The following is a 72,089-nucleotide window of genomic DNA, read 5'->3' on the forward strand; positions in this document are numbered from 1 at the left end:
TTTGCAAATATGATGTAAAATGGGCTGATTTGTAATCTGATCCGTCCTGTATTCGATTTAACCGAAGTCAGGATCGTCCTAGACAAGTCCTGGAAGGAAACAGGGTCTGCATCCGGTAGCCTACATTGGCGCGAGCCATCAGGCGATGCAAACGGGCCCGTCCTGATTTGAAAATGAGAAAATGAGTGGCCTGTTTAGGCGCGGGTCGATAGACGATTGTAGGACATCTTCTGACCATTGAAAAGGTTTATAAAATGGTTTGAAAAGAGGGTTTTTGAACCAGTCTTGATTTTAAAAGGTCGTTCACACCGCTTTTTTGTTGATGTGAAGAACGAGACTTGAATAATTGTCATTACTTTGACAATATTCGATGTCGGGCCCGGTCTTGCAAGCTTGACATGAATAGTTTTGAAATTGATTATGAACTAATTGTTTTAAGTTCATTTGTTTGTAATTAGTCAATGTTTATCATCGTACTCGGATTAAAATCCGACATCATATGTAGAACCAAGGATGATTTTGTATTTATGACTAAGGCATTTATTTTGAAAATGTAAAGAAATGAAATAAAATCTTTAAAATGCCTTTTATAATATAATTAACCAAATATTATCACTGATACACGGATTAAACCATCATGGTATTAGGAACCAAGGGTGAAAAATGTTTTATGGTTAAAAGTTTATCATAAAAATGATTTGAAGTATTTGAAATGGTAAAACTGATTACAAATATGAAATGAAAATAAAGGGGAAGAAGAGACCAAACACGGCTGGATTAAGGCCTGAGAGGAGCTTTAGGCGCCAGCCTGTCTGCTATACAAGAAGCCCATGTCTCGGCCAAAAATCCGGTTTTGGCTCATTTATCCCATATTTGGACCATGTTATGCATGTTTTAGCATGTTACAGTCATGAAACAAATGAAAAACATGATAGAAGTGAATTTTTACACCCTCATACTTACATGCTAGGCTTAGGACGAAAAATCGACGAAAGTGTATCAACTTGTTTGGTCGGAAAACTCCGTTTGAAAACTGTTTTAACAATGTAAAATAGTGTTTTAAGTTTAGTGATGGTGTAGCTGGTCGAGATGGTCGGTCAACTGATTTAATGCACGATGACGGTACCAAACAATGTGTATGGATTGTGTTTTCGATTGGTAGGTCGGAAACACGTGTTGGTTTGTGACTTGAGAAGTCGAGTCTAAAATTTTAAGAGAGAAGTGAGGGGCGGACACTCGCGTGAGGTGTTATGGTGTGTGAAAGTGGGTATTTATGGATAAATGGGTGGTTGTCTGCGTTTTGAGTGACGTGGCCGTATGGGCTGCTCGAAGAGGCACGAGCCAATTCGCGAGTCTTCGAGGTGTCTTGTAACTATCCCGCAATTGTAATCATGATTTCGTCTATCTAATGTTTTGGATGAACTTGATTTGTACTTGGCCATGAAGCATTCCGGGAAATACTTAACATGGAAGTCTTGAAAAGTTTTGTTTTTTGTGTTTGACTCGGTTGGACTCGTTGTTGGAGTCAGGATTTGATTTTTGAGTCGATTTTTGGACCGGTGTCGATTTTGACTCTAGTTTGTGTCATTGCGACTCCGTCGTCATGCATTAAACACTCCAGGTACTTTTGAAAACTTTTGAAATGTATTATTTTCGAAATTATTTTATGTTTTTCGACGTATAGTTGTACAAAACTGTCGATCAAACGCTGCGATTCCTAAGCATGTTGTAGTCCGATAATCATCGGGTGTTTGTTGGAGAATCAACTTATACTGGGTATCTACAATAAGTTCCTGAGAATGAGGAAGATATCTGGTTTTATTCGGCTTGTTCTTAGCTCTATGGTATGTGATGTTCAGTAAAGGGTATGACATACAAGAAACATTTGCAGGCATGAAGGTTATGTGATCAGACTTGAACAACTAATCCAAGATGTTAAATCGGACTGCAAATTAAGGATGCAAGGATTGAGAATTGGCTATATTCAGCATGCTGATAAAATATGGTGTAGTAAGTTAGGGTTAATGAAATTGTTATTAAGGTGTTAATGGCTATGTAATAGGCAGACTGTGTAGTGTAAAATGGTGCTGCTGAGCCCTCTTTGTTAGAGGACTTACTCAAATGGTGGTTTGTATTAGTGATTGCCACTTTTCAAGGGGCTTGATTTTAATGCAACTTACATTCCCACCAAAACAAATGTGGTGTTGACTAAGGATGCACTCTATATTATTTGTATAATCACATTTCTTAATTTTGATATATGAAAAAAAACTTTTATTCACCTTTAAAACAAACAACGTTCCCAAAATTATTTTTGAAAAGAAATAGTCAGGTGTTTCATGTGTGAGTTTGTTTTTCCTCTCTATTACGCAGATTAGAGAATATCATTATAATTGTGGGTTTATCCTTGGGATAACTGATGTGACTCGTATTTACGCACATTTAGTCCCTTACCTAGGCTCGATCCTATGCTTTCTAGCACGCATTAGGGTCGTTTCTTATCTTTAGCTTCCTATTATTCATAATCTATGAGGTTTTGTGCCCTTAGTAGGGGAGGAGCGCTAGCTTTGCTTAAATGGAGCAAAACGGAGCTAAATTGATCACATCTAACGACCAAGCAACAAAGAGGAGACCAGTACTAAAAGCCTAAGTCAATAAAACAAGTAAATGGGCAATGATAAAAGAGCCCCACGATCCCTAAAGGATCCCCACGAGTTAAGTGGCAGCCAAATGAAAGAAGAAGCAAAACTGCCGTCAGGATGGGCTTCCCAAAGCTCAGGACAAGCGTCCCAATGTTAAGGACGGGTGTCCTTAAAGCAGGATGGGCATCCCTAAGTATAGGATGAGCGTCCATCAAAGGAAGATCGTGCATTCCATGCCGGGACTTGCAAGGCGTTGGACTTCATTTAAGGGGCTTAATCGTCATTTAAGCCCTTAGTTAACCTAATACTTGTACTTAGTATAAATACTCCCTTGTAATATTAGACTAACACCAAGATATTTTAGTAGATTCGAGACTAATTAAAAATCTATTAGCTTAATTACACTTTAATCCTTCCTTAATTATTGTTCAAGAACTCTTAGATCTAGTTGGGTAATTGAAGATTATTTGGGTTTATTGAAGAATTGACAACTATTCATCATCAATCAAGTTTTATTCTATTATTTTTTTCTTTCCATTTTGTTCATCATAAGTTTGGTACAATTCTTTACTCTTTACTTAATCCTTCTTTATTGCTTTACTCTTCCATCATGTTTATACTTGTTAACATGATTGGCACCATTGTTAACATGTTCACCATGATAATGAGTGAGTAGTTCCCTAACTAGGGTTAGTGGGTGATTAGGGGAGTTAATCATGGGGTAGATCTATACTTAATAAGTTCATATGAAGACTTGAAAGATATAAACCAACTCAAGGCTTGTTAGACCATGCATATGGTTGAGTAGGGAGATTTAAGTTGATGTAGGTGTTGTAAAGTTGTGACCGACTCGTCTCCGAGATACAAAACTCCCTACTAATTGCAAGATATAAAATAACTCGATTTCATTACAACAATAAATTGCTTGCATCTACGTAACTTATTTAAGTTATCTCATTATGATTCCCCTTTGAACCCGTGACACCCTAGTGCCTTTAATCAATTGCTTACATCCCCATTTACTTACCTTGCTTTGCTTTCCATTTGTTTACATTTCCTTTGTTAAGTAGTTTAGATTACATTCTCAACTCAAACCAAATTGTGACACTAAGGCATAATTACTTGCATTTGATAGCTTAATTCAATACCCGACCCTTGGGATCCGACCTCTACTTGCCGCACTACTAAGAGTAGTTTGTCGAGATGTTAGGCCCAAATTCTGGATATGGGCCGAGCCAGGGAAACGGGTCAGGAAGCAGAATAATCAGGAGGCGGAAGCATGGAGGCGCGTAAGGAAGACTTGGACCCGGATTAGGATGCTCACATATTCTCGGGTAAAATAAGGAAATCCTAGTCATTACCATACTTCGAATAAGGAAAGTCCAATCTTATACCAATTCGAAATACTTGGCGAGAAAGCAAGGAACCCTAGGTGGGAGAGCTTCACTATATAAGGGGCATCAACGCAAGACCAAAGGATCATCCAAAAATACACTAGAGAACCCTAGCCTCCGAGATAGATAAATATCGTCTTACATTGTACTTTCCACCGAATTATAGTGAAAATATTGGTTGGATTCCGTCTCCCCCCGCGGTTGATTCCCATATCGGGTTTTCCGCATAACCAAAATCGCTTGTGTCCTTTATTTACGTTTACATTCAATTCATCGTAGCACACAAAACACTAACATCTACAAGTCGTTATATTGATTAGGCATTAAGACCACTTTAACCCTAAATTGGTAGAAATTTTCCAAAATAGTTTGGCGCCCACCGTGGGGCATAGTGGTCATCTCCATTAATCATTATACGAAGAACAGTAGCATGTCAGGACAACCAGAAGAAAATCCGAGCAAGACAGACGGCTTTCCTGCAACGCGAGCACCACCTCCTTCCACAGCAGCGCTACGCACAACCCCATCGCAACCACCAAAAGTTGTACCTACACAAGGAACAGTTCCAGTGCCAACTATCAAGCAAAGCCATAGTTCCCAGACAGCAGTGAATCCACAGAAAACTAAATGGGCGCAGGCAAGAGACCCGGGTGTTGGCCAAGGTAAACAAAGGATGGGACAATCGGATAATGGAGGATAGTCCAGGCACCAGGATCTGGCTCCACTAAGTCCTACCAGCATCATGATAAGTGAACTAGATACTCTGGCGAGGACCATCAGGACAATGCATTTTGAAAATAGGAGCATGAGATCTTAGATGGAAGCACATAACAATCTCCTCTGGGCCCAGATTGATGAGCTATGACAGCAAGCTACCAGTCCAGCGACTTGGAGAGGGGATGTAAGATTCAGAGGAGCGTCAGCAGGAGACAGTGAAAGGAGGCAGGCACACCTGCTACTGCAAGATGTGGTAACTCGGCTAGATATGGAAACCACACCACAACAGAGGAGAGGCTTGATTCCACCGGGATTGGGAGCACTAACACCGAATTATGAGGCAGCACGCCAGGAACCAACACTCATGTGAAGTACTTTGGCGCAGGTATAGGAGAACGCCAACAGGGCAGGTTGATATCCGCGGCCTCGCCAGCCATACAACCAGCCCTAAACAGGTCGGAATATGCGTGGGTAAGCAGCTTAGGTCCAGCAACAACGCAGATGCACGCACCAACAGCAACCGGACTGATGGATCTCGCAGGAGCTACGGATCTGCAACTGCAGTTGCACCAGCAACTAACAGGAAGAGAAGCCTATATAGAGCAGCAGTACCAGAAACTACGTAGCCTTCTCTAGAGAGTCCTAGGAATGCTGTCACCCATGGAGATGGCAACGCCAGACAGCTATGCTGATTCGCCCTTTACTAACGCTATAGCTACCGTGGCTTTGCCAAAAGGGTTCAGCGTCCCGACAATGAATATTTTTTATGGGACCACAGATCCCTGTGATCACATCAGTCAGTATAAGCAAAAGATGATGGTGACTATGGCAACATGGGTCTCTAAAGAGGCATGTATGTGTAAAGGGTTTGGGTCAACCTTGTCGTGAGCAGCACTACAATGGTCTGTTAGTCTACCCAACAAATCTATATCCTTATTTGCTGACCCGGTAAACGCATTCAACCAGCAATTTGCCAGCAGCCGAAGGACTCCGAAGCGGCAAAGTGATCTTTACAGGATCGTCCAAGAAATTGGGGAGTCAATCAAGGACTACGTTACCAGGTTCAACGCAGAAAAAGTTGCCATACGAAGTTGTGACACGTCAACCGAAATTAATGCCGTCAGGCAAGGCTTGGATAAAGATTCAGATATATATAAGGAGTTACAACAACTTGTATTTATAATAAATTATTCAATCTGTTTCAATTGTTTCGTAAACAATAATTTAATCAAAGTAATAAAACGATTCGATTACTTAGACCGTATCTTATTTAATCGAATTACAATAAGATACGTAATTGTACTCACCAAATCATCCGTCAATTTTAAGCAATTTAATTAACTCGTATTGGCATACGATTAATTAAATAATCATGTAAGAGCATTACCCTATAGATATGACCTTAGGGGATCAAGTGATCACCACCGTCGTACGACAGTAATGTCAAACTCTAGTCAGCCAATCATTACCGATATGTGTGGACCAGTTGACTAAGAAATATTACTTTCCCTCATGTATTCTTAATATGAGATTTAAACATTTGATCTCAATATGATCAACAATGCGATCACATTATTGTCGGAGACACTCCAACATAAGGTACCTAATCATCGAGGGTCCAGCCACTTATAATGTTATCCTGAGGAGACCATGGCTGCATCAAATGAAGGCAATCCCCTCAACATACCATCACTGTCTCAAATTCCCAACTCTATAGGCCGTAGTCAAAGTGAAGGAGATCGCGAGGAATCTAGAAGTTACTATAAGCAAGCCCTAAAAGCCACAACCAAGCTTCCCTTATAGCAATTACAGGACCGGGGAACCTCGGAGGAATACAAGGAGCCACCCTCAGAGGAATTAGATCAGGTCCACCTGGACGAGGCGCACCGGGACAGAGCAGTATCAAATGGAGCAACCTGTACTGGAAATCTATGAGATCAGCTAATTCAATTTTATATTGAGAATATGGACTATTTTGCTTGGTCCCACAATGATATGGTCGTCATAGATCCATCCATCATCTCACACAAGTTAAGCGTGAATCCGGGCTGTACCCCAGTGCATCAAAAGAGAAGAAAATTTGCGGCAGAACGGAATGATGTTATCAACAAGGAAGTAGACAGCGTCCTGGCAGCGGGAAAGATTAGGGAAGTCACCTACCCTGACTGGCTCTCTAATGTAGTAGTAGTGCCTAAGAAGAATTGAAAGTGGAGGGTGTGTGTAGATTTTACAGACCTAAATAAAGCTTGTCCTAAAGATCCGTTTCCACTACCACATATCGATGCAATGGTGAACACCTTGGCTGGACATGAAGTGCTCACCTTCCTACATGCTTGGAGTGGTTATAATCAGATTAAGATGCAACCACAAGATCAAGAGAAGATGAAATTTATGTCGGAACGAGGCATATACTGTTACAATGTCATGCCCTTTGGCCTGAAAAACGCTGGCTCCACCTATCAGCGCCTAGTAAACAAGATGTTCAAACAGCAGATAGGGAAGACCATGGAGGCATATATAAATGATATGGTAGTTAAGTCGAGGAAAGCTGGTATGCACATAGAACACTTAGCGGATACCATCAAAACGTTAAGGGAATATAAGATGAAGCTTAATCCATCCAAGTGCTTATTTTGGGTGTCCTCCGGGAAGTTCCTAGGATACATTGTAACTCAGAGGGAGATTGAAGCCAGTAGGTAGCATATCAAGGAAGTCCTTCAGCTGGAGTCACAACAGAGGCCAAAAGATGTGTAGCGGCTAGTAGGAAAAGTGGCAGCCTTAAGTAGATTCGTCTCACGAGCCTCGGATAGATGCAAACTGTTCTATGATATACTAAGGAAGAGCCAAAAGTTCGAGTGGACGGAAGAGCACGAGAAAGCATTCAAAGAACTCAAGTGCTACATAAGCACACCACCACTATTGGCGAAGCCAGAGCACGGAGGGCCACTGTTCCTATAACTATCAGTTACAGAAGCAGCGGTAAGTGTTGTTCTGGTCAAAGAGCAAGAAGGGATGCAGCATCTAGTATACTATATCAGTAATTCTCTGCTTCCTGCAGAGACCGGGTACACACATTTTAAGAAATTAGTCTTAGCTCTGGTCACTGCTTCGTACAAACTACACCCATATTTTGCATCTCATACTATTCATGTCGTAACTAATTACCCACTAAAAACGATCATGAGAAAGCCTGAATTATCCGGAAGAATGACCAAGTGGTTGGTACACCTAGGTGGATATGATTTACAATTTGAAACTAAGATGGCGATCAAGTCCCAAGCACTGGCAGATTTTGTCTCAGATTTCTGTCCCGCTACCCATGTGGAGGCTGAAAAGGGGATGTTGACATTACTAAGGGACCAGGAAAGTGGGACATAGACCCTGTACATAGATAGAGCCTCGAATGCTCGGGGAGCAGGAGTAGGTCTGGTCCTCCGGTCACCAAAGGGGGATATGATGGTACATGTAGTCAGGTGTGAATTCAAAGCAACTAATAATGAAGCTAAGTATGAGGCACTTATACTGGGGATGCAAATGGCACAGGGGCTGCAGGTGAGGAACCTGAGAGCATACAGTGACTCATTGCTTGTGGTGAACAATGAATACGTCGCGCGTGATTCGAAGATGATAGCCTACTTGAAGGTAGCCACGAAGCAGAAGCTGAAGTTCCGGTCTTTCAAAATTACTCAGGTGCCAAGGGATCAGAACGTGGAGGCAGACGCTCTAGCCACGTTGGGAGCCACCTTCCAGCCCACAGAACTCTCCAATATACCAATTACTCATGTGTTAACTCTAGCTATACAGAAAGAGTTAGAACGAAATCAGCCAGGGGAAGCAACGCATGTGACACACGTAAATAGAATAGGAATCCTGGTATCAGATGAAAACCAGCAGGTGGGTTCAGATTGGAGAAAACCTTATATGGAGTGGCTGAAAGATGGAAAACTCCCAGAAGACAAGAAAGAAGCACAGAGTTTCAGGATCAAGGCTTCCAGATTCGTGCTAATAGATAACGTGTTGTTTAGAAGATCTTTGGCAGGACCTTATCTCAGGTGTCTGAATAAAGAGGAAGCTAACACAGTACTGCAGGATGTACATAGCGGAGAATGTGGGAATCACGCTGGTGGACAAAGTCTATCTAATAAATGTTAAGGCAGGGGTATTTCTGGCCTACTATGAGGGCAGACGTTGTAAACCACGCCAAGCGTTGTGACTCGTGCCAAAAGGCAGCCCCAGCAATTCATCAACCAGCAGAACCAATGCATCTGATCATCTTCTTGTAGCCATTTATGATATGGGGAATGGACATAGTGGGGAAGCTACCCAGGGCTCTAGGGAACAGAGTATATATGCTTGTCATAACCAACTATTTCTCAAAGTGGATTGAAGCTGAAACAATGACAGAAGTAAAGGACTCTCAGGTTATCTCTTTTATAAAACATAACATCATCAGCAAGTTTAGAATACTATCTGAAATCAAATGCGACAATGGATCCCAGTTTATATCTCATAACACTGAAGGGTTTTGTTCACGTTGGAATATAACGCTGAGGAAGTTTGCTCCTCGTTACCCACAGACAAACGGCCAAGCAGAATCCAGCAATAAAATCATGGTGGAGAACCTCAGGAACCGGCTGAAGGAGCTAGGGGGTAAGTGGGCAGACGAGTTACCACTAGTACTCTGGTCAGACAGGACGACACCAAAGGTAGCAACGGGGCAGACGCCATTCAGCCTGGTATTTGGGGCAAAAGCAGTAATTCCTTCGGAACTTCCGGTACCAACACACAGATATGGCTGCCAAATAGCAGAGCAGAATCAAATCGAAATGACCAGGAGCGTGGACAAAGTTGACGAGCTAAGAGAAAGGGCTTACATACGCATGACATCATACAAGCAATCTGTAGCCAGAACGTATAACAAGAATGTCAATGTGAGGACCCTTGCGGTAGGGGACCTGGTACTTAGAAGGGTATTTGAAAATACCAAAAATCACAAGGCATGCAAGTTTGCTTTACAAATGGGAAGGACCATATCAGGTCGAAAGCATTGTCAGGAATAGGGCATACAGGTTGATGACCATGCAAGGTCAGATCTTGCACAAACCCTGGAACATTTGCCATATGAAACAGTACTTTGTCTGACAATGTGCTAAAACCTTAGTGTACTGAGGACCTTTCAAAAGTCCATGAAGCAAAAAAAAAAATATTTCAAAAAACAAAAAAAAAGGGGGTGGGGATAATATATTCTTTAGGTTATGGTTAGTTTTTGACGTTTAGTTGTTTTTATTTTCATTAGTTTTTTGAGCAAATTGAGTCGTTTTTAAAACCAAGTAGTCCAGGCTGTTGTTTCCTGGATCCAGCTGTTGCCTTGGAACACCATGAGATAACACCAGGTAATTTGTACTGCTTGAGAATTTTGTGCTTCAAGAAGAAAGGCTTTGAGTACTAACATTGGTTAATTGCCAGGCACATTATACTTTGAGGGTCCAACCCCTGTGATTTGGGCTACGAGACGTTGCTAAGTCAACCACATGGAGGGTGTACGGTCTGGAGGTAGCAGGGCACGGCGATACAAAGACCACCTGCACCTCACCGTTAATCCCAGATAAAACCGTAGCTACGATGTGGGTACTAAAATCCCGGGGCCATATACATAGGTGCATGCATGAAAATACAAACACTGGAACCACAAGGAATGCAACATTCCTTGTTAACCGGAAAAGGACAATGAGAGGTACGTTTTAACTAGCTATCCTATTGATAAAATATTTTACATCATGGGTAAAATATTTTATCAAGCATCTGCCACCAGGGGCAGAGGTTGGGTACCTGGAACCAGGTCAGCCTCCTGGAAAATCAAAACTGGGAACTAAGCCCCAGACCATAAAGGCACACAATAAATAAACACGGAGTATAGTAAAAGGGGCATATGAGCTAGGCCGAAAGGCAATTCAAAATAAGGGCAGCTGCTACCCATAGCAGGTGCCAAAATAGTTTCAAGCCTGTATACCGGTAGGCGCAAGCAAACATACAACTAAAGAGTTTTAAAAAAAAGTATAATTACAAAACTTTCACCACAGAGGGCCAAGTCCCCAGAAATATGAATAAAATTTTTTAAGAGAGGTCAATCCTCTCAACAGTAGCATCCTGACTTTTGCCTTGCTCCGTCTGCTCATTTGATGCATGTACCTGATCAGCCCCAGCAGCCATTGTAGCATCACCACCAACCGCCTGTGCCAGGATCTCCTCTACAGCATTTTGCCTCAAAGATAGTTCCAGAGATGTCCATGGCAAGGAATTCAGGCTCAGGATTGGCAACCTCAGCATCAGCAGGGAACAAAGCGCTTAAGTCCATACCATTGGGGAAAGCACGGGAAAATTCATCCTGCTCCTCCTCCAGGTTCCAGGAAGTGTGCCTCCCCTCAGTGTAAGCCCGGATGCAGTCAATCCTCCCTTCGAAGGCGGTGTAGGCTCCCACATTTCTGGCCAGTACAGTCATCTCTTCAGCACGAGCCTCAGCCTTGGGCAACCCAGTGGTCAGAACACGGTTAGCCTCCTGCGTCTTAGCAAGCTGGTCCTTGGCTACCTCCTTCTCCCTTTTGGCCGCATAGAGCCTCTCCCTCAGTTTAGCACAGGTGGCCGTAAGATCCTTGTTCTTCCCCACAGACGCCAGGCATTCAGTCTTAGCTCTCTTCAACATCTTACGGAGGTAAAGAGACGATTGTAGAGCCCGGGGCACATAAGGAGGCTATCAGTCTGAAAGTTAGTTGAAAATAATAAAAGCAGGGGATAAAGGCAGCAGGAAGCAGACGTACAAGAAAGCATTGTTCAGAAGCCAGGTCGGTCATCTCTTGGGGGTCAGTCTCATCAAACATCTGGGTGCAGGTTGGTGTCAAGAGCCGCTCTAATGAGGGCCAGTAGTCGACACGTTTTGCGTCCCTAAAGCCAGCAGGAAGAAGAATCAGCTGATCATCAGCGCGAGTTGGGGAACCAGGGGCATGGGATATGGGAGTAATCTCGATAGGCTCAGGAGTAGGTTTGGCTGCAGACCTCCTCTTCGAAGAAGCATGCGAAGGGGTGTGCTCAGCAATCCTCTTCCTAGCGTGGCGCACCAGGATCTCAGAGGCTGTTGAACGTATACTTCCTGTAAAGAGCGCCAGAAGACAGATATAAGTTTACAGGTAAATGGCTGCTAGAACAAGGAAGAGTCAGAAATAGACACTCACCAGAAGACATGGTTTCTTCAGCAACAGGGTTGTCGAGGCCAGAGAGTAGTGCAGGGAACGTCCTTTGTTCTTCAGGTATAAAGAAGAGCTTGGCAACGGAGGTGTCCCCGTCCTCAGACTTTCCAGGGTTTTTGAGTTCTGCAATGATTCACAGGGTAAGAAAGGTAAGTAGCAGAAGAAATAAGAGAAAGGGACATGTAAGCATACTTACTCTTGGTCAGGATCCAATGCTCAAAGAGGTAGTCGGCATGCAGAGGAATGGAATCAAGCTTGATGTAAAAGAAACCCTCGTTCCAGCCGTCGTCTTTGGCTTTGGCCGCAGACTCAAGGAAATTTTCAGTGTTCTCCATGGCCCTGAAAGTATATTGGCCATTCCCAAGTGACCGACACTCAAAACCTGTGGGCCAGATCTGAAAGACCGATCTCAGCATCTAAGCTATTGTTAAGAGCGGCGGTGGATAGAAGGATTATCTATGCATATTGAAAAATTTGAGCCATGGGAAGAGAGTTCAAATGAATAAACTCTTGAATCATATAGGGAAAAGGAAAATGGAGACCAAGGGTAAAAGGGTACGTGTACAAGCCGATCCACCCCTCACGAGAGGCGTCAGCTTTCTGACCGGGGCCAGGCATGTGAATCACCACATCATCACCTAGACCAAGGAAAGCTCTGGTTCTTAGGATGTCACTCTCGGTTAAGATGGAGTCGCAAAAGTGTGGTTTTTTTAGGATACCTAGGGAAGGGAAGGTGTCATGCTCAACGAGATCGACGGTGGCAGATGAGGAGGCGGCGAAGCGAGTTTTTTCCATAATAAAATTGAAGAAAAGGGAGAAATGAAAGTCCGTTGGAGACGAGAGGGGAGGGCGGCGTTGACGGCGAGGGGAAAACGAGGAGGAGTTTTGGAGAATCGAGGTTTTGAGGGTTTTGAGGAGTTGAAATGATTGAAGAGAGAGAGTAAGGGAGACGGATTAGATTAAATAGGAAGAGTTGTTGGGGGTTTGAAATGTGGAAATTAAAGGATTGGAAAAGAGTATGCGGGAAGTCATTCAACGGTACATTGTAATTTCTCGCTCAACTATGAAGAGGTGATTTTCGCGAAAAATTCGGGGCAAACTGGTAGGCCCAAATTCTGGATATGGGCCGAGCTAGGGAAGTGGGTCAGGATGCAGAATAATCAGAAGGCGGAAGCAGGGAGGCGCGTAAGGAAGACTTGGACCAGGATTATGATGCTTACATATTCACGGGTAAAATAAGGAAATCCTAGTCATTACCATACTCTGAATAAGGAAAGTCCAATATTATTCCAAATTCGGAATACTTGGCGAGAAAGCAAGGAACCCTAGGTGGGACAGCTTCACTATATAAGGGGCATCAACGGGAGACCAAAGGATCATCCAAAAATACACTAGAGAACCCTAGCCTCCAAGATAGAGCAATATCGTCTTACATTGTACTTTCCACCGATTTATAGTGAAAATATTGGTGGTATTCCGTCTCCCCCCGCGGTTGTTTCCTATATCGGGTTTTCTGCGTAACCTAAATCGCTTGTGTCCTTTATTTACGTTTACATTCAATTCATCATAGCACACAAAACACTACCATCAACAAGTCTTTAAATTGATTAGGCATTAAGACCACTTTAACCCTAAATTGGTAGAAACTTACCAAAACACGAGATTATAAATATTGTTTGAGGGCTTAGACGACAAAGTACCATCAAAATGGCGCCGTTGTCGGGGACGGTGTTCCATTGAATTATTATCAATCATTGTTTTTAGTTGTGTCTTTCTTTGCCTTAGGAAAAACATTTCCTCAAGATACTTCTCACCTTTTTTTCTTAGTTTACATTGCAAGATGGACCTTACAGATTGTTATGTAGAGGATCATGTGGGCTCTACTCTCATCGAAGACCCTTTGGAAGCAAGTGAGGCCAACGGTAAACATTGGGCATTAGAAGAAAATCTCCTTGAAGCCTCTCTAGCCAGCAAAGATGTAACACCCCCATTTATTTAAGAGCCTTTACTAGGCTTTCCTAGATAAATGAACGTGTTACCATCTCATTTACCTGAGGTAGTGAATACAAAGGTAAACGAAACCACAGTACTTTAAATAAATATAATGTTTAAATGGCCTTATTACATAATCCAAAATAAGTAATTAAATTATAAAATACAATTGCAGCGGAAAACTAAATAATACGAATAATAAATATTGTTTGTTCTTCTATGGTGATCTAGACAGCTAAGTAAATGCCATATCTTCTCGCCCTTCAGCTCCCCTTCTAAGCCTGCTCAATTACCTGAAATCAATCTGCTCCCCAATTATTGGTTCATCACAGGTGTTTAACGAATACACGGTCAACCCAACGGTTGAGTAGGAATATCTAAACAACAAGAACAGTACAACAATAATACAGAATAACATGTAAATGATCAATCCCGATCACAACTCCAAATCTCCACACATCCTCCATACACAACCCGAGTCACCCATATAAATAACCCGAGACACCCTTATCAATAACCCGAGACACCCTTATAAACAATATCAACATAAATCCCGAGACACCCTTTTATATACCGCCACCCGTGGACTGGTTCTTCTTTTTACCCGACACCCTTAGACCGGGCCTTCAAAAATATCAATACAATATACAATATGGATGGTAATAAATTATCAAACACAACATTCAACAATCAAACATCCAATTCCAACTAACCATTACTTAATAAATCACACAAATGCATATTCGAGTTGAGTAGATAACCTACCTCAGCGGCAAATCCAATAAAGCAGTCCAATAAAATAATCAGAAATACTCCACTTCAAAACCGTCACCTAAACGAATATTATAATATAATTATTAATTATTCAATTCATTAGAATAATTTAATTAATTGCAATTTAGTTTAATTAGTTAATTTTCCGTGTAACAATTACGTAACCCGACCTATTAATTTATTGACACAAACCAACCATACACACTCCATGGCCATACAATCCCGTATAACCAGATGAAAGACAAAGCAGAGACCACGACATGCCAAAATAACGAGTTCCAAACCCCTCACCATGACCAGCCGATTGCGACACTCCTAGCCACCGACACCACCACCCAATCCTACCACGCTCTAGCCTGTACCACGGCCAACCCCGACAACCCTTAACCACCACCTGAAACCTCCTATACACGCTGTGAAAACACGCCCTAAACAACCCCCGAATACCCGACATGAGAACAACGTAACTTAACCAACTCACCATCCTACCGCCACCATGACCACCCGTGGCCACCACCGTGGTCTCCCTTGACCCACGGTGGTTCCACCACTAGCTACAACCCCACACAATAGCCTAAAACGACACACAAAACATAAACAACCAAAACCCGTTTCAACCACCACAACCCGACTGACCACCGTACCAACCACCACCTCAAGCCACCCCGACAACACCATTAGGACCGCCTATTGCCGAGCTATCCAGCCACCCAAGTCCCGTGTTTATTCGTCCAACCAATAAGTCACAAAACCCGCCTTAAATCCATGACAACCACAACTTTAGACGCGAAATTCGCCTCCCACGGTGGTCGACAACAGCCACGACAGGCCCACTATCATCCCCACAGTCAAGGCCAACTAATGAGGGTAACGACACGGTCTACAATGGTCCATACGGAGTTTGAACGATAATTTAATTAAATACGATTATATAAACATAAATTGAGACGGTCTTACCTTGAGACAACAATAATTGGATGAATTCTCTTATTTTCTTTCCTTAGATGTTCCTCTCCCTTGCCTTAGATCAATTATTGTGTTTTTATGTTTTTGTATGCTTATGGGTAGGTATAATAGCTTATTTATATAGGTGTGGGAAGGAAAGAGGGAGGAAGTTTCCTTAAAGCAAATACCTTTATTTTTCCTTTTCTTTTTAATTACTCCCATATTAGTATTAGTAATAACTTACAATTACAATCCCGACTATATACTCAACATACACGGCTTACCCGTGCCCACGACCCACATTTCGTCCGTTTTAATTATTTTATATTTTATTTCCGTCTTACAAATTTATTATCCAATTAATTAAATTATTAAATATCATTTAAAACATATTTTAGTATAATTCTACCTTCTAAAATTCGGGGTATTACAGTCTTCCCTCCTTAAAAAGAACTTCGTCACGAAGTTCACCAAATACCCAAACAACAGAAATAATATCCCAAATAAATTCCAACTAAATTTCTTATTAAATCTCTCACAAGATACTTTTATTATTAAATTATCAGAAAAATGTTATAAAAATACGAGATGTTACATCCTATCTCCTATGAAAAAGGGTTACGTCCCCGTAACCAACTAACTCAAACAAAAAGACTAGGGTACTTTTCTCGCATAGCAGCTTCAGCTTCCCATGTAGCTTCTTCCACCTTATGATTAGACCATAAAATCTTCACTAGAGCAGTCTCACCATTACGAGTCTTTCTCACTTTTCGATCCAAAATCTCCTTAGGCTCCTTAACATAAGATAACTGCTCATCAATCTCAACATGCTCAGGCTCCAGCATATGAGTAGGATCACTCACATACTTCCTCAATTGTGAAACATGAAAAACATTATGCACTCTATCCAAAGCTGGAGGTAATGCTAAACGGTAAGCTACCTCTCCAACTCTGTCTAAGACCTCATATGGCCCAATATACTTCTAACTCAGCTTTCCTTTCTTCCCAAACCTCATCACACCTCTCATAGGAGACACTTTAAGGAACACTTTATCTCCCACAGCATATTCTATATCACTTCTTTTCAAATCTGCATAGCTTTTCTGTCTATCCTGCACTGCACGCATCTTTTGACGAATAATGTGCACTTGCTCCACCATTTCCTTTATCATCTCAGGTCCCAATACAACTGTATCTGCCCTGTCATCCCAACACACAGGACTCCTGCACTTCCTGCCATACAATGCCTCAAAAGGTGCCATTCCAATACTAGCATGGTAACTGTTATTATATGAAAACTCAATCAAATCCAACCTCTCCTCCCACGATCCACCAAACTCCATCACACAAGCTCTCAGCATATCCTCCAAGGTCTGAATAGTCCTCTCAGTCTGACCATCTGTGGCTGGATGAAATGTTGTACTCATTTTCAATTGAGTCCCCATCAAAGATTGCAATTCTTGCCAGAACTTAGATATAAACCTTGAATCACGATCAGAAACAATATCCTTTGGCACACCATGAAGCTTCACCACATTCTTGACATAAGCTTTAGCCAACTCAGCTTTACTCCAAGTATTTTTCATAGGAATGAAGTGAGCTGACTTAGTTAATCGATCCACAATAACCCATATCATGTTATTCCCTCTCTGAGTCTTAGGTAACCCCACAATGAAATCCATCGAAATGCTTTCCCACTTCCATTCAGGCACATCCAAGGACTGAACTTTACCTTGTGGTCTCTTATGCTCTCCCTTCACTCTTTGACAAACCAAACATCTAGCAACAAACTCAGCAACCTTTTCTTCATCTTAGGCCACCAAAAAGTCTTCTTCAAATCTTTATATAATTTATCTCCTCCAGGATGAACAGAATATGGAGTAGAATGAGCTTCAGTTAAAATCTTTCTTTATAATTCCTCATCATCAGGTACACACCATCTCCCATCAAACCTCAAACCACCATCAGTACCAATGTGAAATCGCTTCTTCCCGCCTTCCACCATGGCCTCACCCACGACCTCTCTCCACCGCGCCACTCTCGCATCTCCTGCTTGCTTTTTCCTGATCTCTTCATACAATTCTTGCTCAATGGTCAAATCTCCAATTATATCTCCTTTCCTAATCATAGAAATGCCCATTTTTTCCACTTCTTCACGCAATCTCATCCTAGACATGGCAGTACACAAAGCATGGACATATTTCCTACTAAGTGCATCCACCACCACATTGGCTTTCCCTTCATGATAAATTATTTCCATGTCATAATCTCCAATTAACTTAATCCATCTCCTCTGTCTCATATTTAGCTCCTTCTGAGTATAAATGTACTTTAAGCTCTTGTGATCAGAAAATACCTTAAAAGTAGCTCCATAAAGATAATGACGCCACAATTTCAAGGCAACAACCACCGCTCCCAATTCCAAATCATGAGTTGGATAGTTTGCTTCATACTGCTTCAGCTGTCTCGAGGCATAGGCTATTACTTTCCCATTCTGCATAAGCACACATCCTAAACAATTCTTCGAAGCATCTGTATAAACTTCAAAATTCTCACTGCCATCAGGTAAGGCTAAAATAGGAGCTGTAGTCAGGCGCTCCTTCAGGGTTAGGAATGCCGTCTCACAACTCTCATCCCACTGAAACGTATTCTCCTTCCTCATCCAGGTAGTCAAAGGCTTAGCTATTTTTGAGAAGTCTTTTACAAACCTCCTGTAATAGCCAGCCAACCCCAGAAAACTTCTAATATCCCCCACATTCTTCGGTCTCTCCCACTTGGACACTGCCTCAATCTTGCTTGGATCCACTGACACTCCCTCCTTTGACACCACATGCCCCAGAAAGGCAACCTTCTCTAACCAGAACTCACACTTGCTCAACTTAGCATAAAGATTATCTTCCCTCAGGGTCTGCAACACAATCCTCAAATGCTTCTCATTCTCTTCTTTATTCTTAGAATACACTAGGATATCATCGATAAAGACAACCACGAACTGATCCAAATAGGGACTAAACACACGGTTCATTAAGTCCATGAAGACTGCCGGTGCATTAGTTAATCCAAATGGCATAACAACAAATTCGTTGTGTCCGTACGTTGTCCTAAATGCAGTCTTTGGAATATCTTCGTTCTTAATTCTCAACTGATGGTACCCCGACCTCAAATCAATCTTAGAAAATATTCCAGCCCCACTCAGCTGATCAAATAAATCTTCAATCCGCGGCAAAGGGTAACGATTCTTGATAGTCACATTATTCAGCTTTCTATAGTCAATACACAGCCTCATGCTCCCATCTTTCTTTTTAACAAATAACACAGGTTCTCCCCAAGGTGACACACTCGGCCTCACATAACCCTTATCCAACAACTCCTCCAACTGCTTTTTAAGCTCCTCCAACTCTTTAGGTCCCATCCTATAAGGTGCTTTAGAAATTGGTCCCGCCCCAGGTTTTATGTCAATGCCAAAATCAATATCCCTATGAGGTGGTAACCCTGGAATCTCATCTGGAAACACATCCTGAAAGTCTTGCACAACAGGTATAGATGCCGCACCAGGCACCTCCTCTCGCGTGTCCCTCACATGACACAAGATCAACTCACCTCTCTTCCTCAAACAAGATTTTAAGGTAACTGTTGACATAAGTTTTATTTTTGGTTTAACTACAAATCCCTTATAGGACACTTTTATTCCCTTAGGTCCAGTCAAGGTTACTTTCTTTTGGTGACAATCTATAAAGGCTTTATATTTACTCAACCAATCCATCCCTAAAATTACCTCAAAACCACCCAAAGGAAACTCAATTAAACTGGTCAAAAAGGTAGCTTCCCCAATTTTAACTGACACATCTCTATACACACGACTACAAGGTATGGAATCCCCCGAAGGTATATCAACTAGGTCTTTTATCTCATCATATTCTTTCAACTTTAAAGTCCTAGCATGCTCACTTGAAATAAAAGAGTGGGTAGCTCCCGAATCAAACAAGACAAAGGTAGGCCCAGAATTAACAAGAAATGTACCCGTGACAACATGAGCATCTTCCTCAGCAGCTTCCTTTCCCATCATAAATAATTTTCCACTGCCCTTAGCTCCACTCTGACTAGCTGATGCTGACCCATTCTGTTGATTTCCACTATTCATTATCTTTTGAAAATTATTTCTTTGATTGTTGTTGAAGCGATTTTGATTGGAATAATTGTTGTTGCTCCTCTGATAATTGCCACCACCAGATCTTGGATTATAATTCCCATAATTCTGCATAGGAGTACGATAGCCTCCACTCTGGTTCACATTTACAAAACCCCTTCATTGACTTCCCACATGAACTCTGCAATCAGCAATCTTATGACCCACTTTCCCACATCTAAAGCAAGTAAGCACACCACCTCCCGAAGCTCCTCCTCTGCCGAAACCTCCACGGTTTCCATTCCCATTCTACCCATTGTTGGGGAAAAAAGATCGGTATGGATTCACATTTTGTTTCTTATTCCCAGCATTCTCACTTGCAGCCTCAATCTTTCTCTTCTCACCCTTTTCTTTCTTCTCTTCCTTAAGCATATCTGCAATCCTCTCAGCATGTCCAGCTCTTTGATACACGTCATCCATGTTACTTGGTTGCCCAGCTGCCAGCCCCTTCTTGATAGTTGTGGTCAACCCCTTCTCGAATCTAAGTGCCAACATCTCCTCACTGAAGTTTAAGTCTGCAACATACTCAGATAGCTCCATGAACTTATTGTAGTAGGTCTCCACTGTCATCTCATCTGTCATTTTAAAAGAGTCAAACCGCTCTCATTCTCGCTCTCATTCTCGCTCTTAATATGCTCCTGAACGAACGAAAACATTCATAACCTTCTTGAACCCCGACCACCTCACATAATCACTTCCACTATTTGCAGCAGCCTCTCTCACAGCCTCTTTGTTTCTAGTCCACCACATACCAGCTTTTCCTCTTAGATAATAAGCAGCCTGATCCACTTGCATTTCCGCAGGACACTTCAATAGCTCAAATAAGTTGTCAAATTCTCTGTGCCAATCTCTTAATAAAGAAGGTGCTCCCAAGCCATCATACTTCGTCGGATTGTGCCTCGCAATAGAAGCACTCACTTTAGCTGAATCTTGCACTGACCCCTTGGCTTTCAACGCAGCTGTCAAGGCCTCATTCATAGCAATCAGACGATCAATCTCCTCTTGAGACATAGAAGTGGGTGTAGGTGTAGATGTAGCTTTCTTTGGAGGCATGGTTCTGATGTTAAAGGAAGGAAAATACACACATAAGCTTTTGCTAAGGAATTTAGGCATAAGGTTTTTTAATTAATACACCTACAAACAAAACAACATGTGGTTAACTGGACTGGCCTAAAGCCAGCCAACCATGTGACGCACAACCGTCCAAAACCGCCATACCCACAAACTTATTGCTTAATCATTAAATTACTACACTAATCATGGCTTAGGGATCACATAACCGCATATCACTAGACATAATATTTCTAATTCACACAACATCCATTCATGTAAATTAAAATTAATAATTCCCGCTATTAATTGAAATCAATTTATATAATTTCAACCAAATAATTCAATTCACTATTTGATTCATATTATCACCCAAATTTCAGCACAAATCCCAATAGTTACTCCAATTCTCACGGCCCTAGGCCAAATGCTATCATATATTACTTACCTCAATCCGCGTCCTGCAACAAGGTTAGAAATTTTTATCTTAAGACAGATAATTGACCCTTAAGACAGAAGATATTCTCTATTTACCCCACTCGTTCAATTCACTCAAAGGTGACCGGTTCAAAACTGAAAGGGCCAGAAGTTTGGTGTGAGGGGGCCCCTAACTCATCCTAAGCCTTAAGGGGGCTCCTAACAGTTTCTGCCCGGGTTCATTTTATTAGACTCATCCTAAATTCATTGGGTTCATTTGTTTTAGGACTGAGGAACGTACGCTCTGATACCACTTTGTAACACCCCCATTTATTTAAGAGCCTTTACTAGGCATTCCTAGATAAATGAACGTGTTACCATCTCAGTTACCTGAGGTAGTGAATACAAAGGTAAACGAAACCACAGTACTTTAAATAAATATAATGTTTAAATGGCCTTATTACATAATCCAAAATAAATAATTAAATTAATAAATACAACTGCAGCGAAAAACTAATTAATACAAATAATAAATATTGTTTGTTCTTCTAAGGTGATCTAGACAGCTAAGTAAATGCCATATCCTCTCGCCCTTCAGCTCCCCTTCTAAGCCTGCTCCAATTACCTGAAATCAATCTGCTCCCCAATTATTGGTTCATCACAGGTGTTTAACGAATACACGGTCAACCCAACGGATGAGTAGGAATATCTAAACAACAAGAACAGTACAACAATAATACAGAATCACATGTAAATGATCAATCCCGATCACAACTCCAAATCTCAACACATCCTCCATACTCAACCCGAGTCACCCATATAAATAACCCGAGACACCCTTATCAATAACCCGAGACACCCTTATAAACAATATCAACATAAATCCCGAGACACCCTTTTATATACCGCCACCCGTGGACCGGTTCTTCATTTTACCCGCCACCCTTGGACCGGGCCTTCAAAAATATCAATACAATATACAATATGGATGGTAATAAATTATGAAACACAACATTCAACAATCAAACATCCAATTCCAACTAACCATTACTTAATAAATCACACCAATGCATATTCGAGTTGAGTAGATAACCTACCTCAGCGGCAAATCCAATAAAGCAGTTCAATAAAATAATCAGAAATACTCCACTTCAGAACCGTCACCTAAACAAATATTATAATTTAATTATTAATTATTCAATTCATTATAATAATTTAATTAATTGCAATTTAGTTTAATTAATTAATTTTCCGTGTAACAATTACGTAACCCGACCTATTAATTTATTGACAAAAACCAACCATACACACTCCATGGCCATACAATCTCGTATAACCAGATGAAAGACAAAACAGAGACCACGACATGCCAAAATACCGAGTCCCAAACCCCTCACCATGACCAGCCGATTGCAACACTCCTAGCCACCGACACCACCACCCAATCCTCCCACGCTCTAGCCTGTACCACGGCCAACCCCGACAACCCTTAACCACCACCTGAAACCTCCTATACAGGCCGTGAAAACACGCCCTAAACAACCCCCGAATACCCGACACGAGAACAACGTAACTTAACCAACTCACCATCCTACCGCCACCATGACCACCCGTGGCCACCACCGTGGTCTCCCTTGACCTACGGTGGTGCCACCACTAGCTACAACCCCGCACAACAGCCAAAAACTACACACAAAACGTAAACAACCAAAACCCGTTTCAACCACCACAACCCGACTGACCACCGTACCAACCACCACCTCAAGCCACCCCGACACCACCATTAGGACCGCCCATAGCCGAGCTACCCAGCCACTCAAGTCCCGTGTTTATTCGTCCAACCAATAAGTCATAAAACCCGTCTTAAATCCACGACAACCACAACTTTAGACGCGAAATCCGCCTCCCACGGTGGCCGACAACAGCCACGACAGGTCCTACTATCATCCCCACGGTCAAGGTTGTCGGACTATATCTTTTCGGTTACTTGTCGTTAGGAGAACCTAGACCAAAACACAATTTATAACTTCACCAACAAATCTACAATTAGTAAAGAGGCAAGTAAAGGTCGGATCCGAATGGACGGGAATTGAGATGAGATTTCTATTGCAACTAGAGGTGTCTTAGGGGTGACACAATTGGGGTTGATGTAGAAGATCACTAAACTAAATAGCAATGAAAGTAAACAAGCAAGATGAATTAAAAGAGATGTAAACAATTGATAAAAAGCACTAGGGTATCATGGGGTCATAGGGGATTCATGGGAATTGATCATACAAACATGTTCTCAAATTATAAGCAAGCAATTATTGTTGTGATGGATTGAGTTGGTTTATATCTTACAATCCTAGGAAATTTTGGGTCCCGGAGCCGAATCGATTAGATTGTACAACACCTACAAGTCGACTTAATCTTCCCTACTCAACAACATGCATGGTCTAATAAGACTCGAGTTGGTTTATGTCTTACAAGTCTCATTGAAAAGATAGGTGATGGGTAAAAAAATGCAAGGATTCATAGGCTCGCATTTCTTCAAACATAACATGTGCATGAGTTGAGATCAAAACAAGCAAGAAAATAAACCATGAAAGCATATTAATTTAAGCATGAATCATTCCCCATGTTGGTTTCCCCTAATTACCCATTAACCCTAGCTAAGGAACTACTCACTCATTATCATGTTGAACATGCTAGCAAGGTTGTCAATCATACCAACAAAGTGAAACATGATGAATAAATTAAAGTAATTAACAATAATTAAAAAGGGATTAAGAGAATTATACCTACTAATGATTCCAATAATAAAGCAAAGAATAAAAGAAGTACTTGATGCTTGATTGAGAGGTTGTCAATCTCCCAATAATAACCCAAATAATCTTCAAGTACCCAAAATAAAGGATGAACAAGAGAGAGATTAAGGAAATAAAACTTGTATTAAAACTTGATTAATTGTTGATTACAATATTAAAGAGAGATTTGATTGATATTAACTACACTAAAGATTGCTAAGAAGAACATGCTCTTCTAATTAGACTAATAGGGTATTTATAGTGGGGATTAGGTGTAGGAATTAGGGTTAACTAAGGGCTTAAATGACGATTAAGTCCCTACTTAAGGAAACTCCGGTATTTTTGGAAGGATGGGCATCTTTCTTGAACCTCGAAGAAACGAAATTGTCTGCCTGGGAATCCGTGCGTCTTTAGCACGGGACGTACGGATTCGTGGGTCTCTGCCCGGGCGTCTTGGGGAGAAGACGGGCGTCTTCTGGAGTTGCTGCCCGGGCGTCTTGGAGTGAAGACGCACGGATTGTGAAGGTGGAGGACGGGCGTCTTCAGGACAATCCGCACGGATTGCTGTGCAGTTTCATTTCTTCTTCTTTTCTTCCTTTTTCTTCATAATATCCTTGGGGATTTCCTCGGGGATGCAAGGATCTTTTGTCATCATTGCCCGTTTACTATAGTATGTACAAAGGCCTTCTAATCTTGTCTCTTCTTGATGCTTAGTCATTGAATTCAATCAATTTAGTCTCGTTTTGCCATGAAGATGCAAGGTTTGCACTCCTTTCCTACCAATGACACAAAACCTCAAAGAATATGCAAAACAAAGAACTAAAGACAATAAATGACCCAAATATGCACTAAAAAGCATGGGAACCAGGCTAATTCGGGGACTAAATATGCTCTAATTATGGTCACATCAAATATCCCCAAGCCGAACCTTTGCTCGTCCCGAGTAAATAGGTGACAAAGACTAGGACCATTATTTAAACTAACCTAATAATATAGCCGATATGAGACAATTAGCGGGTCTCACTCCGCCCCTTCAACTCACAATAAGACAGCCATGAGGTAGGATGCCTTCTTGCAAGGCAAGGTGGGTCTTGCCAAAATGGCGACACATCCAAACATTAAGCACACAAAATCAAATAATGGATGAATCTACAAAAGAATAGCCACTTTCCTCATCTAAGTGGCGGAAATTATCTACAAGGGAAGCAATTCAAGGGTACACACTCCTTCATAGATGCAATTTCTTCAAACTACTAAGCCTAGAAGGATACCAATAAATCACCTCCAAGTTGTGTCAAGCTAGGGTACCTTTGTCCTCAATCGTTTTATGCTTTTGTCAAGAGTAGACTCCCTATGGTGTTAGATACACTGGAGGATCGTGGAATTCCCCCTCTTGCCTAGACAAGAAGAAGAGTCGTCCCCTCTCTACCATGCACAAAAATGGATACAATGGATAAAGGAATCGATAGATATTTGAGTTTCACTTTGGGAGTTTGCTTTTGTTTTTGTTTTTCCCCCCAATTTCTTGTGGCTTTATAACATTTGAGAACATTTTCTTTGCATTTCTTTTGTACATTTTCAAAGTCACCCTATATGTAGTGAGGGTGGCTTATATTTGAAGCTTTAGGAGTTCTATTTTTGCTCCTCTTTTCATTTGATGAACTTTTACAAACTTTCTTTCACTTTTCATTTCATTGAACTCAAATTGATTTCTTTTTGTGCCCATTCCCTTTGATGACAAAAATGTGGTAGAACATGGATGATGGATGGATGCATGGTTTCAAGGGTCACCTTGGAATAAACGGTAGCCAAGGAGTTATCACACCACAAGGTACTCTTGACTAGGCCTTAATCCATGGGTCAAATAATACTAGCATGACACATCCTAGGGTGTTTTACAAGTATTCTAACAAGCAAAGTTTTAAGAAGAAAAAGCATCTACTAGGGCCTATATACACTTGTCAAGTTTCCCAAGTAGACGGTTTCACAAAATTTTCTAACATGCAACTGCATGCCGTGATGCAACTAACATATAAACATCCTAATGCAAATGATTCTACCAACTAGTATGACATATACACTAAATGCAAGTCCTAAGTTCACATTGTTTACCGCATCAATCAAAATAAAGCCACATAGTCATTAACATAAAGAGGAAAAAGGAGATTGGAAAGATCATACCATGCGGTCTTCAATATCCTCATGTCTCGGATGTGGCGTAGTCGATCAATGTGAACAAGGGTAAAACAAACACAATATATACAACAATATATACATGACTACACTACAAAGGAAATGAACATGTTTTTGGTTTTTCAATTTTTCAAATTTTTATGGTTTTTTTCTAAATTTTTCAATTTTTTTGGCTTTTGGAATAAAAGTTAAGTTAGAATTCCCCATCCCCACACTAATATGGGCATTGTCCTCAATGACCAAAATGATGGGAAATCATGCAAGCATGATGCATGAATTCTACACTAAATGCAAGCTACACTAATCTACACTACATGATGCATGGTTTTGTTTATGACGGAGAGCGTAATTTAGATTACCTCCCGTTGTGTATGTATGTACTTACCAAAACCGAGTTAGACATTATTTCTAATATCCTAAGGTTGGGTGTAGTTCATGCACACATGATACAATGCATGAAACTAAATTTGTCATTTTGTATTTTTAAAAAGTGGGAACAATGAAATAAGAACACCTCAATGGGGTCGAGGTGTTAGTCCTCTATGTTTCTAGGACTACTCCAATCATAATCAAGATAAATAAATAAAATAAAGAGAGAAATAGACAAACCTCAAGAGGGTATGAGCCTCCAAAGCTTGCTAATCTTCCATCATATCATCATCATCATCTTCCTCAATAGAAGTGGACTCATCACCACTTCCTTCTTCACTTTCTTGTTCACTTTGTTCATCATGCTCTTCTTCTTCTTCTTCACTAGCCTCTTCATTAATGCTATCATCAACCGCATCACCGACAACCTCATCGTCACCCGGAATCTCACCTCTAGATGCACTCGGAAAGAAGACTTCCCTATCCGCCCAACTAGGAAAAGGACATGAAGGATCAAGAAGTCCTTGCCTAGCTAAATGAAGGAGGGGTGGATATTGGGCTAAGTAAGCATCTTCCCGATCCTTGAAAGCTTGCTTGTGAATCTCTTGTAAAAGAAGAGTCATATAATCTTTGCTTGCTTCAACACCTTCGGGTTTGAACTCTTGGTACTTGAAAGGGTAAGGTGGTGTGACGATGGAAGAGGAGGGCATTTCAATTTCACCCCTTTGTTGTTGGATGATGTATTCGGCCTCTTTTGAGAGGGGAAGGAGATAGTTGGTCCGATGGACACTTAAACGACAAATCTTTGAAGGCAAAGTAAAAGAACTAGCCTCACTAGTGACCCACTTGTATTTGTTTATCATAGCATCCACATCAATGAGATGACCACCCTTTTTCACCACATACTTGCTATCCTTGTTGAAGTTCGGATCAAAGTACTTAGCCAAAAGAGTGACTAGACCTCCATTCACAATAACGGTAGTGCCTTGCTTCCCACAATCAACATTTAGCCATCTATCCACCAAAAGCCTTAGAGAATTGAAAGGCTTGGTGAATTCCCTTCCAATATTTAAGGCCGACTCAAGAAGAACAAAATCGAGCTTGGTAAAGTGGTTGGTGTCTTTTCTTGCAATGATGGTATTCCCTATGACCTTGTGCCACACTCTAATGCCCGGATGGTGGACTAATAGAGCGCGACTGGCATGAAAGTTCTCAAATTTCCTTCCGGAAATCGCCTCCCAAAGAGGAGCGTGGTCATACTTGCCAACATTTTTGAAATAACTAGGTGAATAACTAAGACCCAATGCTTTACCCATTTCCTCAAAGGTGATGCGACTACTAACATTAGCAAGGCGGAACTCGATGTTTTCCATAGTCTCAACCTTTGTACCTTTCAAAGAACTCAAGAATTCTAAGGTAAGGGAGGGGTATGTCAATTCTTTTGTTGCAAACAATTTTCCCAACCCCATGGCTTCAAAGAAGGCTCTAGTTTGCTCAAGGACACCCAACGTATCTAAGGCATCTTCACAAATAAACTTGGTGGATAGAAAGGATTTTCTAGCATACTTGGCAAAAGTTTCCCTATGGGAGTTAGAGATGAAAATTACCTCCGGATAGTTCGAAAGTTGAGAAATTTCCGGAGTAGTTGATGTTGTTGCTTCCAAGGGAGGTTGTTGTTGTTGCACTTCCAAGTTTGAACTAGCTACCACCATAGCCAATGAGGCTTTCTTTGCTTGAAGACTCTTTTGTCTTGTTGAGAGTGCCTTTGCCTTTGGTGCCTTTGTTGCTCCTTTTATCCTTTCCATTGATGATTGAACCAAGAAAAGAGTGAAAATCTTCAATTTCTAAGTATACCCAAATCGATTTTAAGATGAAAGGCTTTGCCTTTATGAATTCAAAAATCGACTCAAAGGTTGAAGATTTTGGTGCTTGGTTTGATTTTTGTTGAAAGAGGAGTGATTAAATGTTGTTGAAATGATGTTTTGATTTGATTTTGATGAATGTGGTTGAGGAAATCTTGTTTTGGTGATGGAGAGGATGAGGGTTTTGAGTTTTGGTGTTTATGGGTAGTGTTTTGAATGAAGGAATGAAGAAATGAATGGGGGATGGGGTTTATAAAAGACCCGAAAAATTTGAATTACAGGGGGAAGACATGCAGTTTTCCTTCGGGACGCCCGGATTCTGTCTGTTCTGGGTTTCAGGAATCTCGCCTAAAGACGGGCGTTTTTCAGCAAAGACGCTCGGATTGTTCGGCTGCGGGACGGGCGCCTTTCACTGAAGACGGGCGGATTCCTTTCCAGTGATTTTTCTTGTTTTTCTCAGCCAAAAAGACGGGCGTCTTCTCTTTTAGGACGGGCGTCTTTTTTAGGACGGGCGGATTCTTTTGCAGGACGCCCGGATTTGTCAACAGTCCCAAAATTTCAAAAATTCAGCTCAGAGGGACGGGCGTCTTGTGACAAATACGCCCGGGTTGCCTGAAGACGGGCGAATTCTCTTGAAAACGCTCGGATTCTGTCCCTTTTACCCGGATTCAGTTCCATCCGTGTACTTGCTTATCCCGTGTCATTTTTCATTCTTCAAAATCCCGTGTTCTTCATTGTGGGGGCACTACTAAGGCATGGATAGCCTAGGCAATTGCTATCCCCAGACTAAGCTAAAGCACTACACATCAATTGAAATCATTAGTCCCTCCCTCACTTCTCTCAAAAATGATAATTATCTTGATCAAAGCATAAAATTCCAAAAATGACAAAAATGCAATGAATTAAAATGCGAGTTAGGGAGTTAGAAATATTTACAAATGGTGGTTTAGGGAGGACTCCACCAAACTCTCATCCTTAGTGAGATGTCATGGGGGCATGTCCAAGGTGTTGTTTATGTTGCTCAACACCTTGAAGAAGTAATCAAAAGCTTGTTCATTATCATGATAAAGATCTTCAATAGATCTTTGCCCTTGTTGTCGGTCTTGATCGATAGCATTACGAATATAGGGATTGAAAATCCCTTCAAACTCATCGTCCCAAAGACCACAAACTTCATTTACTTGATCACTAAAGATCTCTTGAGTTGATAGAGACAACTCTCCCATTTTCTTGTCTTGGCCAATGAGGCCATCCTCTTCATTGCTTGACTTTGGTGAGCTTTGCAAGCTCTCTTTGTTACGATTCACTTGCTCTTTGAATGGAGCATCTTCAATTTTTTTCTTCCATTGGAATTCCGACTTCTTCCTATCATCCTTCCGGCTATAATGATCAACCATAAAACATGGTTCATGTAAACGGGGGGCTCTCATTGTCTTGTCAAGATTGAAAGTTATGCTCTCATCTCCCACTTCTAGAGTGAGCTCTCCATGTTTCACATCAATCACCGCACCCGCGGTGTGTAAGAAAGGTCTTCCTAGAATGATTGGAATGTTGGAATCTTCTTCCATGTCAACAATGACAAAGTCCACCGGGATGAAAAATTTCCCAATTCGTACGGGAACATCTTCCCATATCCCTAATGGTGTCTTCGTCGATCTATCGGCCATTTGGAGTGTAATATTGGTGCATTTAAGCTCTCCCATCCTCAACCTTTTACTCACCGAGTACGGCATAACACTCACACTAGCCCCTAGATCACATAAGGCTTTGTTGATCGTGGTGTCGCCAATGGTACATGGTATTGAGAAGCTTCCCGGATCCTTGAGTTTTGGAGGTGAACTCCCTTCAAGTATTGCACTACTCACCTTAGTGAAGGCGATAGTCTCAAGCTTCCGGATCGACTTCTTCTTTGTGAGGATGTCTTTCATGTATTTCGCATAGGCCGGCACGTGATTGATTAATTTCGTGAAAGGAATTGAGACTTCCAAATTCTTCACAATTTCCATAAATTTTCCATGTTGGTCATCAAATTTGGGCTTGGCTTAACGACTTGGAAAAGGAATTCTAATCACAATAGGCTCCTTCTCCTTGACCTTGTCTTCATTTTTCCTTGAAATTTCTTCTTTTGATGGTTCTCCATCCTTGGAGTTTTGCACAATTTCTTCTTTATCACTAGCTTCCACAACTTCATCCTCAACTTGCTTCTTCGGTGCTTCATACCTTGTACCACTTCTCAAGTGAATGGCACTAACCGTTTCATGTCTTGGGGGATTACTTTGAGGTGGTAATTGCCCCTTTTGTATTTGTGAGTTTGAGGATGCTAGTTGAGTCAATTTGGTTTCCAACAATTTGGTGTGAGCTAGGATGTTGTTGATGGTGGTTTCCTTTGCTTGACTATCTTTTTGCATTTGAGTGAAAAACTCTTGTTGATTTTTTTTGCATTTGAAGGACCGCTTTTTGAACATCAAAACCTTGGTCATTTTGTTGATTTTATGGAGATTGATTTTGGTAACCTTGGTTTTGGTTGTAAAAGGGTCTTTGATTTTCGTTTCTCATGGGAGGTGGGGTGTATGTTGTTTGAGAGTTTTGAACATTTTGGCTTTTGTATGAGAGATTTGGATGAAACTTGGTGTTTTCATTGTAATAGTTGGAATAAGGGGTACCACTCTTGTATGCTTGGAAAGCATTCACTTGTTCATTTGTTCCCCTACATTCACTTTGGTCATGTCCCAAAGTTCCACAATTCTCACATATCCCACTTGGGATTGATGAAGATGTCGTCATGGCATTAACATGATGCTTTGGTGATTTTGAGGCTTCTTCAAGTCTAGCCATAGCTTTTTCAAACTTCAAATTGATGGTATCAATGTGAGCACTAAGTTGAGCACCCAATTGAGTAACAGAGTCCACTTCTTGCTTCCCTCCTCTAGTAGCCTTGCGAGGTCTACTATATTGTGAGTTATGGACCGCCATTTCCTCAATTTTGTTCCAAGTTTGATTGTCATCAACTTCGGTGAACATTCCATTTGATCCCATGTTGAGAATGTTCCTCGAATCTTCATAAAGACCGTTCCAAAATTGTTGTACCAAGAACCACTCGCTAAGTCCATGGTGAGGACATAAGCGGCAAATTCCTTTGAATCGCTCCCAAGCTTCATACAAAGATTTTTCATCCCTTTGCTTAAAGCCCGTAATTTGAGCTCTTAGCATGTTAGTCTTTTCCGGTGGATAGAATTTTTTGTAGAAAGCAAGAGCCAACTTCTTCCAAGAATCAATTCCGAGAGTAGCCTTATCAAGGCTTTTCAACCATTGTTTCGCGGTGCCAATTAGAGAAAAAGGAAATAAGACCCATCGAATTTGGTCTTGAGTTACACCGGTTTCAGAAATCGCATCACAATAATCGCAAAAAGCCTCCATATGAGAATGAGGGTCTTTACTAGGCATCCCCCCAAATTGGCTTCTTTCGACTAATTGCATAAATGCGGATTTGGCAATGAAATTTCCGGTTAGATGTTGTGGTGTGGGAGTACCATTGGGTAGGTTCTCCTCGGTGGGTACGGAATGTGATGAAAACTTAGGCATTGTGGGTTGATTTTGTGTTGTATTTTGTGTTGGGTTCTCCTCACCTTCTCTTGCAAAAGGATTGATGAACTCAATAGTTGGTTGAATATCTACAACCTCACCAATACCTCTCAAGTTTCTCCTAGCAAGTCTTCTATTGGTTGTCAAAGTTCTTTCAATTTCACGATCAAAGGGTAACAAGTCATCTTGTGACCTTCTAGACATGCAAAATATCAAACAACTCGAAAACAATTAGAACAAACCTTGAGGAGTTTTACTTCCCCAAGGCAAAGAAAGACACACCTAATAATAATATAAGTAAATCTAAATCAATTTAACACCGTCCCCGGCAACGGCGCCATTTTTGGTCGGACTATATCTTTTCGGTTACTTGTCGTTAGGAGAACCTAGATCAAAACACAATTTATAACTTCACCAACAACTCTACAATTAGTAAAGAGGCAAGTAAAGGTCGGATCCCAAGGGACGGGAATTGAGATGAGATTTCTATTGCAACTAGCGGTGTCTTAGGGGTGTCACAATTGGGGTTGATGTAGAAGATCACTAAACTAAATAGCAATGAAAGTAAACAAGCTAGATGAATTAAAAGAGATGTAAACAATTGATAAAAAGCACTAGGGTATCATGGGGTCATAGGGGATTCATGGGAATTGATCATACAAACATGTTCTCAAATTATAAGCAAGCAATTATTGTTGTGATGGATTGAGTTGGTTTATATCTTACAATCCTAGGAAATTTTGGGTCCCGGAGCCGAATCGATTAGATTGTACAACACCTACAAGTCGACTTAGTCTTCCCTACTCAACAACATGCATGGTCTAATGAGACTCGAGTTGGTTTATGTCTTACAAGTCTCATTGAAAAGATAGGTGATGGGTAAAAAATGCAAGGATTCATAGGCTCGCATTTCATCAAACATAACATGTGCATGAGTTGAGATCAAAACAAGCAAGCAAATAAACCATGAAAGCATATTAATTTAAGCATGAATCATTCCCCATGTTGGTTTCCCCTAATTACCCATTAACCCTAGCTAAGGAACTACTCACTCATTATCATGTTGAACATGCTAGCAAGGTTGTCAATCATACCAACAAAGTGAAACATGATGAATTAATGAAAGTAATTAACAATAATTAAAAAGGGATTAAGAGAATTATACCTACTAATGATTCCAATAATAAAGCAAAGAATAAAACAAGTACTTGATGCTTGATTGAGAGGTTGTCTATCTCCCAATAATAACCCTAATAATCTTCAATTACCCAAAATAAAGGATGAACAAGAGAGAGATTAAGGAAATAAAACTTGTATTAAAACTTGATTAATTGTTGATTACAATATTAAAGAGAGATTTGATTGATATTAACTACACTAAAGATTGCTATGAAGAACATGCTCTTCTAATTAGACTAATAGGATATTTATAGTGGGGATTAGGTGTAGGAATTAGGGTTAACTAAGGGCTTAAATGACGATTAAGTCCCTACTTAAGGAAACGCCGGTATTTTTGGAAGGATGGGCATCTTTCTTGAACCTCGAAGAAACGAAATTGTCTGCCTGGGAATCCGTGCCTCTTTAGCACGGGACGGCCGAATTCGTGGGTCTCTGCCCGGGCGTCTTGGGGAGAAGACGGGCGTCTTATGGAGTTGCTGCCCGGGCGTCTTGGAGTGAAGACGCACGGATTGTGAAGGTGGAGGACGGGCGTCTTCAGGACAATCCGCACGGATTGCTGTGCAGTTTCATTTCTTCTTCTTTTATTCCTCTTTCTTCACAAGATCCTTGGGGATTTCCTCGGGGATGCAAGGATCTTTTCTCATCATTGCCCATTTACTATAGTATGTACAAAGGCCTTCTAATCTTGTCTCTCCTTGATGCTTGGTCATTGAATTCAATCAATTTAGTCTCGTTTTGCCATGAAGATGCAAGGTTTGCACTCCTTTCCTACCAAGGACACAAAACCTCAAAGAATATGCAAAACAAAGAACTAAAGACAATAAATGACCCAAATATGCACTAAAAAGCATGGGAACAAGGCTAATTCGGGGACTAAATATGCTCTAATTATGATCACATCACAAGGCCAACTAATGAGGGTAACGACACGGTCTACAATGGTCCATACGGAGTTTGAACGATAATTTAATTAAATACGATTATATAAATATAAATTGAGACGGTCTTACCTTGAGACAACAATAATTGGATGAATTCTCTTATTTTCCTTCCTTAGATCTTCCTCTCCCTTGCCTTAGATCAAATATTGTGTTTTTATGTTTTTGTATGCTTATGGGTAGGTATAATAGGTTATTTATATAGGTGTGGGAAGGAAAGAGGGAGGAAGTTTCCTTAAAGCAATTACCTTTATTTTTCCTTTTCTTTTTAATTACTCCCATATTAGTATTAGTAATAATTTACAATTACAATCCCGACTATATACTCAACATACACGGCTTCCCCGTGCCCACGACCCACATTTCTTCCGTTTTAATTATTTTATATTTTATTTCCGTCTTACAAATTTATTATCCAATTAATTAAATTATTAAATATCATTTAAAACACATTTTAATATAATTCTACCGTGTAAAATTCGGGGTATTACAAAAGAGCTCACCTATGAGCAATCCATGAAGATAGATGGCATTCTCAAAAAGTCATCACAATCCGTCAAGGTGGAACAAGCAATGAGGGTGGAAAGTGTAATGGAGGTGGAAAGCGTTCCCAACGAACCATCAAAGGTAGAAATTGAGGTGTAAACCCCATCTTTAAAACCCCTTCCCCCAAATTTGAAGTATGCCTATGTAATACCACGTTTTTCCAAGTCCTGTTACTCGGCCGAATAGGGCTTACTCGGCCGACTAATGCGTCGTGTGTTTGATGTGACCATAATTAGCGCATATTTAGTCCCCGAATTAGCCTTGTTCCCATGCTTTTTAGTGCATATTTGGGTCATTTATTGTCTTTAGTTCTTTGTTTTGCATATTCTTTGAGGTTTTGTGTCCTTGGTAGGAAAGGAGTGCAAACCTTGCATTTTCATGGCAAAATGAGACTTAATCATCATTGAATTCAATGACCAAGCATCAAGGAGAGACAAGATTAGAAGGCCTTTGTACATATTATAGTAGATGAGCAATTTTGAGGAAAGATCCTTGCATCCCCAAGGAAATCCCCAAGGATTTTATGAAGAAAAGGGAAGAAAAGAAGAAGAAACAAGACTGAGGAGCAATCCGTGCGGATTGCCCTGAATCCGCCCGTCCCCAGCACGACAATCCGTGCGTCTTCCTTCAAAGACGCCCGGGCAGCAGCTACCAGAAGACGTGCGTCTTCCCCCAAAGACGCCCGGGCAGAGACCGTTGAATCCGGCCGTCCCGTGCCTAAGACGCACGGATTCCAGTCCAGCAAAAATCCGTTTCTTCAAGCTTCAAAGAAAGAAGCCCTTCCTTCGAAAAATACCGGCGTCTCCCTGCTCAAATCTCAAAAGTGTAATTACTAGTTTAGCCCTTAGTTAACCCTAATGCATCCACCTAATTTCCACTATAAATACCCCATTAGTCTAATTAGAAGAGCATGTTCTTCTTATCAATTCTTTGAGTAGTTAATATCAATCAAATCTCCCTTTAGTTTTGTAATCAACAATAAATCAAGTTTTAATACAAGTTTTATTTCTCTAATCTCTCTTTTGTTCATCCTTTGTTTGAGTAATTGAAGATTATTTGGGTTATTATTGGGAGATTGACAACCTCTCAATCAAGCATCAAGTACTTGTTTTATTCTTTGCTTTATTATTGGAATCATTAGTAGGTATAATTCTCTTAATCCCTTTTTAATTATTGTTAATTACTTTCATTTGTTCATCATGTTTCATTTTGTTGGTATGATTGACAACCTTGCTAGCATGATCAACATGATAATGAGTGAGTAGTGACCTAACTAGGGTTAATGGGTAATTAGGGGGAAACCAACATGGGGAATGATTCATGCTTAAATTAATATGCTTTCATGGTTTATTTGCTTGCTTGTTTTGATCTCAACTCATGCACATGTTATGTTTGATGAAATGCGAGCGTATGAATCCTTGCATTTTTTACCCATCACCTATCTTTTCAATGAGACTTGTAAGACATAAACCAACTCGAGTCTCATTAGACCATGCATGTTGTTGAGTAGGGAAGATTAAGTCGACTTGTAGGTGTTGTACAATCTAATCGATTCGGCTCCGGGACCCAAGCTTTCCTAGGATTGTAAGATATAACCCAACTCAATCCATCACAACAATAATTGCTTGCTTATAATTTGAGAACATGTTTGTATGATCAATTCCCATGAATCCCCTATGACCCCATGATACCCTAGTGCTTTTTATCAAATGTTTACAACCCTTCCAATTCATCTTGCTTATTTACTTTCATTGCTATTTAGTTTAGTGACCTTCTACATCAACCCAAATTGTGACACCCCTAAGACACCACTAGTTTCAATAGAAATCTCATCTCAATTCCCGTCCCTTGGGATCCGACCTTTACTTGCCTCTTTACTAATCGTAGAGTTGTTTGTGAAGCTATAAATTGTGTTTTGGTCTACGTGCTCCTAACGACAAGTTAACGAAAAGATTTAGTCCCGACTAAAAAAATGGCGCCGTTGTCGGGGACGGTGTTAACTTGATTTAGATTTTCTTATATTGTTATTAGTTGTGTCTTTCTTTGCCTTGGGGAAGTAAAACTCCTCAAGGTTTATTCTAATTGTTTTCAAGTTGTTTGATATTTTGCAAGATGGACCTTATAGATTGTTTTGTAGAGGACCACTTAAGTATACTTTTCTTCAAAGATCCCGTGCAAGCATTGGAAGCCTTGGAAGCAAGTGAGGCTAAAAATATGTATTGGGAATTGGAGGTGGATCTTTTTGAGGCCGCTCTAGCTAACAAAGAACTTACTCATGCACAATCCGTGTTGGTGCATAACATCGTTGTGGAAGCATGTCAACCCATAGAAGATGAGCAATCCATCCTAGAAGATATTTTACAAGCTCAAGAGCAAGAGGAACCCATCATGGAATTTGAATATGATGAGGTTGATGAGAATGAAGAACAAGTTGAATATGCTATGAGAATGGAATGTCTAATGGAGATGGAGCAAATTCTCAATGAAACTCCAAAGGAGGAAAGTGAGGTAAAACTCCTACTTTAAAACCCCCTCCCCCAAATTTGAAATATGCTTACCTTGATGAATCAAAGACCAAACCCGTGATTGTTAATGATAGACTTGATGAGAACCAATTGGGAAAATTGCTTGATGAGTTGAAACAACATGAGAAGGCTATAGGTTATAGACTAGATGACCTTAAGTGGATAAGTCCCAACTTTTGCATGCATAGAATTCATCTAGAGGAAGACCATAGACCTACCATTCAACCTCAAAGAAGATTGAACCCCCACATGCAAGAAGTCGTCAAAGGAGAAGTTATGAAATTACTTGATGCGGGAATCATATATCCCATATCGGACTCTTTGTGGGTTAGCCCCGTCCAAGTGGTACCTAAGAAAGGAGGCACCACAGTAGTGACAAACAAAAAGAATGAACTAATACCCACAAGAATGATCACCGGTTGCCGTATGTGTATTGACTATCGAAAATTAAACTCCGCAACAAGAAAGGACCATTTCCCCCTACCATTCATTGACCAAATGCTTGAGAGGTTAGCCTCCAACAAATTCTTTTGTTACCTTGATGGGTATTCGGGATTCTTCCAAATCCCTATACACCCAGATGACCAACATAAGACCACCTTCACATGCCCCTATGGTACTTTTGCATATAGGAGGATGCCTTTTGGTTTATGTAATGCCCCCGCCACTTTCCAAAGATGCATGATGAGTGTCTTCTCCGATTACTTAGAGACCATAACGGAAGTTTTTATGGATGATTTTAGTGTTTATGGAAAGGACTTTGACTCATGTTTGCATAATCTTTCTCTTGTGTTGCAAAAATGTGAAGATGTTAGTGTTGTTTAAAATTGGGAAAAGTGTCACTTCATGGTCAATGAAGGAATTGTTTTGGGTCATTTAATCTCGGAAAAGGGCATCGAGGTCGATAAAGCTAAAGTTGAGGTGATAGAGAAACTCCCACCTCCCGTGAATGTTAGAGGGGTGAGAAGTTTTCTCGGTCACGCGGATTTCTATCGCTGTTTCATAAAGGATTTTTCAAAAATAGCAAAACCCCTCACTCAACTTTTGCTTAAAGATGCCCAATTCCAATTCACTGATGAGTGTGTTGAAGCCTTTAATAGAATCAAGGAAGCACTAATCTCGGCACCGATCATCCAACCTCCAAATTGGGAACTACCATTCGAGATTATGTGTGATGCTAGCAACTACGCCGTTGGAGCGGTTCTTGGCCAACGGGTAGGAAGAGCTCTTCACGCCATCTATTATATAAGAAAGACTCTTGACCCCTCCCAAGTGAACTATGATACCACCGAGAAGGAGCTTCTTGCCATTGTCTATGCTTTGGACAAATTCCGTTCCTACTTGCTTGGATCCAAAGTGATTGTATTTTCGGATCACTGTGCTCTCGACACCTCTTGATAAAGAAGGAGGCAAAACCAAGATTGTTGAGATGGATTTTGCTTCTTCAAGAATTTGACTTGGAAATAAGAGACAAGAAAGGAGCCGAGAATGTAGTGGCGGATCATTTGTCAAGGATCCGGTTTCATGATGAAAATGGAGAAACCCCGATCAATGACTCATTTCCCGACGATATTTTGATGGCCATTCAAACACAACTCGAAAGGCACATCACCCCATGGTTTGCCGATTATGCTAATTATATTATTGGAAAAGTACTCCCTCCAAATTTGAATCGCAACCAAAGGAAGAGATTCCTATTCGAAGTGAAGTGGTACTTTTGGGATGACCCAAACCTCTACAAGGAGTGTAGTGATGGGCTCTACCGGAGATGCATCCCTCAATGGGAAGTCCAAGGAATCTTGGAAGAATGTCACTCATCACCCTACGGTGGGCACCATAGAGCAAGGAGGACCGTTGCAAAAATTCTTCAATCGGGCTTCTATTGACCTATGATGTTTCAAGACACAAGAGAGTTTATCATTCATTGCGATGCTTGTCAAAGAACGGGGAATATCTCTTGGAGGAACGAAATGCCGCAAAGGGGCATTCTAGAGGTGGAGATCTTCGATGTTTGGGGGATCGACTACCAAGGTCCCTTTGTGACATCCAATGGGAATAAGTACATCCTTGTGGCCGTAGACTACGTCTCAAAGTGGGTGGAGGCAATTGCCACTCCGAATGATGATGCAAAAACGGTCACCAAGCTCTTCAAGAAGATAATCTTCCCAAGATTTGGAGTTCCTAGAGCAATTATAAGTGATGGAGGAACGCATTTCCATGAGAAGAAACTTGCATCTCTTCTGACCAAATATGGTGTTCAACATAGAACCGGATTGGGATATCATCCTCAAACAAGCGGTCAAGTTGAAGTTTCAAATAGAGAGATCAAACAAATCCTTGAGAAAGTTATGAACAAGACCCGGAAAGATTGGAGCACAAAGCTTGATGATGCTCTTTGGGCTTATAGGACGGCCTATAAGACTCCCATAGGAGCCTCCCCTTACAAGCTTGTATATGGAAAAGCATGTCATTTGCCAATCGAATTGGAGTACAAAGCTTTTTGGGCAATCTGAGCGCTCAATCTTGATCTCAAATTGAGTGGGCAAAAAAGGATGATTCAAATTCAAGAGTTGGAAGAATTCCGACTACAATCCTATGAGAATGCAAAGATTTACAAAGAAAGAACGAAATTACTCCATGACAAGAGAATTAGACAAAAGGCCTTGCACAAAGGGGACAAAGTCCTCCTATTCAATTCCCGCTACCGACTTTTTCCGGGATAGTTGAACTCTAGATGGATGGGTCCCTATGTGATAACCGAAGTTGGAAAATATGGAGATTTTGAACTCAAGGCGGAAGATGGAAGCAAGTTCAAAGTCAATGGTCAAAGATTGAAGCCATACTATGAAGGAGCGTTTATTGGAGAGGTCGAGGTCACCTACCTCGGGCCTTCCCATCCTTGAAAGAACCAACAAAGGGAGAGTTTGGTGGAGTCCTCCCCAAACCACCACTTGTAAATATACTAACCCTCTAACTTGTATTTCTAATTTTATTGCATTCCTTTAATAATAATAAACATAAGCTCTTTTCATGAGAGTAAGTGAGGGAGGGTCACTAATGAATTTTAATGAAGGAAGGAAACAGTCTTCAAGTGTGGGGAAGCGTCTATAAGGGGAAAGGGAGTCAAAGGAAGAACTCACAGCTTAAACCCGTGCGTGTTCCCCGGAATCCGGCCGCCTTGCTGGAATCCGGGCGTCCTGGGAAGAAACCGTCCGTCCTGCTAAGATGATAATTCGAAGATTTTGGGACTGAAGGAGAATCCGAGCGTCTCATAAGGGAAGACGCTCCTCCCGAAGAATCCGGCCGGCTTTGCAGAAAGACGCCCGTCTTTCTACCTGTGCATTTCAAGAAAAATCCCTGGAAGGGAATCCGCCCGTCTTCAGCAGAAGACGCCCGTGTCGCTATTGAAGAATCCGAGCGTCTTATACTCGGTACGCCCGTCTTTGTGGCGTCATATTTTTGGAAAGTTAGCTGTGACAGAATCCGGGCGTCTTACCCAGAATCCGCCCGTCCCGAGAAGCCTGAATCTGAGCGTCTTCTGCTCGAATCTGCCCGTCTTCCCACGGTGATTTGACCCGTCTTTTCTTAATTAAATTACACCCCACCACACATCACCCTTCCTTCCACTTGCATTATAAAACCCACCTCTTTATGACTCCCAAGCATATCCAAATCACTCTTTAACCACTAAAAATAAAAAAGCCCCAATTTTCTAGGGTTTCCAAAGGCAACACTCAATCAACAAGGAGCATCTTTATTTCTTCACAAATCAAAAGAATCCAGCTCAATAATCAAGGAATGGCACCAAGGATATCCTCTTTTAGGAATAGGAGGAGACCAAGGATGAGAGGAAGTTCTTCTACCTCCCATATCAACACATTAAGAAGGGAGCATGAAGAGATTGTAGATCTTACAAGGCTTGATGACTTCTCAAATGTGGAATTTGTCAATGATGTGCAAAGATTAGTCTTCCACCGGCTTCTAAGTGAGAACATTCTTCCCACTAAGTTTTTATGTCATGATACCTTGAGGAAACTTGGGATTTATCACCAAGTGGAAGCTCTCTTTGAAGTATTTGGTCTCTCCACCCTTTTCCATTTGTATGAGCAAACTTATCGATCTCTTGTGCTAGAGTTTTTAAGCTTTTTGAAGATTACAACCTTGAACAAAACAATATGCATAGAGTTTAGGTTGGAAAATGTCCCAAGAATGATGACCCTTGTAGAATTCGCAAATGTGCTTGGACTCGATGTTACGCCTACCCGAACATCGAAGCCAAAGAAATACAGTGTTGAACCTTTGTGGAGGGCCATGACCGGCCGTGACTTCATACACAACAAGGAATGTCTTGCTTTTCATATCCAAAATACGATCTTAAGATTCACTTACCGGTTTCTCTCGGGCACCCTCTTTGCTCGCCGAGATCCGGCGATCGTGAACCAATTAGACCTTGTGTTTATGGAATCCTACCTCAATATTCAAGGAAGAAGTGCGTACCACTTCAATGCACCGCTAGTGTTACTCGAGAAATGGGCAAAGTTTAGGAATGGTGATGATGACGAAATGAAACACATTGTGAATGGAGGACTCATTACTAGGCTTGCGAAGCATTTCACTCCGAGATTCAACGAGAATAATGAGTATGCTCCACTTTCGGGAAACATGAGGATAAATGAAGATCTTCTTGTCATTCATCATCATCGGATAACCCTTGAGGGGGTTGATAAGCGGATCAAGTGGTTAACGAAAGGAAGCGATCCGATATATCTACCGATGACTGGCCTTCCACGAATTTCCCCGAGAAGAGGACCTTTATCTCCAATCCCATCCTACCTCATCCCTCCAAACCCAACCCAACCAAGACAAGCACCACCACATCAAAATCCCCAACAACAACAACAAGAGCAACAATCCCAAGATGAGAAGATCAAAGTGCCTCCCTACCCATTTCCTTATCAACCGTATAACCATCCCAACCCCTTCATTCTACCCCGTGACGACTTTGTCACGGGAATTCTACAAGATTTGCACTTCCTCCAATACGAAACCAACGTGGACATTTACTATGCACTCTATCCTCAATACCACGATATGGTTCAAAAGGGAAAGATTAGTGAGGAAGGAGCATTTCCCTCATGGGCTCAAATGGACCTACTCTTCCCTAATTCGGAGAGGGCAAATGAAGGAGCAAATGGGAGACAAGAGGAGGGAAGCAACAATTATTGCGGAGGGGACACGGTGGAGCTTGAAAGCGAAGAAGACGAGTTCATGGACCCAAGTATGAGTGATGCATCAAAGGAGATATGGGATAGCGATCTAGAAGGAGATGATGCCGATCTCTAGAGGATTACTTCATAGCTAGGTGGACCGGGCGAGAGGCACCCACCTAAGTTTAAGTGATGTTTCCTCATCTCCTCTCTTTAATTTTCAAGTTTCATGAAAAGAAGTTTGTGTTTTGTTAACTTGTATATTATTTATCTTGATCATTGTTGGAGTAGTCCTAGCACCATAGAGGACTAACACCTCGGCCCCATTGAGGTGTTCTCATTTTATTGTTCCCACCTTTTGAAAATCCAAAATGACAAAATTAGTTTCATGCATTGCATAGTGTGTGCATGAACTACACCTAACCTTAGGACATTAGCAATAATGTCTAAATCGGTTTGGGGAAGCACATGCATACACAACGGGAGGTAATCTAAATTATCCTCTCCGTCATAAACAAAAACCATGCATCATGTAGTATAGATTAGTGTAGCTTGCATTTAGTATAGAATTCATGCATCATGTTTGCATAATTTCCCATCATTTTGGCCATTGAGGACAATGCCCATATTAGTGTGGGGATGGGGAATTCTAACTTAGCTTTTATTCAAAAATCCAAAAAAATTGAAAAATTCTGAAAAACCATAAAAATTTGAAATTTGAAAAACCCAAAAACAAGTTCATTTCCTTTGTAGTGTAGTCTTGTATATATTGTTTGTATATATTATGTTTGTCTATCCTTGTTCACATTGATTGACTACGCCACATCCGAGGCATGAGGATCATGAAGACCGCATGGTATGATCTTTCTAATCTCCTTTTTCCTCTTTATGTTAATGACTATGTGGCTTTATTTTGATTGATGCGGTATAACAATGTGAACATAGGACTTGCATTTAGTTTATATGTCATATTAGTTGGTAGAATCACTTGCATTAGGATGTATATATTAGTTGCATCATGGCATATAGTTGCATTTAGATAAAATATTTTGAAAAGTGCCTAATTGAGAACTTTGACAAGAGCAACTAAGCCATTACAAATACTTTTTCAACTTAAGACTTTGCCTACTAGAATGGTTGTGAAACACCCTAGGTTGTGTCATACTAGTATCTTTTGACCCATGACCCAAAGCCTAGTCAAGGGTTTGCATATGAGTCACCTATTCCAACCCCGTGATGCGATGGGGACTTGGTTAACTTGTCTAGGTGACCTTGATTGACCTTGTGGTAAGGCAACCAAAAAATATTTTCTATCAATAAGTTTGAAGTGCTCATTTCAAAAATTTTGTTATGTGGAAGTAATTTATTGCCAAAGAAACCTCAAATGTTATGAAATGTTGAATTATTAAGAATTTTAGTTGTTTTGATGGAGGTGTACCACTTCGATGTGCTTTGGAGAGGGATCCATTGAATTGGGCCCCCACACGGTTGTGAATTCGACCGCCCAGAGACAGAGTGACTATCACCCCGAAAAGCTATTGTCTAGAGGTTAACCGGTTGCCTAATAAGCGATTGGCGAAAGCAAAGGACACTAGCCCGGAAGGGACAAACCCCATCTCTAATTTTTGAAATGTGAAAGTTGAATGAGGTCAAATTTTGAATACTAGTCATATCCACCCTTTGTTTATAAAGATTTGAGCATTTCATTCCCAAAAAGCCTTTTTGTCAAGCCACTTTGTCGAGCTTGGGACGATCCATGACCTTTACTTTTGTAGAGAATTTGAGACTTGTCATGTCATATGCTGCTAGCATCATAGGGATCATCATTCCATAACCATCCGATTGCTCTTGACGAAAGCAATTGGAAATTGAGGACGAAAGTAGTCTAGTTTAACACCATTTGGAGGTGATTTAGTGCCATCCTCTTAGCCTTAGTAATTTGTTGAACTAGTATTTGTGAGGGAATATTTGCTCTTAAATTTGTTCTCTTTTAGTTGCCTCCGCCACTTAATGAGGAAGTGGCTATTCCTTTTGTAGATGCATCCATTATTTGATTTTGTGTGCTTAATGTTTGGATGTGTCGCCATTTTGGCAAGACCCACCTTGCCTTGCAAGAAGGCATCCTACCTCATGGTTGTCTTGTTGTGTGTTGAAGGGGCGGAGTGAGACCCGCTAATTGTCTCATATCGGCTATGTTATTAGGTTCGGTTTGGGGATATTTGATGTGACCATAATTAGCGCATATTTAGTCCCCGAATTAGCCTTGTTCCCATGCTTTTTAGTGCATATTTGGGTCATTTATTGTCTTTAGTTCTTTGTTTTGCATATTCTTTGAGGTTTTGTGTCCTTGGTAGGAAAGGAGTGCAAACCTTGCATTTTCATGGCAAAATGAGACTAAATTGATTGAATTCAATGACCAAGCATCAAGGAGAGACAAGATTAGAAGGCCTTTGTACATATTATAGTAGATGAGCAATGTTGAGGAAAGATCCTTGCATCCCCAAGGAAATCCCCAAGGATTTTATGAAGAAAAGGGAAGAAAAGAAAAAGAAACAAGATTGAGGAGCAATCCGTGCGGATTGCCCTGAATCCGCCCGTCCCCAGCACGACAATCCGTGCGTCTTCCTTCAAAGACGCCCGGGCAGCAGCTACCAGAAGACGTGCGTCTTCCCCCAAAGACGCCCGGGCAGAGACCGTTGAATCCGGCCGTCCCGTGCCTAAGACGCACGGATTCCAGTCCAGCAAAAATCCGTTTCTTCAAGCTTCAAAGAAAGAAGCCCTTCCTTCGAAAAATACCGGCGTCTCCCTGCTCAAATCTCAAAAGTGTAATTACTAGTTTAGCCCTTAGTTAACCCTAATGCATCCACCTAATTTCCACTATAAATACCCCATTAGTCTAATTAGAAGAGCATGTTCTTCTTATCAATTCTTAGAGTAGTTAATATAAATCAAATCTCCATTTAGTTTTGTAATCAACAATTAATCAAGTTTTAATACAAGTTTTATTTCCTTAATCTCTCTTTTGTTCATCCTTTATTTTGGGTAATTGAAGATTATTTGGGTTATTATTGGGAGATTGACAACCTCTCAATCAAGCATCAAGTACTAATTTTATTCTTTGCTTTATTATTGGAATCATTAGTAGGTATAATTCTCTTAATCCCTTTTTAATTATTGTTAATTACTTTCATTTGTTCATCATGTTTCATTTTGTTGGTATGATTGACAACCTTGCTAGCATGATCAACATGATAATGCGTGAGTAGTGACCTAGCTAGGTTTAATGGGTAATTAGGGGAAACCAACATGGGGAATGATTCATGCTTAAATTAATATGCTTTCATGGTTTATTTGCTTGCTTGTTTTGATCTCAACTCATGCACATGTTATGTTTGATGAAATGCGAGCCTATGAATCCTTGCATTTTTTACCCATCACCTATCTTTTCAATGAGACTTGTAAGACATAAACCAACTCGAGTCTTATTAGACCATGCATGTTGTTGAGTAGCGAAGATTAAGTCGACTTGTAGGTGTTGTACAATCTAATCGATTCGGCTCCGGGACCCAAACTTTCCTAGGTTTGTAAGATATAACACAACTCAATCCATCACAACAATAATTGCTTGCTTATAATTTGAGAACATGTTTGTATGATCAATTCCCATGAATCCCCTATGACCCCATGATACCCTAGTGCTTTTTATCAATTGTTTACAACCCTTTCAATTCATCTTGCTTATTTACTTTCATTGCTATTTAGTTTAGTGACCTTCTACATCAACCCAAATTGTGACACCCCTAAGACACCACTAGTTTCAATAGAAATCTCATCTCAATTCCCGTCCCTTGGAATCCGACCTTTACTTGCCTCTTTACTAATTGTAGAGTTGTTTGTGAAGCTATAAATTGTGTTTTGGTCTAGGTGCTCCTAAGGAAAAGTTACCGAAAAGATTTAGTCCGACCAGTGTTTCTGGTCAGGCTACTGTCCAGGAATACTCGGCCAAGTATTCCCAATACTAGACCGAGTAAGGGATACTCGGGCGAGTATTCCCAATACTAGACCGAATATCCGGTCTGATGGGTAATATTTCCGCGGTTTTGATTAAAATGATTAGAGAAGTATAAATAACATATTGAGTAGTTTCTAATCTTTTCTAAATCATTATTTTACAAAACCTAACGACGCTCTAAACTTCTTTAATCATCTTCATCTTTTTCTAAGCCAAGGGTGATCCATTGTGAGCTTTTGGATCTCGTTGTCTATGTCGTCTGTGTTAGTAAGTCTCAAGTATTCCTAATCAGTTTATCATTGTTATTGTTAGAATTTGTGCAAACCCTAATTTGGGTTAATTTGGGGGAATGGTTTATAGTGATGGTATATGATTATTCGTGTGTACGTGACGCTGTCATGGAGAATTTCTATTGATTGCTTGTGTGTGCTCGGATTGCAAAAAAAGGTAGGGTTTCCCTACTCAGTTGATTGTGTATTTGATTTAAGTTGCGACGATGTGATTTAATTGATGTGATAAGTATTGTTGTTGAGTTGTATGCCTAATTGTGAAGTTGTGGTTGATTGATGATGATGGTGAGGTGCGTCCTTGGCTGAGTGGAGTCACTTGCGGGAGTGGCTTCACGCCCTTGATTTGCCCCTTGTGGAACCCGCCACCAGAGGGGATGTGCACATTAAGGAACATGGGTTGTTGCTCATTGCAATGAGCGGGACTTAGGTGGCCAAGGTGTAGATACCCAGTATCTGTCGAGTCTCCAACAAACACCCGATGATTATCCGACTACAACATGCTTAGGAATCACAGCATTTAATCAACAGTTTTGTATAACTATACGTCGGAAAACTCAAAACGATTTCGAAAACAAAACAGTTTTGTATAACATGCTTAGGAGTGTTTTATGCACGACGTCAGGGTCGCAATGACACTAACTAGAGTCAAAACCGACAACGGACCAAAAACCGACTAAAAAATTCAAATCCCGAATCCAACAACGAGTCAAACCAAGTTTAACATAAAAAACAAACATCACAAAGCTTCCATGTTATGTATTCCCAGAATAATTGAATGGTCAAGTACAAATAATGCCATCGAAAACCTAGGATAGAACAAATCATGATTTTAATTGCGTGATAGTGACAAGACAGCTCGAAGACCCGCGAAATAGCTCGCGCCTCTTCAAGTAGCCCATGCGGCCACGTCACTCAAAACGCACACAACCACCCATTTCTCTATAAATACCCCTAAAATGCCACCATTTGAAGGTATGCGAGTGTCCGCCCCCTCATCTCTCCCTTAAAATTCCCGTCTCGACTTCTTAAGTCACAAACCGACACGTATTTTCGACCTACCGATCAAAAATATAAGCCATACACATTGTTTGGTACCGTCATCGTGCATTAAATCACTTGACTGACCATCTCGACCAACTATACCACCACTAAACTTAACAAAACACTTTTTATATTGCTAAAACAATTTTCGACCGCGTTTTCCGACCTAACAAATTGTTACACTTCCGTCGATTTCTCGTCTGAAACCTAACATGTAAGTATGAGTGATGTGACTCATATTTGTGCACGTTTAGTCCCCGAATTGACTTCGTTCCCATGCTTTCTAGCAATTATTAGGGTCATTTCTTATCTTTAGTTCCCTATTTTGCATATTCTTTGAGGTTTTGTGTCCTTAGTAGGAGAGGATTGTTAGCCTTGCATTTATGGAGCTAAATGGATCGCATCTAATGACCGAGCATCGAAGAAGAGACCAATACTAAAAGACTAAGCAATTAAATCAATTAAATTGGGAAATGATGAAGATCCCCACGGCCCTAAATCAATCCCCACAGATTGTTAGGTAGTCGACAAAAGAGGAGGAACCCTGTCCCAGGATCCGGGCGTCTCGAGCTCAGGACGAGCGTCTAGGCCCAGGATCCGGGCGTCCTAAGTCTGAGCTCGAGCGGATTGTGAAGCAGTCCCGAGCATTCTCAAAGCCAAGACGCGCGTGTCCCTGAGGAATTGCTACTCAGCTCGCGCATGTCCCTACGGGATTTGCAAATCGTCAAACTTCTCGTAGGGTCCACTACTACAGATACAGGCTATAACAACGGTCAAAAACCGTTGTTATATAAAAAAGCGAACGTTGTTAAAGCGTCCGTTGTAAAAGGTTTTAACAACGGTTGATTTTCTTAAGGAAACCGTTGTTAAAAATATTAACAACGGTTTTAAGTATAAAAACCCGTTGTGTAATGTGTGACTCAATTTTGGGGGGAAAGATATAACAACGGGTTATAATATACAAAACCGTTGTTATAACTAAAGACAACGGGTTGTTTGTAAATAACCGTTGTTGTTTGTTCTTAAAAAATAAAAAAAAAATAAAATTAAATATTACTAGATGCATGCATAATTACGGCCCGTTATAATTCCGATGCATGCATTATTACTGCCATCACTGTGCATATGAACGGTCAATATGGAATCAGAAGGGTTAGTAATAAGATTTGAAGCAGCATTGAGAGAAATGATGATGATTATGGCACAACTTCCTAACATATATATTAATTAAAAAACAACTCAACCCACACATTTCTTAGTATAAATACATTGCATTATCTCAACTAACATTTCCATTATCTCAATATATACATCTCCAAACCCTAACTGCTAAAACAAACTCCAAATAAATTAACCCTACTTAATCTTTCAAAACAAACTCCAAACTCCAACAAAATGAATGATATCATCCATAAGACTCTTACTATGATCGAGAACAACAACAGTTTCATCCGCCGGTTGCTCCATATTGAGGAAAGTTTTAGGAGCTAACTTGCGGATGCTCGATCCGTACTAAAGGACGCCAAAGAAGATGGCTTGACGGAGCAGCAGCAGTTGCAGCTATATGACGATATAGCAACTGCTGAACGGAACCTCCAAATAGCCAAGGAGGAGAGGACGGATATGATAGAGGAGAATAAGATCCTCTATGAAAATATAAGAATTGCATTTTTATTAATGTAATTTTTTTTTTATTTATGTATTTATAAATATATATATATATATATATATATATATATATATATATATATATATATATATATATATATATATATATATATTATGTTTATCTTGCTTCTTCATCTTGCTTCTTCTTTGTTTTACTAACTAATTATGCGAACAATACTTAAACAAATAACATAATGGTCTATAAAAACACATACATGCAAAAGAAATAATTAGAAAAAGAAAATAATGACGATGAAACTAATAAAGGATTGGCGAGATTTACCTGATAATTACAGAACGTAAGAGACGATGAAATCAACGGATGACGGCGAGAAGATAAAGCGACGATGAGAAAGAGAGAAAGAGACGATGAGAAAGTGTGTGTTTTGTGTTTGTGTTTGTCTGCTGTGTTTGTGTTTGTGTATTAAGGTTTGTGTTTTGTGGCTGCAGCAGACTTGTGTTTGTGTGGTTTATAGTATGGAAGGTAGTGACAACGGTTATTAAACAACAACCGTTGTCAAATATGTTTTAACAACGGTTGTAAATCAACAACCGTTGTCAAATATGTTTTAACAACGGTTGTAAAAAACACCCGTTGTCAAATATGTTTTAACAACGGGTTACAAAAGTAACCGTTGTGATTACTTTTAACTAACTTAGCGCCAATTTTGCGCCAAATTATTAACAACGGTTCCGCATGTGTTACCCGTTGTTAAAACTAATAACAACGGTTTTTATAACCATACCCGTTGTAATTAATTTTAGTAAAATTCGCGCCATACATTCTACAACGTCTATTGTGATTTTCGTGAATAATCGTTTTTAAAGGGGCGTTATAGTTGCCTGGATTTGTAGTAGTGGTCTTAATCGTCATTTAAGCCCTTTGTAACCCTAATTCTTATACTTAATTATTAGTATATATATACCCCTCTTGTATTTAGAGGAGAGAGACCCCTCCGAGTGGAGGCACCAAGCTTTCTTAGATTAAATCAAGCTCTCTTAGATTAGATTAGGAGTAGATTAGAATAGATTATCCTTTAATCTTTCCACAAATTACACATTAATCTTTCCTTAATTATTGTTCAAGCTTTATTGGGTAATTGAAGATTATTGGGTTATTATATGGAGATTTGACAACTCTTCATCAATTAATCAAGTTCTCTTCTATTATTCATTCATTTCCATTTGTCCATCTTAATATTGGTATAATCTCTTTACTTTACTCTTTATTGCTTATTTTCTCACTCTTTAATCATGTTTATGCTTGTTAAGATAATTGACACCATTGATAACATGTCTTCCATGATAATAAGCGAGTAGTTACTTAACTAGGATTAGTGGGGGATTAGGGGAGTCAATCATGGGATAGATTTATGCTTAATGAGTTCATATGAATGCTTGCTTGTTGTTCTTCAACTTATCCATATATCATGTTTGATAAAATGCTTGATTAACAACCTAGCATGTTTCTCTTATCCTTTCAACAAGGCTTGTAAGATATAAACTAACTCAAGCCTTGTTAGATCTTGCATATATTTAAATAGCGAAAACCCAAGTCGACTTATAGGTGTTGTAAAGTCTTAACCGACTCGGCTCCGAGACGTAAGTTTCTCTAAGAATTGGTTTATCATGCATGTAGTTTAATAGGAAGAATTAAGTTTACTTGTAGGTGTTGTAAAGTCACAAATGACTCGGCTCCGGGACCGAAATCTTCTTATGAGTTATAAGACATGAACTAACTCAATTCCAACAATAATAATTGCTTGCATCCACATAACTCATTTATGTTATCTTACCATGATTCCCTTATTATCCCATGACATCCTAGTATCTTTATTAATGGTTTACATCTCTTAAATTATTGCTTGTTTTACTTTATTGCTTCTATTAGTTTAGACTCACCAACTCCAACCCAAATCAATTGTGACACTAGTATAAATTGAGATAGATAGACTTAGAACCCAAAGTACACCGTCCCGTGGATCGACCTCGACTTAACCACTATCTAGTTGTTTTTTGAGAATATAAATGTGCTTGTTATTCTTTTGACTTCTTTTCCGTTTTTCACTCATGATAATCCTAAAACCCAAATATGAATGAAATATTCAATGAACAACTTAACAATGTCATGCAGAGTATTATCTAAAACCCTAAAGAGGAATGAAAATTTAAAACAACAGTTTGAGCTTCAAAATCCTAAACCCTAATAAGAGGAATGAAGTAGATGATGCGGGATGATAAAGATAACAAAGAAGACGAAAAACAAACAGATGCATGAAAAACAAAGAAGATGATCGTCTTAAAACCCTAATGATGAAACACAAAATTAAAGTGAACATACCTGATGATGATGATGATAAAGATAACGGGTAGGATGATAAGGGAAGGCAATGGAATCTGGGTGTCGGAAACTGGGCGACGACCAGCAACGAGAATGTAGAAAGCGGGGGAGAGATAATAATAAACTCAGGATACCAACGGTTGAGCTGATGTTGTGTGTGTTTGTGTGGTATGTTGTATGTGTTTGTAAATTAGTTTTTTATTAAGACAAACTATTGACAACGGGTCCTCAAAACAAAACCGTTGTTATATGTTAATAACAACGGGTTAATAAAAGTCAACTGTTGTCATAACTTTATTACAACGGTTAAAATATACCCGTTGTAATATATTCTCACCAAATTTGCGCCAAAATGAAATATGTCTAAAAGTCATTGACAACGGATAGAGGTACTACACCCGTTGTTGAAAATAATAACAAGGGTAGTGTCACTATAACCGTTGTTGATAGTAATAACAACGGGTAATTTCAATATAACCGTTGTTGAAAGTATTAACAACGGGTAATTTCAATATAACCGTTGTTATTGTTGAACACTTTTTTTTTTAAATTACTGTAATTCCATTACAGTCCAAACCTGTAACAATACATACTGTAACAGCAGAAGCACTATATACAGCAACATTATTCAGCAATTTCAACAACAACATCCACATCTAGTAATAAGATCAAGTAAATAAGACAACACCAGCATGCATGCATACTGCATATCTACAAGATTTACCATGCCATGCAAATTTGGGAAACTTTAACAATGACCATTGGTTCTATTGGCTTTTTAAAGCTACCAAAAGCTAAAGACATACAACACATCTCAAACTTGCTATAAATTCAGAAAAGAGGCATCCCATTAGCTCCCCACAACTCACAAATAAATTAAACCATCAAATTACTGGTCTGAAAATGACTCAAAATGTTGGTCGCCCCAGGCCACATAGATATAGACAATGGAAAATTTGCTGCCAAGAGCTTTAATCCATTGAGGAATAAGCTTATTGAGCTGGGATACCCGGTCAACAAAGTTAAGCCACAATGGGGGCCATGGGGATTCAAAGGGAGTCTACTCATTCAGTTTGGAACATCACTTGCACATGCAGAATCAACATTTAAGCTTGACATGATGTTTCAACTCAGAGGCCGTGGCAGGAACGACTGGAATGCTCCAAATAGGTCAACACTCGAACTATGCCTCTGGGTAGCCACAGACTCGGATGCTGAGCATCTGAAGAATACCATTGACTATGTCCAAGTGTCGTATGCGACCATCATTGATGGGCAGCAGTCAGCCAGGTCAGAAAGCGTCGATGCCTACAACCAGGTTGTGGTTGTGTTCCAAGCAATGTACCCCTAAAACCCCTACAAAATGTGTCCGTGTCTATGGCTGAAACTTCCAAGCAACGTCATGTGTTATTTGTTGAGTGTCAAACTGTGTGTGTATGTATCCGCCTATCATAAGCAGCGTCGTGGGCCTGTATGAAAAGGCAACTTAAATAAAGATAATGTGCAACTCTGTGGTCTTGTAAGATTTCCAGTACGTGTGTATTAAATATGCAGTTCCCTCTACTAATTTGTTCAGTGGAGATAGTTATTTAAAAAAAAAACTAAAAGGAAGATATATATATATTTAAAAAATAAAAATAAAAATAAAAGACACTATTTCATTATAAGATACAGTGGGTAGATGCTTATATTATGGACCATCTCAGGATCGGGGACGTTTCTTGGATGTCATACTTTCTTCGTTAACCCAAATACCTTCACCATGGTCATCATGCATATAGATGCTTCCAGTGTCCTCATGATCAGTGTCAACATCGTCGAAATAAGATACAGTGGTAGAGTGATCCATTCCCTCAAAAACGACATCCTGATCATCATCACCATTATCGGATGGACTACTCCTTCTACTCTTTATAGACAGTACAACAGACAACTTCTTATCCATAAGATCGGTGACATAGAACACTTGTTTAGCTTGGGATGCCATTATGATAGGATCATCCTTATTATTGCCAACCTTACCCAGATTGACCAACGTAAATCCCATCTTATCCTTTCGGACACAATGGATGTTGTTATCAACCCAGTTATATCGAAACAAAGGCATTCTGGAATCAATGTAATCTAGTACCAATATTTCTTGAATAACACCATAATAAAGGCATTTTCCCCAAATAGGCTTTTTATCTTTTGAAGTAGCAAAGTGCATTGCCTCAAATTCAGAACTCACACCACTATTTTGTATTGTGCTCAACTCATCTTGCTCGCGGGTGTAAAAAGTATATCCATTAATGGCAAAACTGCTGTAAAAGGTGACCCTTGCATTTGGACCTAAACCAAGACGTAGTAACCTAGGAGAGATGTCATCACCAGTTTGATTCTTACACTCTAAGACAATAATCCTAAACCACTCTGCAAACGTCTTCGTATGCTCGTTTGAAATCGACTTCTCAGTCTTGTTTGGGTGATTGTATTTGAGCTCATCTTTGTGTTGTTGAATATAAGGTTACACCTCTTCTTCGTTGTTTAGCACATACGTATGTGTTAAATGCAACCTTTCACGTGTCACAATTTTTTTAACCCGGCCCCTAATACCTTTTCCGGTCATCCAGTCACTATGACGATTCTTAGGAATGCCAATCAACTCCTCAGGGGAGAGATGAGCGTAACAATATGAAAGAGCTTCGTCTAAAATAGCGCGTTCAGCAATACAACCTTCCGGACGATACCGATTAGATGTATAGTCCTTGTAGACTTTCATCAAACTTTCGAAAGGATACTGGTATCTCAAGTACACGGGCCCAAGGTACAAAATCTGCCTAACCAAGTGAATGGTCGGATGAATCATGATAGTGAAGAAAGAGGGTGGAAAATACATTTTCAGCTGACAAAGAGAGGTTACAAGAGGTCATGCAATGAATCCGCGTCATCGGGATCTATGACTTTCTCGCATATGGACTGGAAGAAGAGACAGAATCTAGTTATAGCATATCTTACCTTTTCAGGTAAAATGGAACGAATAGCCACAGGTAGTAATTGTTGCATCAAAGTGTGACAATCATGTGACTTTAACCCAGTGAGTTTTAGGTCTTGCATCGACACTAGGCTTTTGATGTTCGACAAATAACCATGTGGCACTTTAATTCCATTCAAGCATGCACAGAACTCTTTTTTCTCATTCCGTGAAAGGGTATAAGCTGCTGGCGGTAAAAATATACGATTACCTCTCTTCCGTGTTGCCAACTCTACCCTAATACCCATCATTTTCATATCTTCCCTAGCTGAGGCGTTATCCTTTGTTTTACCGGGAACATTAAGAAGGGTATTGATAATATTATCACAGACATTTTTCTCAATGTGCATGAAATCGAGGCAATGCCTGACCTCTAGGTCAAGCCAATATGGAAGTTTATCAAAAAATATGGATCTTTTCTTATACCCAAGAGTAGACAATTTAGAGCCGCGCTTGTTCCCATAATCTATCTCAATATGCTTTACTTTCTGATAAACATCATACCCACTCAAAATTCTAGGAGGTTGACGAAGTTCTTGTCTTTCATTTAATGTTTTCTGCATCTTGCGATAACAATGGTCATGATACAAGAACCTCCTATTTCCCATATACACATACTTATGAGAAGACTTCAAGTATCCAGACTCGATATCCTCCACACAAAATGGACAAGCCTCTTTCCCATGAACTATGTGCCCAGAAAGGTCGCCATAAGCCGGATAGTCAGATATTGTACACAATAACATCGCTCTCAAATTGAAAGTTTCGTTCTTATATGCATCAAATACTTCTATCCCACTATCCCACAACATTCGCAAATCATCTAGAAGAGGTTCAAAATAGACATCTATATCATTTCCAGGTTGTTTAGGGCAGGAAATTAACAACGACAATATCAAATACTTTCTTTTCATGCACACATATGGAGGTAAGTTTTAAATAGCCAACACTACTGGCCAAGTACTATGTTGGCTACTCATGTTTCCGTGTGGGTTCATTCCATCAGTGGACAACGCTAGACGTAAGTTTCTAGGTTCATTGCCGAACTCGGGATACTTAGCGTCGAACAATTTCCATTGCATACCATATGCCGGGTGTCTTAGATTTCCATAATTTATTTTTCCTGTTTCATGCCAAGTTAACATTTTTGAATCATCGGGATTCGCATAAATCCTTATGACTCTTGGTATCAATGGAAAATACCACAACACCTTAGCAGGGATCCCTTCCTTATCCTTATAACGCCACTCCAAACATTTAGGGCAATTGGTTAAGTTTTGATATAATTTCCGATACAATATGCAATCATTTGGACATGCATGTATTTTCTCATATTTCATACCCAATCCTCTTATTAGTTTTTTCGCCTCATATGTCTTAACAGGTAGAACATTACCATCTGGAAGCAACTCCTTTATCAAGGCTAAAAAACTAGTGAAACGCGTGTCACTCACCCCATTTGCCCCCTTGATATTATACAACTTCACCACAGCCGACATTTTTGTGAACTTACAACCAGGATACAGAGGTGCTTCAGACTCACACAACTTCTCATACATGTTGTTAAGGTCATCCCAATTAATAGTGTCATCACCTACATCTTCAAAAGCATTCGACTCATCATCATTCTCTTCATTATCTATAGACCCAACATTCAACTTCTCTGCTTCCAACTCTTCCAACTCAAAAAACTCGGCAAACTCGGGATCATCAGTTGACCTTTCGTGTACCTCAACATCATCTTCTTCAAAGCTATTCTCGTCCTCTAATTGTTCCCCATGAAATATCTAACGTGTATAGGATCGACTAAATATCCACTTTTCTAGGTGTATTTTAACGTCCGGAAAAGCCATATACCTAATATTACCACATCTTTCACAAGGACGTGCAATACTAGAAGAACCTCTCAAATTGTTCGAAACAACTTCACAAAATTCAGCTAAACCATCCTTATAGTTGCGGTCACTCATATTGGCATCAATCATCCAAGTTCGAGTCATTTTTCTAAATTCGTAATATATAGGCAACTAATTCAGAAAATCCAATAATAGGCAAACAAATAAACGAAATTCAGGAAAGCAATTAAGCTAAATTATCAACAAATTAGATAATAACCCAAAAAATTCACAAATTCAAAAATAATCGACATTCATAGGCCAGGAAATTGAACATACAATCCTATATCTATAAGCGTTGCTAAGAAACATATATACCGGATTGATAAACACAATGAGGTAGAGAAAACGGTGACAACAGTGATGGAGATGAAGACAGAGAGACGATCAGGGAGGAATGGAGGATGATATTAGTGTATAGTAGAAGTATTAGCTTGTGTTTGTGTTTTGTAGCATATAGTAGAATAAAGAAATCTGTTGTTCTTAAAATTTCCATAACATTAATAACAACGGGTATTCAGTCTACAACCGTTGTTACAACCTAATAACAACGGGTTCTAAAAAAACCGTTGTAATTACTTTTCACTAATTTTGCGCCAAATTATTAACAACGGTTAAAATGTATTACAGATTCAACCGTTGTTATTAGTTTTTATATTAACAACGGTTTTTAAAGTATGACCCGTTGTTAAAACCAATAACAACGGTTAACAACATAGAACCGTTGTAATTAAGTTTGGTAAAATTCGCGCCATCCATTCTACAACGTCTTATGGTGAATTTCGTGAATAAGCGTTATTAAAGGGTCGTTGTAGTTGCATGTATTTGTAGTAGTGTAAGGAACTTGTTCCTCAAGGTCGTTTTTACCGTTTTATTGTAGTTTCCATGTTTGTAGTTGTATCTTTGTCCTAGCTATGATGATGACCGAAGGCTTGGCATATGGAGTATGTGATGGATCTTTTGAGTACGACTATAGGTATGGGGAGTTTGAGGAGCAAGTCAACACAAACCTACCTTACAACTCATACAATGAAAGTCCTAACTACTACCCCAACTTTCCCCACCAAAATCACCACACCCATTATCCACAACAACCACCCACCGAAAACTCACTTTACAACCAATTCCAAATGCCACAATATGATCACTTTCACACCACCCACAAAAAAACATGAGCTTAACTTTGACATTCAAAATATGGTTCTCCAAATTATGGGAGACCAACAAAATTTATTCACACAAATTCTAGAAGAGAGCCAAAATAGGAATAATGTTCTCCAAAGCATTATTACCCATAGTGAGGAGTTGGCAATTCGAATTGCCTAAATGAAGGCAACCCAAGAAACCACCCAATCAACCACTCCCCACCAATCCTTGAGCATTGATCATGAATGTGAATTTGAGGTAATGACCTTTGATGAAGAAGATGTAAAGTGGGAAGTGCCAAACTCTTTAAGCTCTTGTGAGTATGAAAGTGTAGTATTTGATGAAGAAGATATGAGGTTGAGTAAGCCAAATACTCTTATCCTTTGTGAGTATGAGGGTGTGTCATTTGTGTGAACATTGAGGTGTTGGAGAAAGAGTTAATGAAGAGTAGTGAAGCCCCTATCAATGATTCATATGGAGATAGTGATGATGATAAGCTTATGGAAGAAGCTTATGCGGAATATGTGTCTTGCAAGAACTTATAGAATGAATAAGAGGAATGGAGTTGTCAGATTGCCTCACTTGAGGATCCCATCCTTGAGAAGTTTGAGGTATGCTTCCATGGAGAAGATGAATGTCTCTTTCCTATTGACTATGAAGACCTTTTCGCACCGACCATGGAACCTATGATTGTTGAAGATGATATGGTAAACCTTCTCCATGAGATAAACTTGTCATATAAAAGGTACTTAGTGGAGAGGCTCAAGAACAAAGCTATGAATGAGCTTACTTGTGGAAACTTGGCACCCACAATCTCAATTCCTAAGCTATCCCATCATCAATGCTATGAGAATTCTCCTTCTATTCTTGAAGGATTGATAAATCTGAATGCTATCACCATCACTATTTTTGAGGGGGGTGGGAGAGAATGGATGCCTCCCGATGAAAAGAATTCTAAGCTTGCCAGCTTGGAAAGACAATAAGGCTATGGTGAAAAGGCCAAAATGAAAGGGAGAAATTTTCGTAAGAAGCCCCTTGTGGAGGATTGGCTCTATTCTATTTTGAAGTGGCCAAGGTCCTACTTGTGCTTATTTGAGGCCTATTCACAAGCCTTTGATCGCCTACTAAGAGCATTAAGCTCCATGGACAATGAAATTTGTCATTTGACTTAGTATTTGTGAAGTCCTATCTCAAACCACCATTTGTAATATACTTTCATTTAGCATAATCTTGCATGCATTCATCGCATGAGAGATGAAAAGGAGGGGTCTCATATTTTAATTGAGCATTTTTGAAGGAAAATGATGAAAATATGAAGATAGGAAATGCAAAGAAATGAAGAAAATTGAGGATTCGAGTGTTGGGTAAAAAATTGCATCAATCCGTGGGGACCGAGCCCAACTTGATCCGGGCGATTTTCTGAGAAAACGGGCGTTCCAGAGCTTAAACTCGAGCGGGTCGAAATCAACTCGAGCGGGTTGAGGCTGGACTCGAGCGGGTTACTTTCAACTCGAGCGGGTTGACCTTGAAATTAAACGTTTTCTCTCATTTGGCTCGTGGCATGGCTATATATGCATCCTATCTACCATATTCATCTCGTACAATGATTGTAAGAACCCTTTCTTTCCTTATCTCTCATGTATAGTTGTATTTATGTAGTTACCTCATGATTAAATCCCTTTCTTCCTACATTAGCAATAGTGTTTGAATTCGGTTTGGGACATCATAGTTAATCATATATTATAGCTTGCAATGTAATATATCTCACACGATTCATGTAGTTAGTTGCATATAGACTAGAATTCATGCATAGTCACTAATGGCGAAACCTATTCCTTTCTACACTAGAAATAGTGCTTAAATCGGTTTGGGGAGGTTTGATCATAGGTGATCATAGTTTAATAGAGAACATGCATCATCTAGTGTAGTTTAGTTTGCATTCATTTGTTATATATGTCATATAGAATTGCATTTAGTTAAAGCATGCATTCATTCATATCATATCATTGCATTTGTACTTCAATTTTCAAAAAAGAAAAAAAAAACTTTAAAAATCCAAAAACATGTATTTTTTTTCATTCCTACTCCTACATGTACATTGAGGACAATGTCCAAAATAAAGTGGGGGATGGGAATTTATATTCCAAAAATGCATAAATATTGAAAAATTTCGAAAAATCCCAAAAATATGTTCTTTAATTTCATAAAAACAAAATTCATAAAAATTTTAAAATATAAAAATTCCGAAAACATGTTCTTTCGTTTGTAGTGTAGAATTATATATATTGTATATATTTGTTTGTTTTTTTGTCACTCTTATCACATTCGGTCGACTAAGCCACATTCGAGGTACGAAGGAAATAGAAGGTCGCATGGTATGATCTTTCCAAATCTCCTTCCTCCTTTTTATATGTTAATCACAATGTGGCTATCTTTTGTTTGATGTGGTATGAACCAATGAGTTGTTAAGAGTTTCCATCTAGATTATATGGCATTTTAGTTTATAGAAGCATATGCATTAGAGTTGTATATATGTTAGTTGCATCATGGAATGTAGTTTGCATGGTTAGAAATTTTTTGTGAAAATGCCTATTTGGGAAGCTTGACAAGTGTATATAAGGCCCTTGTAGATAATTTTTCTCCTTGAGACTTTGTTTGCTAGAATACCCTCAAGACACCCTACGATGTGTCATACTAGTATTATTTGACCCATGGACTAAGGCCTACTAAAGAGTACCTTTTGGTGTGATAACTTCTTGGCTACTGTTTATTCCAAGGTGACCCTTGATGCCATGGAACCGTTTTTTCACTCCTATCATCAATATTTTGTCAACAAAAAGGGAATGGGTACAAAAATCTACAAATTGAGTTCAAGTACCAAAATCAAAGTCAAAAAGTTTGCAAATTGCATCAATGAAAAGAGGAGCAAAAATAGAATCATATGCTTCAATAAAAGTACCCTTGCTACAAAATGGGGTTACTTTGAAAAATGTTCAAAAATGCAAAGATTGATTAATTTGCCAAGTATCAAAATGCCAAACATCAAAAATGGCAAAAACAATGTTCTCAAAAAGTCAAATACCACAAGAAATTGTGGGGAAAAAAAATGGAAACTATCATTGTGAAACTCATACACTTTAAATCCCTTTATCCTTGATGATCCTATCTTTGTTGCATGGTGGAGAGGGGATAACTGTTCCTCTTGTCTAGGCAAGAGGGGGAATTCCGCAATCCTACAGTGTTTCTAACACCATAGGGAGCCTACACTTGACAAAAGCATTTAGCGATTGAGGATAAAAGTACCCTAGTTTGATTCAGCTTAGAGGTGATTTGTTGGTATCCTTTTGGGCTTAGTAGCTTGGAGAAATGATATCTACAATGGAGTGTGTACCCTTAGATTACTTCCCCTTTAGATGATTTGCGCCACTTAGATGAGGAAAGTGGCTATTCTTTTGTAGATGCATCTATTACTTACTTTGTGTGCTTAATGCTTGGATGTATCGCCATTTTGGCAAGCCCCACCTTGCCTTGCAAGAAGGCATATTACCTCATGGATGTCTTGTTGTGAGTTGAAGGGGCGGAGTAAGACCCGCTAATTATTTTACATCGGCTATATTAGTAGGCTAGTTTAAATAAAGGTCATAGTTTTAGTCACCTCTTTACTCGGGACGAGCAAAGGTTCGGTTTGGGGATGTTTGATGTGACTCATATTTATGCATGTTTAGTCCCCGAATTGACCTCGTTCCCATGCTTTCTAGCAACTAGTAGGGTCATTTCTTATCTTTAGTTCCCTATTTTGCATATTCTTTGAGGTTTTGTGTCCTTGGTAGGAGAGGATTGATAACCTTGCATTTATGGAGCTAAATGGATCGCATCTAATGACCGAGCATTGAAGAGGAGACTAATACTAAAGGACTAAGCAATTAAATCAAGTAAATTGGGCAATGATGAAGATCCCCACGACCCTAAATCAGTTCCAACGGATTGTTAGATAGTTCTAGAATAGAGGAGGAACCTTGTCCCAAGATCCGGGCGTCTCGAGCTCAGAACGAGCGTCCAGGCCCAGGATTCGGGCGTCCTAAGGCTCAGCTCGAGCGGATTATGAAGCAGTCCCGAGCATTCTCAAAGCTAGGACGTGCGTGTCCCTGAGGAGTTGCTACTCAGCTCGTGCATGTCCCTACAGGATTTGCAAATCCTTAAACTTCTCTTTGGGTCTTAATCGTCATTTAAGCCCTTTGTAACCCGAATTCTTGTACTTAATTATTAGTATATATACCCTTCTTGTATTTAGAGGAGAGAGAGCCCTCTCAGTGGTGGCACCAAGCTTTCTTAGATTAAACCAAGTTTTCTTAGATTAAATTAAGCCCTCTTAGATTAGATTAGGAGTGTATTAGAATACATTATCCTTTAATCATTCCACAAATTACACATTAATCTTTCCTTAATTATTGTTCAAGCTTCATCAATTAATCAAGTTCTCTTCTATTATTCTTTCATTTCCATTTGTCCATCTTAATATTGGTATAATCTCTTTACTTTACTCTTTATTGCTTATTTCCTCACTCTTTTATCATGTTTATGCTTGTTAAGATGATGGACACCATTGATAACATGTCTTCCATGATAATAAGTGAATAGTTACTTAACTAGGATTAGTGGAGTATTAGGGGGTCAATCATGGGATAGATTTATGTTTTATGAGTTCATATGAATGCTTGCTTATTGTTCTTCAACTTATGCATATATCATGTTTGATGAAATGCTTGATTGATAACCTAGCATGTTTCTCTTATCCTTTCAACAAGGCATGTAAGATATAAACCAACTCAAGCCTTGTTAGACCTTGCATATTGTTAAATAGCGAAAACCCAAGTCGACTTGTAGGTGTTGTAAAGTATTAACCGACTCAGCTCCGAGTCGTAAGTTTCTTAAGAATTGGTTTATTATGCCTGTAGTTTAATAGGAAGAATTAAAACGACTTGTAGGTGTTGTAAAGTCATAAATGACTCGGCTCCGGGACCTAAATCTTCTTATGAATTATAAGACCTGAACTAACTCAATTCCAACAATAATAATTGCTTGCATCCACATAACTCATTTATGCTATCTTACCTTGATTTCCTTATGATCCCATGGCATCCTAGTATCTTTCTTAATTGTTTACATCTCTTAAATTATTGCTTGTTTTACTTTATTTCTTCTATTAGTTTAGACTCACGAACTCCAACCCAAATCAATTGTGACACTAGCATAAATTGAGATAGATAGACTTAGAACCCAAAGCACACCGTCCCGTGGATCGACCTTGACTTAACCACTATCTAGTTGTTTGTTGAGAATATAAATGTGTTTTATGGAGTGAACAACGACTCGCTCACCATCAATGAGGGTGTAATAATCCTCTTCTTGTCTTTTATCTTTTTTATGACCTTAACATGCTAAAATATGAATAACATGGTCCAAATTACGGATCGAATGAGCCAAAATCAAGTTTTGACCGAAAATAGAAGGCCCTTAACACCACTAGGTGCCTCGCGCCTCGATGAGGTGTCCTAGTCAAAACTCAAACGTGTTTGAGTTCATTCTTTCCATTTTTCATTTCATTTTACAACCAGTTTTTACCATTTTAAATCATTTTTATGATAAATCTTTTTAACCATAAAACATTTTCACCCTCGGTTGCTTATACCATGACGGTTTAATCCGTGTATCGGTGATAATATTTATTTAATTACATTTTGAAAGGTATTTTAAACCTTTTATTTCATTTCTTTACATTTCAAAACCAACATATTAGTCATACATGCAAAATCATCCTTGGTTCTACATACCATGTCGATTTTAAACCCGAGTACGATGATAAACATTGACTGATTACAAACAAATGAACTTAATACAATTAGTTCATAATCATTTTTCAAAACTATTCATGTTAAGCTTGCAAAACCGAACTCGACATCGAATATTGTCAATACAATGATGATTATTCAAGTCTCGTTCTTCATATTTAACACAAAAGCGGTCTAAACGACCTTTTCAAACAAAGATGGGTTTAAACACCCCTTACAAAATGTTTTACAAAACGTTTTCAACAGGCAGAAGACATCCCATTGGATCGTCTGCTACCCCTCGCCTAGATAGGCCAACTATTTTCCAGTTTTCAAACCAGGACACGTCTGCATGTATTGCCTGAAGGCTCGCGCCTCAATAGGCTGCCTGATACAGACCCTGCTTCCTTGCCAGCACTTGTCTAGGACGATCCCGACTTTGGTTAACCCGAATACATGACGGATCAGATGGCTAGGCTGCCCCTTTTACCTTGTATTTACAACAACGCCTTTCTAAGACAAATGGATCACGTTATGCACCATCAACCTAACTCGGTAAATGGATGTTTAATTTCCGTCTTGCATGCAAATCAACAATAAATCCAACTTGACATCAATTACTTTATATTTGGATAAACAACCGACATAGAAAGCTCACATGTTTGGTTTAAACTTGTGGATGCGCATTCATGCATTTACCCGTTTTATCAACTTTTGCATTTAACCAACCAAGATCGATCAGTAAAGGGCGCTACAGCGGGCGGGATTGGGTGTCCGATTAAAGCTTCCCAATACGTACCTTCACCTCTTACTCAGAAACTTTGGATAGTGGAGGACCTTATCCAGGGCGTACGAGAGTCATTCTAGAGATAGGATGCTAAAGAGGAACGACTCCTTATCTTTAGTACCTATGTCAAACACCGCTTTTTGCCTTGGTTGGCCTAGGTATAAAGTGGATTCGAACGGGTTCCAAGCATCCCACAAATGCTGGGTAGCGACTCCGAACATTTCTTGCATCGTTTCGAGACCCTTGTCGAGACGAAACCGACCGATCTAAAATGATCCGGTTGAAAGCATTTTTACGCCACAGATTAGCTAGGCGTCGCAGGTGGCCTATGTCAACAGATTGGCGACTTCGCTGGGGATTACTAGGACGCTTGTGTCTTTGTGATCCCTAGATGGTGAGACTCGAATGAGGTCTTGGTGGAAATGCATTAATGATATTACGGTCATAAGGCGGGTTCCTGGTCTGGGCCCACAACCTAACCTTTTTCGACCAATTGGCTCGTCACGTCGGCGTGAGTTTTCTCATCCCCGCGTTTTGAATCTCGATTGAGTCAAGCATACCGTTGACGTTACACATTTCTGTTTTGTCAAAGAGCTTTCATTTCCTTCGTGCACCAGGCTAGGGCACCCTCCTTACACATATTGTTTGGATTGGTATCCCTCTCAAAAATCGGGATTTGATCTCTTGATGTCTAACCCACCCTTTTAAGCCAAAACCCATGTCATCATTATGCATAATATAATGAAACTGCGAATGCTTAGGTGTTATGTGATCATAAGTCCTCCCGTGTCATTTCAAACATTCAAAAACCCCTTTTGCGCCATTATAATGGCCATTTCAAACCTCGGTCTTTCGCCGACTGTTGTATTTCCAAAAAGCACGCCTGTTTAGGCCATCGTAATGACGATTTTTAAACACGGTTTTCAACATCCACTTCAAAAATCACGCCTTTTTAGGCCTTCGTAACGATGATTTTCAAACATGGTTTTCGCAACCATTTCAAAAACACCTTTTTACGCCGTTATAATCGCCGCGTCAAGACACAGATTTTAACCCGTCTCGCGCCGACACAATGGTTCTTTCAAAACCCGAAAATAACGCACACCCTTTTTTTGAGACTTTTTCAAATCCCGAGGACCATGCACTGTCCCCGGGACCACGACCTTTTCAAACCTTTCAAAACTCGATTTTCAAAACATACGATTTTAGATTTCAAAACCCGTCTTTGGAATCAGCACAGTGTTTTCAGAGCCGCCACAACTCAAACTCAAACCGTCTTTTAAAAACAAACTTAAGACAACTTTATAACTGACCGATTTTCGAAGATTCCTACTCTTCGGAAGCCGTCCATAAAGCGACAAACGAATCTTTTTGAAAATCTCTATTTTCGAAAATTTCAGTCCACCATTGCAATTCCGCCTCGTGTCTATCGAGTCGAAGCAAGCGTACTTATGGGTCTTTACTTATGAGTCGACTCCCCTCGAGACTCGTCCAACGGCGTCACGCCACTACGTTGGGCATGAGTCAAAATCCGGTCAGCACCGTCACATTGTAAATCGGGTCAGCACCGAGGCAACACACATGGTTGCCCTTAACTTTTTGACTATGAAGTGCCTTTCCGTATTTTGTGTTGTCTGCGTTTAGTCGTTAAACAGTGTTGGATTATGATGTCACGTGAGCCATTTTCTGCCTTAGAGCCATGTCCCTGTCTTCAGCTTCGTCCAGTGACAACGATGACAACAGAGATCTCACGACTGCTCAGCTAGCCAGCCTTCTCACCGCTCTTAAGGTCACCCTAGACCATGTCGAGACCCGTATCGACACCTTGGAAAACAAGGAAATCGGAGAACACAATACTCCGCCTTTGACTGAAACCGAGAAAAGGCTCAAGCTCTTGTAAGAACAACTCCTAGCCCGTGGTAACAACATCCACCTTGAGAACAATCGAAAATTCGAACCCGTTGGGGATTAACTACCCGGCAACTTTACCCTGACTGATGTACCAAAATATAAGGAGGTGGAAGACCCGTTCAACCACATTCGGGCCTTTAAAGACTAGATGTCTATCAAAGGGGTCAAGCAGGAACTTTTCACCCGGATCGTTCCGTCATCCCTGGAACCAATTCCCCGCCAATGGTACTATTCAATCCACCCAAAAGCATTACTGCCTGGGACGAAGTCACCGTTGAATTTACCAAACAATATGACGACAACGTCGAAATCCAAGCCAACACCCGCACTCTTGAGGTCCTGACTCAGAATGATAAAGAAGGGTTCACGGAATTCCCCACCCGTTGGAGGAGTGTAAGCACTCAACTGGTTAGTAAGACGAGTGAATCAACTCTAGTGGACAAGTTTTTCAACAACCTCCGTTCGGTTTATCCAACCTTGCTAAGATATCAAAACATAAAAACATTTCAGGACCTACAAATCCTCGGAACTCGCATCGAAGACGACCTCCGCAAGGGTGTCCTAGCCAAAACCACCGGTAGAGGCTATTAGGGATCTACATCAACTGGATCTCGCCCCTATGGTTAAACAAAATCGACGAGGTCAACCTCCTCGAACCAACCACAAAGAAAACTGAATGTCCTCAAAGGCTATTCACAAACTTGGAAACAACCTATGCTAGTGCCCTAAAAAGACTCATGGAACAAGGGAAACTACAGCCAATTGGGCCCACTCTAGACCCGTCTGATGCCAAGAAAACCCGTTTCTGGAATCCCAATGCCTAGTGCCAATACCACTAGGGTAAAGGTCATGACACGGAGATCTGCTTTAAACTGAAGCACGCCATTCAAGATATGATTGAGAAAGGGGAATTACCTTTACGTCCACCCACCAAACCAAATAACAAGACGAACCCATGGGAATCCATGCCATCTCTGATGACGAGCCAACCTTGTATTACTCACACCTCATCCTGCCGATTGATGACGAGGTGAATGCCTTGGAAAAGGATACCCCGGACGGGATGTTTGTGTCCAGCACTACAACCATGCTCACCATGTTCCAACAGGTTGAAGAAGCCATAGCCAGTCTCTTAGAAAGGATTACCCGACTTGAGGACGCCTACCACCGGTTGATTTTCAACCCACCAATAGCACGCCCGAGGGAGGGTCCTCCGAGCACCCTAAATGCCCATTACCAGAAAGTATTGCTCCCGCAACCATTCTGGCATGCACCCCCCCCCCCAAACTTCCCCTACAAAAACTACCCGCCGAGGAATACCCCTTCAAGGTACCCTCGCGATCCCGAAATCAACGGTATTTGGAGAGACGACACAGAGGATGTCTACATTGTTCTGAGGAAGGGCAAAAAAGCAAAAGAAATCAGTCATCTTACCCGGTCCGGATGCCCCTACCAAAATCCGAACAGTTCAACAACCATTGCAACAATGAATGACCAAATCATCCCGGACGTGGACACTGAACCCAAGGTTCTCGAAAACTCGATCCTTAAACAGCATGAAAAGGCGAAGGCCGAAATTTCAATTTGGCAACTGATTCCTACGTCCTTTGAACATCGGCAGGGTTTGCTACAAGCCGTAGGAAAGTTGATAGTTCCATCTACCTCTTCTCCCGAAGAAGTGGTAGCACACATGACAAGGTATGTCCCCGACCTGAGCAACCCGGTCATCTTCTCTGATGAAGATATCCCTCCATTCGGAGCCAACCATAACCTGGCCCTATACATCACCTTATAATACCTCAAGAAGATTTTGCTTATGGTTCTAGTGGATGACAGATCCACGGTCAATGTCATTCCCCTCAAGATGGCTCACAAACCAGGAATCAAGGAATTTGATCTGGTTCCAACTAATCAAGGAGTACACGCTTATGATGGCACTCGTCGTAAGGTTGCAGGGCTTATCACCCTGACCGTTGCAACTTGACCCTTGGAAAGACAAGCCAATTTTCAGGTGGTCGATATCGACGCCTCTTTCAACATGCTTCTGGGACGCCCCTGGATTCACGCTGCGAAGGCCGTCACCTCGACCCTTCTTCAGGAAATCAGGGTCCCTTTCAACGGGAAAACAATTACAATTCCCGCATCCCCGATCAAGGCTATCATGAAGAAGGGAGTAGCCTCTCAGGTCATTGAAGAGGACGACAGCAAAATGTGGGGATTCCATGCTGTGAATGCCATAACCGATGAATCAGCATCCTTAGATTGTGACCCGTTATCGAAACTCACAGTCAACCGCATTTTGATGCGCCAGGGTTATTTCCCAGACCTACATCTCAATCCACTAAAGAGCACCTTGCCTCCTATGAAACAGGCCAAGGTCCGCAACATCCTCTTCGAGCTAGGCTATAAACCAGCCGATGAAGACGTCCAGGAAATGAATCTCCTACTACGAAAACGCAAAAAATACGGAGTCATCCTCCGTCCCCACCATTTGACTCTCAATGGATACTTCGTCCCCGAGGGAGAATCCGAGCTCTACAACGGCTATACTGAGCCAATTTATGACTCCGTAGGTAAGGTCAAACACTCGGACGTAGAGGTCTTTCAAGACTACTACTTCATCCCCGACAACACCAAAGCTGCGTCAACCAAATGTGAGTCGACCCCATGCCTCGACGGACAAGCCATCAGTCTCATCTTCGGAGAAGATCACATCAAGCACCTCGGCTATATGGACATCAACAACATTGCTTTAGAAGATAACCAGTTCAATCCCACCGCCTTAATCTCTGATACTAACCCAGAGAAAGCTACACAAGGCTGGAGGAAGACTGTCAAGTGGACCGATCGCCAAGGCCGCATTCTTAAGATCACAACTGGAGAAGGCCCTATGTTCAAAGAGGGAAGTGAAGAAGAGTCTGAGTCTGAGTCTGAGTCTGCCCTAGCTCCTTCCACTCCTTATGTCCTAGTCAAAGTCCCCTTTCCACTATTTTATCGCAAACTTGTGGCTGCCTCAGAGGCCGAGTCAACTAGGGTCATCCCTACTCCCGTGGAGGGTAGCAACATGGAGCTAGTTCCAGGAGCCACCGCCTCTACTGTGTCGCCTCTGACTGCCCATGAGATGTCTGTCCTATCCGAGCTTTTCGCTCAAGCCGACTTAGTGAACGCTAAGTTTGCTTATAACTAATCTCAATTTAATTGCAATGCAATTCTAAAAGAATATGAGGAATTTGACTTGAGTGACTACCCACCTCACCTAGCCAAAGAACTTGACAAACGAGAAGATAGGACCCCCATCATTGAGGAGACCGAACCTATTAACGTAGGGACCGATAACACACCTCAAGAACATAGGATAGGGACCACCCTTGACCCCTCGGAAAGACGGTAGTTCATCGACCTCCTACACGAATACAAGGGCATATTTTCATGGTCCTACAAAGATATGCCTGGGAACGACAGGGAGATTAAAGAACACAGGACACCCAATAAGCCCGAAGCTAAACCCGTGAAACAGAAGTTGCGCCGCATGCGCCCTGAATGGGCCCTTAAAATCAAGGAAAAGGTAGAGAAACAGTTCAAAGCTGGATTCATCAAAGTTTCAGAATACTCTGACTGGGTGGCCATCATAGTCCCTGTACCCAAGAAAGACGGGATAATTCGGGTTTGCGTCGATTTCAGAGACCTGAACAAAGCAAGTCCTAAAGACGGCTTCCCTCTTCTACATGTTGACATCCTGGTGGATAACACCGCCGAATACGCCCTATTATCATTCATAGACGGGTATGCTGGGTACAACTAGATCAAAATGATCGAGGAAGACATGCACAAGACTGCATTCACTACACAGTGGGGTACATATTGCCACACTGTCATGCTCTTCGGTATAATCAACGCTGGAGCAACCTATCAAAGAACCGCCACCACTCTCCTATATGACATGATTCACAAGGAAGTAGAAGTGTATGTCGATACATGATCGTCAAATCAAAAGTGCGGGACGGCCATATCAGCGTCCTTCGGAAATTCTTCGCTCGCCTTCAGAAATACAATATGAGACTAAATCCTCAGAAGTGTTCATTCGGGGTCACCTCCGAAAAATTCTTGGGACACGTCGTCAGCAAAAGGAGCATCGAAATTGATCCTACCAAAATCAAGGCTCTTCAACAAATACCTCGGCCTAAAATCGAGAAGGAGATACGGGGGTTTCTCGGTCAGGTCCAATACATTAGCCGCTTCATAGGCAAGCGCACTATGATTTGTGAAACAATCTTCAAGAACCTTCGCGCCTCTGATCACACCGATTGGGATAAAGATTGTCAAAAGGCCTTTGACAGGATAAAGGAAATCCTATCCAAACCTCCTATCCTCATGCCACCTCAACAAAGAGTTCCCTTATCCGTATACCTGACTGTCACTGACAGCCATGGGAGCAATGCTAACAGAAACAGTCGACGGCGAAGAACGAGCCATCTACTGCATCAGCAAAAAGTTCATCGAATACGAAACAAGATACACCCAACTGGAAAAGACATGGCTTACCCTAGTCTGGTCAACAAAGAAGCCGTGACATCACATGCTCAGGTACACGGTTCACATCTACTCCAAGATTGACCCGTCAAATACATCTTCAAAAAACCCGTACTAAACGGAAGATTGTCTAGATGGACACTAATGCTATCCGAATTTGACCTCAAATTCAGACCCCTCAAGGTTATTAAGGGAAGGGCAGTCGCCGATTTCCTGGCAGAAAACCCCGTCAACGAGGATACAACGACCGACACATTGTCACTTCCTGACGAAAACATCCTTTGTACCGACACCGACGCATGGGACCTATACTTCGACGGTGCATCAAACTTGAGAGGTTTCGCGGTAGGAATCCTTCTAATATCTCCAGAAGGGGAACATGTTCCGATCTCAGTCAAACTAGACTTTGTCGTCACCAACAATGCCGCCGAATACAAAGGATGCCTCATCGGCCTACAAGCAGCCATAACACTTGGCATCAAGAAGTTGAGGGTCCACGACGATTCCTCACTTATCATCAATCAGGTATCCGGGTCATGGAAAATCCGAAGCGACAGCTTAGTGCCCTACCGAGCAAAAATCAATCAAGAGGCCGCATTCTTCGACCAAGTCGACTACTTCCTGATGTGGCTCATGTTTGTGCACATTTAGTCGCCAAACTAGCCTCGTTCCTATGCTTTCTAGTGCTTGTTAGGGTCGTGATGTGACTCTTAATTGCACACATTTAGTCCCCGAACTAGCCTCGTTCGTATGCTTTCTAGTGCTTATTAGGGTCGTGATGTGACTCTTAATTGCGCACATTTAGTCCCCTAATTGAACCTATTTTGCATACTAATATAGCATTTCATGACCATTTTATCCGTCAATTCCTTCCTATTTTGCTTTCTTAGTTCATTCTATATGTCTTATAGGAAAAAATATAATGAGGCGGAATTCCCATCTCCCGCGCATATTCGGAAGCTTGTTGACAATATTAGACGGACTAGTATGAAGAGGAGGTAAGAACGATGGCCAATGAAGCAAGAATAAACAGTATACGTAGATCATAGGCTTCTAAAGCAAGAGGTGGAAAAACTGAA

General features: G+C 40.5%; 2 protein-coding genes and 1 non-coding gene across 3 annotated transcripts; 2 read left to right on the top strand and 1 right to left on the bottom strand.

The window, feature by feature from the left end:
• The first annotated feature begins 8,209 nt into the window (after positions 1-8,209).
• On the top strand, positions 8,210-8,905 carry LOC141618636 (uncharacterized). The gene has a single exon (XM_074435729.1). The coding sequence runs from the start codon at positions 8,210-8,212 to the stop codon at positions 8,903-8,905; it is 696 nt and encodes a 231-aa protein (XP_074291830.1).
• Positions 8,906-16,346: 7,441 nt separating this feature from the next.
• On the bottom strand, positions 16,347-20,473 carry LOC141618637 (uncharacterized). Its single transcript, XM_074435730.1, has 8 exons — positions 20,180-20,473; positions 18,564-19,987; positions 18,091-18,416; positions 17,658-17,943; positions 17,334-17,466; positions 17,188-17,243; positions 16,717-16,905; positions 16,347-16,575 (listed from the first exon to the last, which is right to left on the bottom strand). The coding sequence occupies exons 1-8, from the start codon at positions 20,471-20,473 to the stop codon at positions 16,347-16,349; spliced, it is 2,937 nt and encodes a 978-aa protein (XP_074291831.1).
• Positions 20,474-31,674: 11,201 nt separating this feature from the next.
• On the top strand, positions 31,675-31,781 carry LOC141624520 (small nucleolar RNA R71). Its single transcript, XR_012534327.1, has one exon. It is a non-coding gene; the product is annotated as a small nucleolar RNA R71 (small nucleolar RNA).
• The last annotated feature ends 40,308 nt before the right edge of the window (positions 31,782-72,089 follow it).

Source organism: Silene latifolia, chromosome X (assembly GCF_048544455.1).
Source record: "Silene latifolia isolate original U9 population chromosome X, ASM4854445v1, whole genome shotgun sequence".
NCBI classification, from domain to species: Eukaryota; Viridiplantae; Streptophyta; class Magnoliopsida; order Caryophyllales; family Caryophyllaceae; genus Silene; species Silene latifolia.

Bases quoted from the DNA above. Each gene is read 5' to 3' on its own strand.
- LOC141618636 (XM_074435729.1), top strand. From the start codon at position 8,210: ATGGTACATGTAGTCAGGTGTGAATTCAAAGCAACTAATAATGAAGCT.
- LOC141618637 (XM_074435730.1), bottom strand. From the start codon at position 20,473: ATGACAGATGAGATGACAGTGGAGACCTACTACAATAAGTTCATGGAG. The intron at 18,417-18,563 runs GTTAGAGAAGGT...TGGCTATTACAG, and splicing joins TTGAGCAAGTGTGAGTTCTG to GAGGTTTGTAAAAGACTTCT. The intron at 17,944-18,090 runs GTCATTATCTTT...TTTATCATGAAG, and splicing joins TGTTGCCTTGAAATTGTGGC to GGAAAGCCAATGTGGTGGTG.